Below are 72,089 nucleotides of genomic sequence, written 5' to 3' on the forward strand. Positions count from 1 at the left end.
CCTGATTTCATCTATTGTTTGCACTTAAATGTTTCAGGTCATTAAGCTAATTTTAGCATGATACAAAAACAACCCGAACAGAAAATGCAATTTTTAAATGATGATTTTATGTATAGAAGGAAAAAAGCTATCCAATCCTACCTGACCCTATGTGAAAAAGTAATTGCCCTCTTACTTAATCAACCAATTAACCAAATTTACTTGAAAATTGGGTCCAATTTCATGAGACACCCCCAGGGGTAATTACTGCCAGCCCTGCTGAATCTAAACATCAAATAGAGCCTGACTTGCTAAGTGAAGCAACACATGAGTGGCCGGCTGACCAAAATTCCTCCACGAACGAATTGACAACTCATCCAGGAGGTCACATAACAACCCAGACAAACGTGTGAAGAACTGCAGGCCTCACTTGCCTCAGTTAAGGTCTGTGGTTACGATTCCACAATAAGAAAGAGATTGTGCAAAAATGTCATCCATGGGAGAGTTACAAGGAAAAAACCACTGCTGGCCCCAAAAAAACACAAAAGCTCATCTCACATTTGCCAAAAAAACGATGAGTCAAAAGTGGAACTTTTTTGAAGACGTGTTACATCTGGTGTAAATCTAACACAACATTCCACAATAAGAACGTCACAGCAACATACACAGTGGTGGTGGTGGTAGCGTGATGGTCTGGGTGGTGGTAGTATGATGGTCTGGGTGGTGGTAGTGTGATGGTCTGGGTAGTGGTAATGTGATGGTCTGGGTGGTGGTAGTGTGAATGTCTGGGTGGTGGCAGTGTGATGGTCTGGGTGGTGGCAGTGTGATGGTCTGGGTGGTGGTAGCGTGATGGTCTGGTTGGTGGTAGTGTGGTGGTCTCGGTGGTGGTAGTGTGATGGTCTGGGTGGTGGTAGTATGATGGTCTGGGTGGTGGTAGTATGATGGTCTGGGTGGTGGTAGTGTGATGGTCTGGGTGGTGGTAACGTGATGGTCTGGGTGGTGGTAGTGTGATGGTCTGGGTGGTTGTAGTGTGATAGTTTAGGTGATGGTAGTGTGATGGTCTGGGTGGTTGTAGTATGATGGTCTGGGTGGTGGTAGTATACGCAAAAAGAGAGGTTGGAATGCAGCACTCAGCAGTGAAATGGTGCACGAGCCAGGGTACCACCAAGTCCCTCAATAAATCCAAAATAAAGAAGCAGAGGCTCAGCACTTCAAATGATAAGGTGAGTCTATTTCACACAGGCAACGTTTCGACGCACAGGTCTTTCTCAAGCCTACATAAGCCATAACCTTTTGTTTAAATGGGATGAACAAAATGGGAGGCTTGAGAAAGACCTGTGCGTCGAAACGTTGCCTGTGTGAAATAAACTCACCTTATCATTTGAAGTGCTGAGCCTCTGCTTCTTTATTTTGGGTGGTGGTAGTGTGACTATCTGGGTGGTGGCAGTGGGATGGTCTGGGTGGTGGTAGCGTGATGGTCTGGGTAGTTGTAGTGTGATAGTCTGGGTGGTGGTAGTGTGATGGTCTCGGGCTGCTTTGCTGCTTCAGGACCTGGGCGACTTGCCATAACTGATAGAACCCTTAATTCAGAAAATCCTGAAGGAGAATATACGGCCATCAGTCTGCGACCTATAGCTCACGCGTAGTTGGGTTATGCAGCAGGACAATGATCTGAAGCACACAAGTCCACCTCTGTATGGCTCAAAATAAACAAAAGGAAGGTTTTGGAGGCAAAGTCCTGACTTGAATCCGATGAGATGCTGCGGCGGGACCTTAAAAAGACGGATCATGCTGAAAACCCCTCCAATGTGGCTGAATTTAAACAATTCTAGCAAAAAAGAGCGGCCAAAATACCTCCACGGTGACATAAAAGACTCATTGTTAGTTTGATTACAGCTGTTGCCAAGGGCGGCACAATCATTTATTAGGTTTTAGGGGAGCAATTCCTTTTTCATATATATATATATCTTTTGATTAACCTTTAACTTCAATAAATGAAATGATAAAAAGCTGCATTTATATTTACCTACACTGTCTTTGTTGGATGATATGAAACATTTAAATGTGACAAATAAGGAAAAATAGAAGAAATCGTGAAGGGGCACATACTTTTTTTAGGGCATTGTGGTATATATATTATTTATATATATATATATATATATATATATATATAAAGCAAAATGTTTTATATGTTTTAATGTGTTTTTATTTGGAGTTCATCCCATTTAAACAAAAGGTTATGGCTTACGTATGTTTAAGAGCCACTAATCCGCGTACCACAGACACTTTTCTTTTGTTTGCAGAATCTGGACTCCAGAGAAAATGTTAGATAACCTTTAAATAATCCAGTAAATGATAAAAACCTCTTTTATTGGAGACTCCTGGCTCCAGCAGTCCTGCCTCCTCCGGCTGAGCCTTTTAGCAGAATGCGATCTGCAAACCGCTGAATGTAATGTTAGGTAGGAGGCACGGCTTTTAACGCTCTGTTTTTACATAAAGGTAGAGTAATTCCCTGTACAATACTTCTGTCCTCGGCTGTGCCGTACATATGCTGAATTTCCAGCTCTGAAAATACTGTCTCTTTCTTTCTTTCTGTATTTATTTCTTTCTGTCTTGTTTTTCGGTATTTTTCTTTATTTCTTTTTCTTTCTGTCTTATTCTTTCTTGTCTTTCTGTCTATCTTGTCTTGTATTTTTCTTTCTTTCTCTTTATTTCTTTTTCTTTATTTCTGTCTTTTTCTTTCTTGTTTTTCTGTATTTTTCTTTCTTTTTTTCTTTCTTTCTTTCTTTTTGTCTTTTTCTTTCTTTCTTTCTTTTTTCTTTTTCTTGTCGTTATATCTTTTTTTCTTATCTTTCTATCTTTTTATTTCTTGTCTGTCTTTTTTTCTTCCTTTCTTTCTGAGTATCTGTTTCGCATCGCTAGCAATTTACTTGTAGTTGTTGTACAGCCCCCCAAACTTTATCAATTACAGAAAAATCAGTGTGTGTGTGATCTCTAGGAAGGTTTAATTTCCGCATATTAGGTAATATTCTGTAATATTCTCCAGACCAAAACACAAATCGCAGCCATCCCGACATGTAATAGCAAACCCCTCCGAAGACTCATAAGAAATAAGAAGGCGTGTTGATGCAAAAGATGACATTTGTCTTTCATTTTTTCCTTCTCCCTGCCCATTTCCACTTAATGCTTGACCAGCGGTGCACCCACCAGACTTTGCTCGGACGGAAGCGCAGTATGGAGGGAATACAGCTTTAGGGGTCTAGCCCCAGGGGAATTGTAGATATGATTCCGAAGTTGCCTTCCAGCTACTTAAACATGGTTACATAGTACATAAGGTTGAAAAAAGACCTAAGTCCATCAAGTTAAACCCTTCGACCCAACCTTCCTTCTCTTGATCCAAAAGAATGCAAAAAAAAAACCCAAAAAACCCTAATTAAGCTACTTCGAATTCCGCCATAAGGGGAAAAGTTCCTTCTTGACTCCAAAGAGATTTGAGGCCAGCGTCCGCTAAATAAGATGCGTGCACAGCTGCGCACTATGCTTTTACGCTATTGCAGTGTGTGGCCACGTGTATCCAGCCGGCGGCCGCACACTGCATCACGCGATCTGCCACTGGAGTGGCAATGAGGGTAATTGGCGCTATTGGCCACCGGCCCACCGGACACTTGCCAGGTGCGAAAGATGGCCTAATTCAAGCAATCATAGAAATATACTCCTTTTAATTCATCAGGTCCATATTGTCTTAATAACGTCCTGTAACTGAAACACTCATCTTATGTAACCGATATATAACATTTTCCTATTGATCCAAACCTTTCCAAGAAGGGCTGAGCCAGCCCTGTGTACTGCATAGTTAAAGTATGATGATGTCATCTCTAATAAGTAATGACATCAGGTCTAGGAATTCTCTATACTTTGAAAGCTTTTTCAGGGAATACGGTTCCATTTTGTCCAAGTCTGATGATTAATTTTCATGTAGATGCTTCTTATTTTGGGCAATGTTCATCATTATTAATGTTATTATTACTGCTTGGCTCTTAGCCTGGAGATCGCTTCTGTTAGCATTATTTTTGCCGCAATTAATTATTAAAATGCCAGTTATAGATGGAAATGAATTTCAATTTAATTGACTTATAACATGTCTCAAAATCGCTATGAAAGCTTCCAGACATTGCAGAAGAGCCATTGTATTATTTATAATTATTTACTGACATATACACCGGCAGCAGGGCCGGACTGGCCCACCGGGATACCGGGAAATTTCCCGGTGGGCCGGAAGGTCCGTGGGCTGGGACCAGGGGCAATTGCCCCCCAGGCTGCCCGAAATCTAATCTGAGCGGCCGCTGGGTGCTGATGCGGCCGGCGCTACTATAATACTTTTTTCTTAATTTAATATGGCAAGCTGGTCCGGCTTGCCATATTAAATTTTAAAAATGTATTACAGTATCGCCGGCCGACCGCATCGGCACCCAGCAGCCGTGTGCGATGGCCGCCTAGTGATGGGAGCAGCGTGAGGGGTGAAAGCTCCGCCCCCTCGCACTGACCTTTCACCCCTCACGCTGCTCCCATTAGTGATGGGAAGTTCGGATCATTAAAGTGAATCGGATCATTTCGATTCGTTCACTGAAATGATCCGATTCATGATCCGGATCTTCGGATCACTCAGTGTGTCTGCACGGAGTTACTGTTTTCCAGTAACTCCGTGCAGGCACACTAACGATTGGCCCCGCCCCTTTTATTATGAATCCTCCCCCTGCCTCCAGTGATGTCAATGAAGGCAGAGAGTCGTTCAAAGATTCGGATCTTACAGGGATCCGAATCTTACAGTGATCCGGATCACTGTAAGATCCGGATCATTGTAAGATCCGGATCATTGTAAGATCCGGATCATTGTAAGATCCGGATCTTTGAACGACTCTCTGCCTTCATTGGCATTCTAATCATTAAGAGAATGTCACCATACTGTTATAAATAAATATATTAATAATCACTGCCCCCAGGATTTACATTCCCCTTTACCTGCAATTGCACCTTAAGCTAACTTTATTAAATTAATTAAATTAACCCTCACCATTAAATTAACCCTAAACACCCCATCAACCATGACTGCCCTAAAATTAACCCTTAACACACCATCAACCATGACTGCCCCTAAAATTAACCCTTAACACCCCATTAAGCATAACTGCCCCAAATTAACCCTAAACACCCCGTTAAGCATAACTGCCCCCAAATTAACCCTAAACACCCCATTAAGCATAACTGCCCCCAAATTAACCCTAAACACCCCATTAAGCATAACTGCCCCCAAATTAACACTAAAGACCCCATCAACCATACCAATTTATTAGGTAATTTATCTGGAGTACATGCAATTAATTTAGGGGTAGTTATGGTTAATGGAGTATTTAGGGTTAATTTCAGGGGCCGTTATGGTTAATGGGGTCTTTAGGGTTAATTTCAGGGGCCGTTATGGTTAATGGGATCTTTACGGTTAATTTCAGGGGCAGTTATGGTTGATGGGGTATAAGGGTTAATTTTATGCTGATGACTGAGGGTTAATTTAATTAATTTAATAAAGTTAACTGTAGGTGCAGTTATAGGTAAAGGGGGGCAAACTCAGGGGAATCTAAATCCTGGGGGCAGTGTGAACATTATTAATGTATTTATTTATAAAAGTATGGTATCAGTAATATTCTCTGAATGATTCGAATCTCTGTAAGATTCGGATCCTTGTAAGATCCGGATCCCTGTAAGATTCGAATCATTCGACTCTTCGGTTCATTCGACTCTTCGGTTCATTCGACTCTTCGGTTCATTCGACTCTTCGGTTCATTCGACTCTTCGGATCATTCGACTCTTTGAATGACTCTCTGACTCTATGAGTCATCGTTCCTATGAGAATTAATGAGCTGTAACCTGACCCCAGAGTGCTCTGCAGATGACTCACGGCTCTAGGATCAGGTTACAGCTGCATGATGATTCACAGACTGAACCGCTACAAACGAATCGTTCAGTCTAGTGAACCGACTCATCCGGATCACTAAAAAGAACCGGATCAAATGAACGATTCGTTCATGATCCGGACATCACTAGCTCCCATCACTATGCGGCCATCAGATTGCTGGGAATGTAATCTGAACGGCCGGTGCGTGCTGATGCCGCCGGCCGCCTCTGCTTTAATACTTTTTTTTTTACTTTATATGGCAAGCCGATCCAGCTTACCATATAAATAATAAAAAAAGTGTTAAAGTAGCTCCGGCCGGGGGCATCAGCACGCACCGGCCGTTCAGATTACATTCCCAGCAGTCCGATGGCTGCATAGTGATGGGAGCAGCGTGAGGTGGAAGCTCCGCCCCCTCGCACTCAGACTGCTGCAGCACCGGATGTCAGGTCAGTGAAGAGAAGTAGAAGGTGAGTAAAGTAATGTATTTTTTTGTACAAAATGTATAATATTTTTTTGAATGTGTTTTCAGCATGTGTGTGTATGTAAGTGTATCCCCCTATATGCCACTCTGCCTCCAGAAATGCCTTTTACCCCCCTATATGCCACTCTGTCCCATGACATGCCTTTTAACCCCCTATATGCCAGAGTGGCATATATATGGGTATAAGGCATTTCTGGATGCAGAGTGACATATAGGGGATTAAAAGGCATATGATGGGACAGAGTGGCATATAGGGGGCATAAGGCTTTTTTGGAGGTAGAGTGCCCCATGATATGCCTTTTAACCCCCTTTATGCCACTCTGCCTCCAGAAATGCCTTATACCCCTATATGCCACTCTGTCCCATGATATGCCTTCTAACCCCCTATATGCCACTCTGCCATATAGGGGGTTAAAAGGCATATCATGGGACAGAGTGGCATATAGGGGTATAAGGCATTTCTGGATGCAGAGTGACACATAGGAGGTCAAAAGGCATATCTGGAGGTATAGTGGCAAAAAGGGGGTTAAAGGTATATCACGGGGCAGGGGGCATATAAGAGGGTTGAGGCATATCAGGGAGGCAGAGTGGCATATGGGGGTTAAAAGGCATATCATGGGACAGAGTGGCATATAGGGGGGCATAAGGCTTTTCTGGAGGCAGAGTGCCCCATGATATGCCTTTTAACCCCCTTTATGCCACTCTGCCTCCAGAAATGCCTTATACCCCCCTATATGCCACTCTGTCCCATGATATGCCTTTTAACCCCCTATATGGCAGAGTGGCATATAGGAGGTTAGAAGGCATATCATGAGACAGAGTGGCATATAGGGGTATAAGGCATTTCTGGATGCAGAGTGACATAGAGGAGGTCAAAAGGCATATCTGGAGGTATAGTGGCAAAAGGGGGGTTAAAAGGCATATCACGGGGCAGATGGGCATATAGGAGGATTGAAGCATATCAGGGAGGCAGAGTGGCATATAAGGGATTAAAAGGCATATCATGGGGCAGAGTGGCATATAGGAGGGTATAAAGCATATCGGGGAGGCAGAGTGGCATATAGGAGGGCATAAGGCTTTTCTGGAGGCAGAGTGCCCCATGATATGCCTTTTAACCCCCTTTTTGCCACTCTGCCTCCAGGAATGCCTTATACCCCCTATATGCCGCTCTGTCCCATGATATGCCTTTTGACCCCTATATGGCAGAGTGGCATACAGGGGGTTAAAAGGCATATCATGGGACAGAGTGGCATATAGGGGGTATAAGGCATTTCTGGAGGCAGAGTGGCATATAGGGGGTTAGAAGGCATATCAGGGGGGCAGAGTGGCAAGCCTGGGGGCAGATGTGCATAACTCGGGGGTAGGTTGGCAAATAAAAGGAAAAAAAACCAAACATGTCTCAATCATAGCTTTTATTAAATATGAAAAAAATAGTCTACATGAATTAATAAAGAAACAAAAGTTTCTTACCAGAATATCGTGAAGAATAATGTGATCACTGTTTTGTTCCACTGAACTTTTTCATCTAAAATGTTCTCTGTAGCAAATGTTTTGATCCCATTATGTGTAATGTATTTAATTTATTAGGGCCTTTTAAAACTTTTGCTTTCTGGCATTTTAATACAAATAATGAGATAAAAAGAATGGCGAATAGTGTGACTCGGGTGTGTATAAGGGGTGCGTGTGGTTAAAGAGCGCGACCGTGAGATAAACTATATGGGGCTGGTCTCCAAATTTTTCCAGGGCTGCTTTTCAGTCCCAGTCCGGCCCTGACCGGCAGCATATTCCGCAGCCCTGTACAACGGGTATATATTTAAATATACATAATTAATTGAGTTATGTCGAATTAGAAAAAAGGGTTTTTTTTAGCTTTTATGATTAGATGTGTTACGGTTGTTTAATATTTTTATATTACTTCATTTTTTATTATTTTAATTATTTATTATACAGTATTTACAGTATATTACTCAATGCTTTATTTGGCAAAGACTCCTAGCATGGATTTTGCACCTTTACCCTAATGTACCACCTTCCAAGAAAAACCCACCTCCTGGAAAATTGCCCCGCAAAAAAAAAAATCAACATCCCATCGTGAGCATCATCTGCATTTATCCCGTGGAGGAGGCTGATTTTCCAATGGCTTGGGTCTCTCTGGCCTTCTAGATGATGCTCTGTTGCTCTGGGGGCAACTGATGGCAGAGAGAGAGTAGTCGTAGCCCTTAATACACCCGTGTGTAAGATAATATGAGTTGGCCGAAGCTCGGAGCAATGCATCCCTATGTGTTGGTGAGAAGAAACTATAGGTTTTTGACCTTCCCAGAAGGCTCCTCATGTTTTTTTAAGGTTTTATGTATAACTGAATGTGGTATTCAGAGCTGGATCTTCCATAAAGGCGACCAACAACTCCTCGGAATGCTGCTGCTTCCAAGATTCCGTGAGAAGCAAAGAGCAGAACTTAATGACCTCTCTACCATATGGCCGCTATGACCAAACTCCACCAGTGTGTTTTCTATGTTTCTCATGCCCCTACCCCTATGTCCCACCTGCCATTCTTTTGAACCATTGACCTTCGTATCTGGATTACCAGGAATCTAAATTCAGCCCTGCTGGCCTTAATATATAAGCAAGTTAAGTGGCTGTCGAAGGTGATGAGCTGGAAGGGGTGGCCTTATAATAGACAATACGGCGAAGATAGAGGTGGCCATATAGTAGACCATATATCGATGGTGATGAGCTGGTAGGGGTGGCCATATAGTAGACCATATAGCGATATTGATAAGCTGGTAGGGGTGGCCATATATTAAACCATATGGCCAGGGTAATGAGCTAGTAGGGGTGGCCATATATTTAAGCATAAGGCCAGGGTAATGAGCTAGTAGGGGTGGCCATATAATAGACCATATAGCGATGGTGATGAGCTGGTAGGGGTGGCCATATAATAGACCATATGGCCAGGGTAATGAGCTAGTAGGGGTGGCCATATAATAGACCATATGGTGAGGGTGATGAGCTCGTATCATGAAGTTCTTCCCTTTGTTAAGTGCTCTGAAAGCTTAGTTCACCTAGGGAGCTATGAACAAGCCATTATTATTATCTATTCATTTGTCATATCTTCAAGGGGTCTGACATAACTAGAAGTAACAGAGTAAGAAGAAAAAAGCTTTAAATGTAGAGGAAACGGGGTATGGAAATCATACGGTGCGGAGAAAGAAGGAGAGATACTGTAGTCATAGACGGTCGTGGGAGTTATATATAAATATATCGCTTTAATCAGATTGTGACTAACGCGCCTTATATTATATGGAATGGGGATTATTAAAATGTTTGTTTTGTATGAATATTTGCTTTATTTGCTTTCGGTTGCCTTTTCCTGCTAAAATATTCTCAGACACTCTGTTGTGTTTTCGTTAGACGTCTGACCTCTCCTTCGGCGTAATAGACGACAAACTACGGTAATTATTATTCAACAGCAAAGAAATCGCCGCGCAGCTGCTGCTTGTGTATCGAAAAGAGAAAAATACCTAAAAGAACCAACACGTTTTCTCCTGAGCCATTTCCATTAACATCGCATTTTGTTCTCAAAATCTTCAGATTCGGTGATTTTTGATATTATTTTCACAGCAAGAAAAAGATGAATCCTAGACTGTTCCTGCCACACATATACATGATACGTACTTAACGCTTGAAGACCTTGTGTATGTTTCTTTTTGAATGGGCTTTATCTCTTTCACTACGCTAAGACGACACTAATATTGCAATATATGGGGGGGGTAGATATGTGGAACAGCCTCCCAGCAGAGGTGGTAGAGGTTAATACAGTGAGGTTAATACTGCTTGGAAAAGTCGCCGTGCTAGAGCAACGAGTAGAAACATTTGATGTATTATAATGTGATCGGAGCAGCTTGCGGTGACGCTCCCCGCGCTCAGCGACATGTTCCGAGCTTTCCGTGTAACAGATCTCCCCAGGCTTTCCGCCAGCTGTACAGATTGATCCGGTTCTCGAATCCTAATCATCTTCTACAAAACTTACGAGGAATCGCCTTCAGGATTTTCACAAATATGGTTACGTTGGATATTCTGGATAAGCATGATAGGAGTTAAAGGACATGACTTTGGGACAACACAGGCTGCACATAGCGGTTAACCGGCTTTTAAGCAGAGGTCTATTAAAATCTATTACAGCGAATCACAGATACCTAATTTAGGGCAATCCGAGCGTCCCTTAACAACACATAGAGGGGGTCAGAGTGGGGGAGGGTCACTGGGAATGCTCAAGAAAATAGATTTATTGTTAAAATTGACAGTATATGCCAAGGAATGAGTATATTCGGAATAGCTTAGTATGTGTGGCTGCCTAATGTGCTCTCACTCCTAGGCCACGTAGAGATCTGATTCACGGACATTCTCGGGTCATATAAATGAATCACGTGGGTTTTATTAAGAAGGAACAGTTCATTTGACTAGGTATGAATTTTTAAAAATGGATGTTCCCCTCTGAAAAATGTCTGATCATACCCCGTGCGGAGTAACCTGCCAGCCCCCCCACAGAGCGGGCAACTGGGAAAACGTCTTGATCCAAGGAGAAATCAGATCGCCTTTTGGAGTCGCAAAGGATTTTTTTTTTTTTTCTTCTCTTGGATCAAAAGCAGGAAGAATCAGAAGGGTTGAGGTCTTTTTTCAACCTTAATTACTACGTTATTATGCCTTCTCGACCTTTGTGTGGTTTGGGTCACGTTGGGTATCATTAGCTCAGATCCTGCCGCCGTGCCGTCCAAGCTTTTGCTTCCCAAGTGTTACGCACATAAAACGACGAGAGGACCTGTTATGATATACTGTGGGTGGCTTTAGGTGCAGAGGTGGTGATGGGGGATGACTACGATGGCTGACGGCCCAAGACTGGTAGAATAAATCAGGTTAATGGGAGGGGAATGTTTGACTACTTGTTATATGTGAGTAGTGTGTCGCAGGTGTATTGTGTTTGTGTAGGATCATTGGGTCATAATTGTTAGAATCATAAATAAACTAGTATGGCCTTAGATCTGGCATGGGTTGGCCGGGACTGGCTCACCAGGAAGATGCGCAGATGGCCAGTGTCCGATGGCACCCCCCAAATAAACGGCGTGGCTTTGTGTATCAGGCTGGTGGCTGCACACATGTGATTTATCACCCACAGGCCTTAAAGTGCCAGCACCCATCTTCAACCCAAGCCTGCTGCCCATAGACGAGACCAGCAACGACCCCGACTAGATGCCCCTTACAGCCAGTGATATACAGGTCGTTCTGTACCACGGCAGCTGGTTATTTTCCCCTCACAGAACTTTCTAGATTTTGTGTAATAGTTAGGCTTGCGGGGCTGGCCAAACCCGCCGCTGATCACAGCTCTGCTGATTACCTAAAACTAATTACAGTACGATGAAAACATACAAGACTCGGAGTGTTTTTTAAATACATGCATTTAATGATGCAAACAGCATCCACAAAGTATTCATTCCAATGCAAAAAAATACGTTTTATTACACAAAAGTGTTCATAGAATGCCTTATTATTCGACATAATAAGAATTAACTTTATGCATGCAGACGGGAGCCCAGGTTCTTTAGTGATAAAGATTAGTAAATGAGCCTTTTTTTCTCATTTAAGACATTCCCCCCAGGTCTCCTTGAATGTAGGAAGCATACTTAAGTACACATGCACTATGGCACTCTGATTGAATATCAGCATTCAGCTAGTGTACATGCCATTGGCTGCCGGTACTTTGTTTTCAATGAGAATTCTTTAGTACGTGTGCAGGAAGTGTACTTCAGTACACTTCCTGTATCCAGTAGAGGCAAAACGAGACATAACTTTCAACTTGGCCTGCAATATGAATTTTACTTAAACGTTCCCTTAAAAGTGCAGGAATTGCCCAAAGGAAAGATTAGGGTGAACAAAACCTGTGACTGATGTAGCAAATTCTGTGCTTGATTGCCCTGAGTTAACCTCCATAAATTTCACTCCTTCTGAATATTCCTTTAAAGATGTTTTTTGCTGTGTTTGTCACATACATAAAGGACCATTTGTCAGACCACCCACTAGAATTGTTGTTGCCCCACATCCACAAGCAGCCGGCCCCACATCATCTTCCTCGACCCACTCCCAGCAATGTGAAGATAAGGGGGTAAACCTCAGGCAACATACCCCAAAAGTTCCAAGAGATGCTTCGGAACGTGCCCACAGCTTTCACCAATTTGCTTGGCGCATGTGTCTAGATCTGGGTTTCTCAACCTACGGTTCATGTGCTGCTCGGTGTTCTTCTGATGGGCGGTTTTCCAAATTCCGAAGGTTAATGGAATGTGGCGAGAAACGTTTATAAACGGTGGTACTTAACTGGAGACAAGTAGGTGCTAGCTGCCCTTGGTCTGAAAAAAAGGTGGAGAAATAAGGACCAAAAGATTGTCCCAAGAGAAGATTATGTCAAATGTGATACCTTCTACTGGCCAACGAGGAAAAAGATGTACAGTAACTTTTGGGACCTCAGAGGTCTCCTTCGGATCTTCTTTCCTGGAGACCTCTGAGAGCCCAAAAGGTTACGTGACGCTACGTGTTTTTCGGTTGGCCAATAAAAGCTATCACCTTCGACTCCAAGCTACTGTCCTCTCACCTGTATTTTGGCGTCCCTGCGCCGCGTTGTCTCTTCATTCTTCTCCCACCATTAATGAGTAACATTTCTTGATTGAAAATACCTTCCATCTTCCGAATGGGCCCATTTTTTTGTGACATAAATAAATAACCCAAGCAGATCAAAGAGATTTGGGAGGAATAATCATCAAAATCAATATGCCCGGAAATGGAAAATTTTGGGGAAAAAATAGGATAAAAATATATAACCCTGTCTGACCCGCGGGCAGGAAAACAGCATCCTCCAGAATAATGTCCAGTGACTGGAAGATAAAGTAAATCCAATCGCCCCAAGATCCTGATCCTTCCCCGACCACAAAGAGAGAAGAGTCAGAAATAAAGTACTGCGGGCGAGTTTGTAAAGTAATGAACTTTATTATTTGTTTCTTTATATATATATAGATCTGTTTCATATGTATTTAAAGGAGATTTTTTCTTTCAAACGGCATTAAGCAAAACTGAGAGATTTGGGTCAATATATAGATTTAAGTAACCGTTTTTTGTATAATGCCCGCGCGTGCGCACACTGAGTATAGTTTTTTTTTTGTTAGTGACCTCTGTGTCACTAAATGCACTGTAAGGCAGTGGTCGTTAAGAGATTATTTTTAGTAAAGTCACATCACATGCAAATCAAAAACACTTGATTCCACAGACGTCACGAGCGTTCCGAGGAAACGCTACCGGATCATCTCCAAGGATTAAGATTAGTTTAAACAAAATATACAATTTAAGGGAAAAAGTGTTGCAGCCAGACTTTTGAGTATTTTTACCCTTCAACACAAAAACACAGGCACGACGGAACAAAAGTAAAAATGACAATAAGATTAAATAGCGCCCCCTGGCTGTGGAGCTTAAATACTTTTTTTCCCCCTCTCCTGGGCCAAGGCCACGATCTAGGAAGATACTTAGGTGCAGGTTTTTACGGAAAAAGACGTATTTTGTTGGTTTTTTTTTTTTTGCATCTTGAAGAGGCAGTCCCACAGAGCGCTGAAATTAATTAACGATATTACCTTTTTTATGCGCCAGAAGAGATTTAACGAGATATAGGAGGGAAGTTTATTTCAGAGGAGAAGAATTGTTAGAAAAAGAGTCCATATTCTAAAGCTAGAAGCTCAGAGGATTGAAGATCTACTTTACTGAGAAGGTTGTAGATAAGGGGTTAAACTTCGAGTCTGTTCCACTTAACGACCCATGACGGTTCAGGGCCGTCACGCAAAAACAGTCCGAGGATGACCTTTGACGGTCCTGAACCGTCATGGGGTTAAATCAGTTCCGAAAGCAATGAAAGATTGCTTTCTTCACTCAGATTGCGTTTCTGTAATGCCTCGACATAGAGGCGTTCAGCAACACACAAAAAAGATGTCCCAAAGAGGCAGAATGACCAGATTTGGAAAAAAAGGTTTGGAAATCATAAAACGCTACTTGTACTTATTGGCCTATAACTAGTTTAGCTAGTTTTTTTAAAATATAAGTCAAATTTTCACCAAGTTTTATTATTTTTTTTAATAGTAAATAAGATATGATCAAAATAATGGTATCTGAAGAAAGCTCATCTTGTCCTGAAAAAAACAATATATAACGTGTGTGTGGGTTCACTAAATGGGTGAGGAGAAAATTACAGCTGAACACGAGCGCCGCAAAAGTGTTAAAACAGCCTCGGTCCCAAAGGGTACAAAAAGAAAAAAATAAGCCCAGTCCTTAAGAGATTACGTTTAAAAGGCTAATTAATCGTTACAAGACCCTTTTCCCATGAGAGCAGATCAGTGACCCCAAACTTTTGAACGGTAGCATATTTCAGAGCATTGTTTCTATCACGTAAGTAACCGAATGATGTTGGATCCGTGATGAAAGTCCTACGGTCATCGGAAGCTGGAGTTGTTTAAGAAAACTTTCCGGCCCAACGTTCACTATTATAACGGAGCTCTAGTGAGTTTTGGGTCCTGCTATGTGGGACTGCCTCTTTCAGCCATGCAAGACAGGGCTACCTTTAGGGTCCGTGTCAACCACAAGGACTTCTAATGTACCACAAAAGTCATTGGTTTACCCATAGCAGCGCTACGTGACACATAACCAGGCATTATTAACTCAAATTGATGGTGAGGTCTACATCCAAGATATGTCAACATATCTCTTCTTGTGCACCCATGGGCTGCTTCTTTCGTTTGCATGCTTATATCATATATACGGGGCTCACTGAGACATCAGATCCATTCCGATAAAGGTTGATGGCGACTCTAACAGCAGCCCTGTCCCCGCTTTAATTCGGATATTGCCAGAGGAGGCCGCATATAATGGCACTGCCGTCTCCTCTGCCAGCTCAAGTGTTTAATGTGAAGACTTGCTTGGCCTCGCTCTACTGGAGTGGACGTCTCGGACTGCTCCAGCAGGGACAAGGTCTCGTACAGAGGAAGAGGATGGTGGTGGTGGAGATCTTTGGCCGGCCCTTCCTGAACGCACATCACTCTATCCGGAGGAGTTCCACATCGAAGATGAGAGTAGCGTAGGGAGGGATGACTCCTGGGTGCCCGGTGGCTCCATAGGCAACGTCAGGCGAACAGGTCAGCTTTGCTCTCTGCCCCAAACTCATCTGGTACAGAAAAAGAGAGAGAACACACAAAAAACACAAGTTACTACAACCTTTTTAGGCCAACGACAGTGGGGAGCGCAGACACGACGAGGGTCAAATGGAGCCTCTCTGACGGACTCTCGCATTTATAAACCAGAATTAGAAGGCCAGCAGGTGCTAAAACCGAGGACACGGGGCTATGTTACAGCAGCTGCCACAACCGACCTCCTGAATATCATTCATTGTACTGAATCCAATCATATTTATCGTGTACGGTGCTGCGGAATCTGATAGTGTTTAATAAATAAATATAATAATACAGACAGGAGAGTCAGGGGTTTGCAGAATTTACGCATTTTCATCACCCGGTCCTCCATTATGCATCATGAAGGGCCAAATCCTGTAGGGAGAGCTTGGTTGCTGGCCCTTTGTAATGCATGGTTAAATCAGTGAGGTTTCTTCTCACGCTTTGAACTACACATCGCGCGGGGCCAGCTCATTCCTTGGCCTTTCCCCAATGTAGAAATGGAGTCTTTTTAGAGAGTTGAAAAAAAAAGAAATTCTCCTGCAAATACAAATCATGAATGAAGAAAAGAGCAGAGAACAAAAAGATAGAGGAAAGGAGAAAAGAGGAAAAAGTTCCTAAATCCAATCTATGAATTATCAGAGACAGGGGATGGTATGTTAGCCCTTCACTATAAATACACTCAGCCACAGCCCTGTAACCGGAATATAAAAATATACATTCACTATATCTAAAATAGAAACGTCCCCAGACCCGGACCTCTAAATATATAACGGCACGCGGGGGGGAGAAACGATCCCAGCGCGTTTAATAACATCTCCAAATCCGCACAAGGCCTTTCGATGCTTTGGGGGCCGACGTGTATTTACTGCATTTATATGGGTTTGGTGAGTATCGTGGCAAAGCATGCTATATCAATGTAGCTGCCAACAGTCCCAAGTTTCTCAGGACATTCCACACAGCTCGGTTTATGTAATAGTAGACAGGGAGTTCTGATCTCTCAAAGTAGCTGGACTTTAATTAAATAGTTTGAAACGTGTTAATTATGTCAAGGCATATTAATATGTACGGCTCGGAGGAGAGAAGAGAGAGGGGGGATGGGATAGAAACAAAGAAGAAAGAAGAAGGAAGAACAAGAGGCAAGAGAAAAAGGGAAGCTGTGGAAAAGGAGATGGGACAGGGAAGCGACTGGTGAGGGTAGGGAGACATTACGAGAGAGGGAGTGAGAGCGAGAGCATGGGAGTGTGAGTATGAGAGAGCATGATTGAGGTTGAGTATGAGAGAGCATGAGTGAGGGTGAGTGACAAGCCAGCTGTGCCGCCGATCTGAGATCTGAATAAAAGGCGACTTCTATTATAAGACAAGTTATAATATATATAATAATTGAGCAAATCCGGTATTGGTGAATTTATGTTTACAGTTGTAGAAAATGCAGATATATAAACAAATAAACAACGTATTCACATATCTGCCCTTTTTTTAGTGCACCTTCTCTCACACACACAGATTTGGCGATTAGGATATCCGGATTTATCGCTGGTGACGGCCGTACCCAGACAGCGTGGGTTCCGCTGAACGACCGGATTCCCCAACCAGCGACACAATCCAATCCTTCTGAAAGGATTAGAGACGTGTGTCCGGGGAGGAGCGCCGGGGGCAAGCATGCGGGGTCTGTACACTGAAGCAAATTAATCATCCATCTACAGCCAAATCATCTATAAGGTGCAGCCGGTTAAGCAATTATCACTGACCGTGTCATGCTTATTATCCGCGTCTAAAAATAACACTTTTTGATAGAAAAGCAGATAATTTAAATGTCATCAAACCTCGGGTTCACACGCTGTGCAGCTCATCCCACGGGACGCTAGAATGTCTGACACACTCGAGTTCAGAAGTTTGGGGTCACAGACATTTTTCTTGGATTTATGATAAACATATTATTATAAAAACACATATTTAAATTGATAAACTTTATTACATACGCTACCTTTAAGAGTTTGGGGTCACTCAGCTGTTTTCATGGAAAACAAGGACATTTCTTGCTGTAACGTAATTACAAAAAGGGTTTCTAACGATCAATTAGCCTTTTAAACTTAAACGTGGATCAGCGAACACAACGTGCCATTGGCACACAGGAGTGATGGGAGTGATAAAGGAGTGATGGGAGTAATAAAGGGTCTCTGTACGTTTATGAAGAGATTCCAATAAAAATCAGCCGCTTCCTGCTACAATAGTCATTTTCAACATTAACCCCGTCTGCGCTGGATTTCTGATCCATTTCATGCTATTTTAGTGGACAAATTTTGCTTTGGAAAAAGGAACATTTCTAAGTGACCCCAAACTTTTGAGCAGTAGTGTAGTTTCCTTAAGTGCACTGTATACTTCAAAATGTAAAATTATGGGGAAAAGTCTAAGAGAAGATTCTTTTGAAACCAAATAGGCCCAAAATCACTACAATGAAAAAGCAAAAGCCGTAAAATGTAGTGAATTTAGTAAAAGCTTCTCTTTGCGTTAATTTAATATTTTAATGTATATTTTTGTAAGATGATGGCACGTCGTTCCTATGAATACCAAGAAAAGGTGTTCCTGAAAGCGATGTACCTGCGCAACGCCTTCCTCCCAGCCTTTGATCACTTCCTGGCGTCCAATCTTGAACCTGAACGGTTTATTCCGGTCTCTGGACGAGTCAAACTTCTTCCCGTTCTGCAGCATCCCTAAAAATCAAAACACACCGGAGTCTGAATTCATCATGAAAATGCACGTCTCGTTAGTAAAAGATTTGTTTCTATGATCAGTGCCGCTGCCTGCGCAGGTAAACCACTTCGGGTTAGGGCAGTAGTACTCCAGAGATGGAATGGCCACCCTCCATAGTTGGGATGGCCACCATCTGCTTACAGGATGCCAACCGCGTGAAGCACCTCTTCCGTAAGGGTCCAAGTCTGTGCACACGCCCCAACCCCGCCCAGGTACTGCCCACTCCCCACCCCTTAAAAGTCTCAGTAGGGATAGCCACACCCCTGCCCTTGTTTCATAGCCACACCCTTTTCCTATCTCCTACAAGGTTAAGTAGGAGATCATTCATTAACCGCTTTCATATTGAAACTAAACAATAATATAAATAAAGCTAATAATAATGAAACAAATCTAAATTTAAATAAATAAAATGTTCGAGTTCAGACGATATAAACATAACATGAAGTCATTTAAGAACACGAAAACATAATAACCAGAAAACAATATTTTCCCAAAGTTTCCCAGAAATTAGATTATTCTTTATACATTTCTTTTTCCTGGAAATGTTTTGCTCTTGGGTTCCATGCATCCTGCATACTTGTCTGGACTCTTCCAGTAAATGCAGGTTTGTTGGCAGCTATGTGTTGTGCTCGCTTGATGTTTATGATGGAGCAACTTATATATGATCTACGATGGGGGGGTCTAACTGGGCCGGGAGCTGCAAGGAATATTAATGAGCCCCTCCCCCATTGTTATTATTATTGCTATTAAAATGCCCTTTTATTTATTGCTTTATTGCCATTTCCTATCATTGTTGTTTCAGTGCTTTTCACAGATACCAGAATCAGAGAGTAGGCGTCGAAGACATTACATCACACCTGTCTCCTGTGAGGTCACACTTTCCACAGCCCTGTCTCCGCGTCTCGTTACTCCCCAGACACTTCAGATATAATCCAGACATCCCATAAAGATAGAAGTCTAATTTGAGAACTCTCTCATTAGACATGGAGCTCTCTGGGTGAAGACCAACCTTGTGTAGGAACATCTTATAGAAAATGATACACAGATTTCCCGCGCCCGGCCGTGTGCGAGCCCCCCGGCTGCTACCTGCACAGGCCTATCAATAAAGAATAATCATCCCCCCTTATTGAATTAATGAAGAACGTTGTGCCTCTCCTTGGTGAGATTTGGAGTTGTCAGTATATACAGCTCTGCAGAATAACGGACTGTAACACTTGGCGTCCCCCTTGCAAACGCTTGGGTGGGATTCTGCCCCTTTCCGCACTCCCCAGCTGCGCATCCTCAGTCATATACCCGGCTCCTGCACTGGCGTGTGTGGTGCGAAATGTGAGGAACTGCAGCTTCCTCCTAAGGTATACCCTTATTTGGGTTATATGCATGCATATGAACAGGGCAGGACGATGAGGTGACCCTGACAATTTAGGCTGACGGAGCCCTAATAACATAACGCAGCTGGCTTATTGCTCCAGAGGCAGATAGGGTGCTGCAGCGTGCGGTTGGTTTCACGCTCCGGCGGCAGACGGGGAGCTGCATCGTGCGGTTGGTTTCATGCTCCGGCGGGAGACAGGGAGCTGCAGCGTGCGGTTGGTTTCACGCTCCGGCGGCAGACGGGGTGCTGCAGCGTGCGGTTGGTTTCATGCTCCGGCGGCAGACAGGGTGCTGCAGCGTGCGGCTGGTTTCATGCTCCGGGGGCAGACAGGGAGCCGCAGCGTGTGGTTGGTTTCATGCTCCGGCGGCAGACGGGGAGCTGCAGCGTGCGGCTGGTTTCATGCTCCGGCGGCAGACGGGGTGCTGCAGCGTGCGGTTGGTTTCATGCTCCGGCGGCAGACGGGGTGCTGCAGCGTGCGGTTGGTTTCATGCTCCGGCGGCAGACGGGGAGCTGCAGCGTGCGGTTGGTTTCATGCTCCGGCGGCAGACGGGGAGCTGCAGCGTGCGGTTGGTTTCATGCTCCAGAGGCAGACGGGGTGCTGCAGCGTGCGGTTGGTTTCATGCTCCGGCGGCAGACGGGGAGCTGCAGCGTGCAGTTGGTTTCATGCTCCAGAGGCAGACGGGGTGCTGCAGCGTGCGGTTGGTTTCATGCTCCGGCGGCAGACGGGGAGCTGCAGCGTGCAGTTGGTTTCATGCTCCAGAGGCAGACGGGGTGCTGCATCGTGCGGCTGGTTTCATGCTCCAGAGGCAGACGGGGAGCTGCAGCGTGCAGTTGGTTTCATGCTCCAGAGGCAGACGGGGTGCTGCAGCGTGCGGTTGGTTTCATGCTCCGGCGGCAGACGGGGAGCTGCAGCGTGCAGTTGGTTTCATGCTCCAGAGGCAGACGGGGTGCTGCATCGTGCGGCTGGTTTCATGCTCCAGAGGCAGACGGGGTGCTGCATCGTGCCGCTGGTTTCATGGACTCGACCGATTATGACCGGTGCAGGACCGCCTGATGATGTGAGCAGCACACACGGAATCGCTGAACTCGGGGCTATTATTAGCTTCTGTCACGTAACGACCTGCCGGTTACCCCTCACACAGAGCTGCGGTTATGTATAACAGACATTATATACACTATCGGCCTCTGGACGGTTTCCATGGCGATTGCTCTTAATTTAGAATGTTGCTCCAGCAGGGCTCTTAACACAAACAGGCCTATAGCTTATCCGGCCCTGATAGCTGTTCAAGTCTAACCCAGAGCACTTCAGCATTATAATCTTCTAGTAATATATCGTGATATATTGTAAATATTGTAAATATATCTTAACAGAAGGGAAAAGGCGCTCTGAGACCCCCACTGCCAGCGCGTGGGACACCCCTATAGTGATCTATCCATTATATATATATATTAATGCCAGGTTTTTTTTGCTGCGTAAAAATATATGTTTTTACATATACCTAAAAAATCTTAAAGGGACACTCCCACATTTAAAGCATAGGATAACTGCGTGGCCCCTTTAAATAAATGATGACCCCCATAGCAAGTTCTAGGGGGGGGATTCTGCTGAGTTGGCTGTTTCAAGCTCACCAGTGTGAGCTCTTTTAATCAATCTCCTCTCTCTACCCTCACAAAGGATGCCTGAACCAATCAAGAACAATAGGCGAGAGATAACCACGGGGAGGAATAATTATGCAGATCCTGGGAACGGGAATTTAGCTGAGCTAGGTGAGCTGCTCCTGTGGTTACATCGCCACAAAACTTCAGCGATTGAGGGACGTTTACATTTAATTTAAAGGGACCACTAAGCTATCATATGCATCCGTCTATGTCCAGGTTTAACTTAGGGGTCTATGGTCGCTCTGTCATGGTCTCCCTCAACGGCCCCGAGGGACACACCAAGGCTGAGATGGAGGTGGAGCTCGGACATTTCCACCAGCGATTTCTGCTTTGTCTGTACCGCCGAATGTTACAGAGAGCTGGGGTATGACATCATATTCCCGAGCATGGATCAGCTGGTGCTCAGACCAAGGAGGAGGAATCGGCGATAAGGAGGTCCGTACCGGCACCTCCATCACACTGCGGCAGGTACGACTCCATGACGAGACCGGCTACGGAAAGCTTGCCCATCACCCCATTATTATTGAATATGTCCTCAGCCCATAAGACCGTTAAGTCTGCAAGGAAACGGTTATTGGCTGTAAATCAGAGAATGCCAAAAGTGCCCGTTTCTATGAGACACACGGTAATCTCCGTAAGAAACGTGTAGAATTCATTCCCCTCCCCCCAATAATAGCTCGCACACGCACACAATTACATATCCATGCTCACACACGCACAGTTACACATCCATGTATATATAAAAACATATACATACACCCCACCTCCCTCCCGCCCCCACTGACCTCTCACACGCTGTACGAGCAGCCTTGGTTTCGGAAGGGCCTTTTCTAAACTATTTTGAAGAGGTATGATGAGACAAGAACAAGGGGTGGCAGGGGTCGCACCGGACCCCCGAGAGGCACAGGCCCCATCGCAGCTGCCCCTGTAACTACCCCTGTAGTTACGCACCTGCTTTGGAAAGTGGGGTTAGCGCATGCACATAACAGCCAGTCTCTGAGGTTAGAAAGGGGATAGAAGTACCCAAATCTGAAAAGCAATCACTATGTAAGATTCACGCCTCCGTCCTTCCGCCGGACGCACTGGGTGCCGGTTTTCTGGACATGCCGGCAGTGGAGTAAAGCCGGCAAGTAATCTACAGTTCACTACATGCCCTGGTATAAAATATAACAGGAGATCCACGGCATCAGATGGCCACAATCATATACATGCGTACCGGGAACTCTCAAGGCTTTTGGCCCTTTTAAGGGAAAGGGAGAGAACTTTATGAAAGGAAATTGATTCTATTATGCTGGCTCTGCCACAGGCTGCCACCGATCTCAGCTTCTATGGGGTTAACCTCTCCAAAAAAACAAAAAAATACACAGACTGACAAAGAAAACCACAAGATATAGGCATAATTTGGAAGAGAGTCTCAGGTTTTTTGCCCTAATCTCAAGGTGAAGGGAGAGATTCTCATGGACTCATTCATACTCTTCACTGACGGACTCATTCATACTCTTCACTGACAGACTCATTCATGCTGATGATACAGGATTAGTGCTTTTGCTGCCAGTATGCTATGGTCGATATCCCTGCTTGAATGCAGGTAACTCATTTAAGTTTATCTTTACATAATGACAAGTGAGGTTTCTCATACGGGACGGTATTAGAGCCAACGCATTTCATGAGTCGCTCCATAGAATCTGCATTAAAGAGTTGATATCTAGAGTCACAGGGTCAGCTCCTTTAGAGCGTCCCAAGGTTTGTCCCATAAGGGTTAAGGTACCCTCGATACTGAATAGACACATGAATTACGACGGGGGTCTCGAGGGGGGGGTGGTATTTGCGTGTTCTGGACTTCCATGCAGCTTTTTTTCACATCAATAAAGCGAAAAGCCTGAAAGTGAAATGGATTTCCACCACCGCAGAACAGGCTTTTGTTCCACGCGAACAGCGGAAGAGAACATTAGCAGCCGTAAGTCTTTTGATTTCAGGACCGTGTACCGAGCCGGGTATAATTATCAGACATTATGTGTTCTGTAACTACTGGGGCGGGGGGGTCTTTTGGAAGTTGTTTTTGCAAAAACCTTCCAGAAAAGAATTTGGAATCCTGGTAAATCCGGAGCAGCGGGACGGCAGGTTTACAAAGAAGCAAGAGCTTTTCGTAGACTTTTCTTACGGAGAAGAAATTCTGTGTAATAACACAAGTTTTTGTCAACTTCTGCAGGGGGGGAGGAGCAATGTGCAGGGAATAGAGATCTCAACAGAGACCACATAATGGGTTAATTCTGAAGCTTTAAGGAATATAAAAGTATTTATACAGCATAATAATAAATGATACACCGCATTCCGTTAGATGTAACATAAGGAAGTCTAACCTTATCGAGACGGTGGTTGACAAGTGGGACAGCTACCCAGTAGAAGTGGTATAGGCTCATACAGCGAGGGAATTTAAAGGGACACTTCAGCACCACTTTAATCCATATGTTAGCAGTGTGGTCCCTTTAAATTTGTGTGGCGTTCCTTTTCTATAGAATTCCCTTGTATGCATTAGACCCTTCCCCTGCCCCCAGCTGTTAATTGTTGGCGCTATAGAAATAAAAGATAATAATAATAATGGCAGCCTGTCCCTTTAAGGACCATGCGTACGTATATGTACGTATATTTACCCTTCCTCGCAATCTCTGAGCTTCTGCATAAAACTGATGTCTTGAAATGAATCGATAAGAAGGCATGCAGCGTATTTGAAGACGTTCACACTTTCTTTCCATGTTCTGGAGTATCTTTTGCCATCGATTATCCAAGGTCATATAGAACAGGAGAGCGCGGCTCCCCCCCCCTCATACATACATTTCTCTAATAAAGGGATTTGCTCATATAAAACAGGTTAGAAGATTTATCCGTCTAATAAGATTATGATGCCATGGAATTACACCCATAAATCACGACAGCGTACAGGCGGGTCAGAGATCCTTATACACCCAAGAATTCATATCATGAGGATTACAAATAAGGACCTGCAAATATATTTTTATATTATATATTATATTTTTATATACAATCACATATACATGCACTGTATATATATATATATGTACACATATATACACACACATACACACACACATACCCTACAAATGCCTATATATTATATATATACACACATATAGACATACCATAAATGCATATATACACGCACATATATATAATAAATGTACATACTGTATATATGTATACATACATGCACTACATATATAGGATATACTATAAATGCCTAGCACCTTACAATAATTTAACATCGTGACAGCACAAATGTCATAAAACTTATTGTTCAATAATGACATTTGTTGGAAAAAAAAACCTTAATGAAAAGGTGCTGTTCCATATAGATAAACCATTATCTCTCTAAAACGCCATAAAAATAGGGCAGCATTTTAAAGGACCAGCAGCCAAGAGAAGGACATTTTAATATTTTTTTAACTTTATTTTACATATATGGATGTGTAAGTGTGTGTGTGTGAGCATGGATGTGTTAGTTTGTGTGTGATCATGGATGTGTAAGTGGGTGGGTGTGAGCATGGATGTGTAAGTGTGTGTGTGAGCATGGATGTATAAGTGGGTGGGTGTGAGCATGGATGTGTAAGTGTGTGTGTGTGTGAGCATGGATGTATAAGTGGGTGGGTGTGTGAGCATGGATGTGTAAGTGGGTGGGTATGTGTGTGAGAGCATCGATGTGTAACTGCGCGTGTCGTTTAGAGAGAGAATAATACAGGGTCAATTACAAGGGTTGCCCGCCGCTGTTTCCAAATGCCCACATAATCATTAGTAACCGCAGTAGTAGTAGGTGTTAGTCCTTAAGAGGACAACACACCGCCGCAATTCATTAACACAGATGAAGGGGTCTGTTTACTCTCTTATACAAAAAATGTAAATAAATCTTTTTATTTATTAATATTTTTTCTTAAGTATTTTATATATACACATGCTATATTGCGTGAGAGTACCTATATATTTTTTTTTTGTCCAGAATTTAGCTTGAGCTATACATTATACTTTATTTGTACCGTCACCTATGGGGCCTCGCTAAACATAAACTACTAATTAAAACGGAATATAGGGATTTTTTGTAAATAAAACACAAAATAATATATACATAAGATGTTTCCCATCTCTCCAATTGTTAAGTTGCTGACAGGATAGAACTTCCGACATATAGATAATGCAGGCTCTGCCACAGGCTGCCACCAATCTCCAAACGCAAAATAACCAATAAAACACAAAAATAGGGGTATTTCCGAAGCCAAAATCTTCCCCTTTTAGTCCGCTCCTCGCCTTTGGCATTTATAAAAATAAAAGTACAATAAATAATGTATTTATTATTTAAATCATGTTTAGCCTACTATATGTACATGTAACATCTGTGGATGATGTAAGAGTTTAGCGTGTGAGAGTGTGTGTCGATGATGACTTTTTTTTTGCTGAAATGGACGTTCTCCTTTAATAATCGATAATTATAACTATTAGGCCGGCTATATCAGACATGTAAGCCATATGTCTGCCAGTCCATGTAAAGCGTGTCTGGGGTAACAGGACACCGCGCCGATCCGCCCGGGGCTTGCAAGCCGTGTTATCGCATCTGCCTCCTTTCCCGTAGAATGCCCATTAAGCGGTACTGCTGCCTATCTGTAACTAGATGGGGGGGGTTTCTTTGGCTCGCTATAATTAGCTACGGGGAAAAAAGCAACTGCGGCGAGAAATGTCAGAACGCTTTGCCACCTGCCCCTTCCTGCGGCGTGGGGGGGGGGGCGGAAATAAAAATGACATTTTCTGTTCATGTCGGGGTAAAAAACGCTGCTCTACGGCAGCCTCCTGACATTACTGTGAGGTTTAGGCCGCAGCGCCTCACGTTGATATACGTAACCAGCGTACGTTCCTCCCCGATTATTATTAATCGGGATATTTATTATTTCCTCCGCCCCGCACCCTATTAGATTTCTATAAAGATAACTCTTTCCTTATAACGTCTCCCTCTCCATTCCTAAAAGTTATATTTCATGATATCTCTCTCCCCCCTCCCCCGCCATGCTGCCTACACAAAGCAATCATTGAAACCCCCTTAATGCTTTCAACCCCCCCCCGTCACGTTCCGCTAATATATCACTCCCACCTCTAAAAATACTGTACTTTTCTGCTTAAAAAATCTGCCTTTATCGTTATATTCATTTACATTTTCATGGTGGTCTTTTTTGCCCCTGCCCCAGAGTTATTTTACACGCAGCGCATGCGCTGAGCCAAACATATATGTTGTCACATGTTCTAGTTATCAACAGTTGACTCCAGGGCATATTCAATGGGAGCAGGGGAGGACTGGGACCTTCTGGCCCAGGGGGTAGGTACGGCTGAGTGCCCCCATTCCCAGACCCTTGCCACCCCCACCACATCAGTTAATGGCGTGTGTCCCACAACGTTGTCGGGGCCACTTACCCACAAGGGTAAACAGAGATCTGTGGTAAATATATACCGATCAGCCATTACATTATGACCACCTGCCTCAATATTGGGTAGGTCCCCCTTTTGCCCTGACCCGTCAAGGCATGGACTCCACTAGTCCTCTGAAGCTGCGCGGTGGCGTCCGGCACCGAGACGTTAGCAGCAGGTCCTGTAAGTCCTGTAAGTTGCGAGGTGCGGCCTCCAGGGATGCGTCCCGGTGCCGCGTGTTCTCCGGGTGAGCGGCGCACCCGGCCATCCCCGTGATGTAAAAGAAAACGTCATTCAATGATCCTTGGCCACCCATCACCCTGTCGTCGGTCACGGCTTTTCGTTCCTTGGACCGCTTTTGACCCCTGCAGACCGGGAGCCCCCTACAAGAGCTACCGTTTTGGAGACTCTCTGACCCAGTCGTCCACCATCACAATTTGGCCCTTGTCTGAGTCACTCAGATCCTTACGCCGACCATTTTTCCTGCTTCTAACATCAACTCTGCCTAATATATCCCCCCCCCATGATAACAAATTATCCGTGTTATACGCTCCACCTGTCAGTGCTCAGAATGTTATAGCTGATCGGTATATATAATGTTATGGCTGATGGTGGCTTATGTATATCCATTTAAATTTTTTTTTTTTACATGCCACCTTTGGCACGGATATGGAGAGCGGAGGCACTTCGGGCTGGGGGGTAACGAGATGAATGTTCACAGCCCACACGATCACGAAGCCAAGCAGGCTAACAGATGCACCCCCGCCCCGGGCAGACATTCACCGACAACGACAGATACCCCCCCTCCCCCGGCTCTTATAGACAGACATATATGAAGTGACAGACACGGACAGTGACAGATGCACTCATTCAGACAGCCTGCCGGAGATAAGACGGGATCCTCGGCCCCAGCTGAGTATCGCCCTGCATGTGTCCATGTCTGTAACGCTTATTGTTCTTCTTAGGGGGAGGACAGCAGACGACTGTCTTGAGAATCTGCACACAAGCCTACCCTTTATACCCCCAGCCATTACTACGTGCACGAGAGAGATTACAGGGCGCCAATATTGCATTTACTTTACTGCGAGGGTGGTAGATAAATGGAACTGCCTCCCAGCAGAAGTGGGATAGGCTAAGACAGATACGAACGGGTATTTTCAGCCGTCACATTCTACGTTTCTGTGGATCGGGAATTTAACACATAAAAACGCCGGTTAACATATAAACGAAAAAAAAAACACAAAATCAACGCATGGATAAATATCCGTGGCTGCGGGTTTATTAAACGCGGACACAGACGTATATATTTTACGAGCGGTCTCACCTGTGTAATGGACGGTGCAGGTCTGACCCTTCTTCGGAAAAGTCCTTCCTGTAACATAAAAACAAACAGTGACATCACACGATGTATGACACGCTCAGGCATCTTATCCAATAGGCAATCATTAGCAGGCGCTGGCCCACAAAGGGTTAAAGTAAAATGTACAGCGTACATAGGCGCTCCTCCTAAACCCAAACCCGGTTGGTGTTTTATTAATGATGTAAGGATGCGCCAGCAGATGCATAGATCAAGCATTTAAAGGGACAGTAGCGCCATTTTTTTCCCTTCTGCTCAGTGATCTCTAACACAAGACGACTGGAAAGCCTAGGATTCCTAAAGCCATAACCAGAATAAACATTTTAACACAAACATTTTAAAGGTACAATGCTAGTTTTTAATGACAATGAACACCCATAACTACCAACACTCCTGATTCTCCCTCTCTCGCACTATGGATTTCATTGAGAATCCGGCTAACTTCTGTTACAATTGCTTAGTGTTGTAAACTTTGGCTGCCATGCTAAATTTAACCGTAAAACAAAATTTAATGGTCCACTTTTATTTTATGATTACATTTGTGCACAAAGAGTTAATGGCGCGGCTTTACAAGCTAATTGGAAGATAACATTAAATTTAATATGTCATAGTACAACAACCCCCCCACCGAGCCGATTCTCCTGCCCCCCATCACATCATAAAAATATACGTTTATAGGATTGTGAATTGTGGGGAAAAAATATAAACCAAAAATAAAATATATGGGATATATATCTTAATCAAACAAAAATAAAATAATAAAAATAAGATATCTTAATAAAAAATTTTTTTTTTTTAAAAATGGGATTAGAAATAGATAATAATTTTCTTCTTTTTCAATTTGGTACTTTTTGTGATGATAAAATTAGAATATTAAAATTTTACTGCAGGAACATGGGGAGGAAAAAAGGGACTGAGTATGCAATTCCTTCTATGGCAAAATTAATATCTATATATATATTTATTTATATACATGCCCTATTACACCTTCTGGTGGGCAAACACATGGGACATCTGGTATGTGGCCATTGTACAGCGCTGCGCAATATGATGGTGCTATACAAATAAATAACAAGTGTAAACCCCAGTATCTCTCAGAATGTACGTGTGCTCTGTATTAGGGAATGAGAAGGGACGGGGCAATCTTCTTATGAAAACTGTATATCCCCAGTATCTCTCAGAATGTACGTGTGCTCTGTATTAGGGAATGAGAGAGGACAGGGAGATCTTCTTATAATAATAAGTGTATATCCCCCGTATCTCTCAGAATGTGCGTGTGCTCTGTATTAGAGAATGAGAGGGGACGGGGCAATCTTCTTATAAAAACTGTATATCCCCAGTATCTCTCAGAATGTGCGTGTGCTCTGTATTAGAGAATGAGAGGGGACGGGGCAATCTTCTTATAATGAGTGTATATCCCCAGTATCTCTCAGAATGTACGTGCGCTCTGTATTAGAGAATGGGAGGGGACGGGGCAATCTTCTTATAATAAGTGTATATCCCCAGTATCTCTCAGAATGTACGTGTGCTCTGTATTAGGGAATGAGAGAGGACAGGGAGATCTTCTTATAATAATAAGTGTATATCCCCAGTATCTCTCAGAATGTACGTGTGCTCTGTATTAGAGAATGAGAGGGGACGGGGCAATCTTCTTATAATGAGTGTATCCCCCTGGTATCTCTCAGAATGTACGTGCGCTCTGTATTATGTTGGTTAAACTGGTTGAACACAATTCTATGAGCCCCCACTGCGCACGAAGGCAAAGCTTTAACTCTTTGCGTTCTGGAGGGATATTTAACACACGTTACCCCTGACATTTCCCAGCTGCCCATTCGTTCTGGGTTCTCCTTACACCGAGAGCCCGGGGTGAATGTCACGTTAAGCGTACAACGTGTGGAACCATGAGTGGTTAATCATTATTAACCCTACTGATAACCCCGGCCACATATACTCTCGTCGCCATAAGCGGTAATTCTATCCATAAAAACAAGCAAAACAGGGAATTGTTATCACATTTTTCACCAACTTATCAGTAAAAGGGCAACCCTAAACAGTGTGTGTGTGTGTGTTATGTATATAAATATATATATATATATCCGTGTGTGTGTGTATCTGAATGTGTGTGTGTGTGCGCCCGCACACGCATTGATAGGGTTGTATAGAATTTCATTTCTATATATAAAACCATAAAGCAAAAAAATACATACATTGGTATTATGAGAAGAGAGATTAGCCTGGGGTAGGAACTAGGGAAACACAGAGGCTGGGGGGGTAAGATCTGGGGCATTCAGAGGCTGGGGGGGGTTAGGATCTAGGGCATTCAGAGGCTGGGGGGTAAGATCTAGGGCATTGAGAGGCTGGGGGGTAAGATCTGGGGCATTCAGAGGCTGGGGGGTAAGATCTGGGGCATTCAGAGGCTGGGGGGTAAGATCTGGGGCATTCAGAGGCTGGGGGTAAGATCTGGGGCATTCAGAGGCTGGGGGGGTAAGATCTGGGGTATTCAGAGGCTGGGGGGTAAGATCTGGGGCATTCAGAGGCTGGGGGGTAAGATCTGGGGCATTCAGAGGCTGGGGGGGTAAGATCTGGGGCATTCAGAGGCTGGGAGGGTAAGATCTGGGGCATTCAGAGGCTGGGGGGTAAGATCTGGGGCATTCAGAGGCTGGGGGGGTAAGATCTGGGTTATTCAGAGGCTGGGGGGTAAGATCTGGGGCATTCAGAGGCTGGGAGGGTAAGATCTGGGGCATTCAGAGGCTGGGGGGGTAAGATCTGGGGCATTCAGAGGCTGGGAGGGTAAGATCTGGGGCATTCAGAGGCTGGGAGGGTAAGATCTGGGGCATTCAGAGGCTGGGAGGGTAAGATCTGGGGCATTCAGAGTCTGGGGGTAAGATCTGGGGCATTCAGAGGCTGGTAGGGTAAGATCTGGGGCATTCAGAGGCTGGGAGGGCAAGATCTGGGGCATTCAGAGGCTGGGGGGTAAGATCTGGGGCATTCAGAGGCTGGGGGTAAGATCTGGGGCATTCAGAGGCTGGGGGGGTAAGATCTGGGGTATTCAGAGGCTGGGGGGTAAGATCTGGGGCATTCAGAGGCTGGGGGGTAAGATCTGGGGCATTCAGAGGCTGGGGGGTAAGATCTGGGGCATTCAGAGGCTGGGAGGGTAAGATCTGGGGCATTCAGAGGCTGGGGGGTAAGATCTGGGGCATTCAGAGGCTGGGGGGTAAGATCTGGGTTATTCAGAGGCTGGGGGGTAAGATCTGGGGCATTCAGAGGCTGGGAGGGTAAGATCTGGGGCATTCAGAGGCTGGGGGGGTAAGATCTGGGGCATTCAGAGGCTGGGAGGGTAAGATCTGGGGCATTCAGAGGCTGGGAGGGTAAGATCTGGGGCATTCAGAGGCTGGGAGGGTAAGATCTGGGGCATTCAGAGTCTGGGGGTAAGATCTGGGGCATTCAGAGGCTGGTAGGGTAAGATCTGGGGCATTCAGAGGCTGGGGGGGCAAGATCTGGGGCATTCAGAGGCTAGGAGGGTAAGATCTGGGGCATTCAGAGGCTGGGAGGGTAAGATCTGGGGCATTCAGAGGCTGGGAGGGCAAGATCTGGGCATTCAGAGGCTGGGAGGGTAAGATGTGGGGCATTCAGAGGCTGGGAGGGTAAGATCTGGGGCATTCAGAGGCTGGGAGGGTAAGATCTGGGGCATTCAGAGGCTGGGGTTATTGTTTCGCGCTGGCAGCTGTCAGAGATACAGTACCGTCTCCTGGAGAGATGGTCTCGATCTCCACTCCCATAGCTGTGTCCTACACGGTATGCTCGGTGCTATGCACGGTATGCTCGGTGCTCTACTCGCTGTTTCCCAGGCACTTGCTACCGATCCCCTCTGCCTGGTGAGCCGGCCAATGGCTGCGCAGGCTGCGGGTCGGCAGAGCCAATCCCGCTCGGGGGGGCAGAGGGTGGGGGGCAGGCAGTGGGCGGACCTACATCCCAGGACTGCTGAATGGAAGGAATGCGGAGCGGGGATCACATGTCTAACGCAGCATTCTAGAGTTAGACTAGAAATCCCATCACTCTCAGCCAACACGCTTGCATCTTGCAGGAAGAACTGCAAGGAAGAGATTGGTGTAGTTATACATGTGGTAGAGTAGTGGCTGGGATATATCAATGAGCTATGAATCCCATCACTCTCAGCCATACAGAAGCTCAGCATGCAGGGTTTCTTAGCACGGTTGGTCGTGCTGAGGTCTTTCAATCGACTCCCATCATCATCAGGCAGCCGGGGTGAAACGTCATATACAAGGGGTTGGGAGTGGGAGACTAGTGCAGAAAACGGAAATGACCCAGTAGATGATGGGAGTTGTGGCCCTGGGTCACATGGGGCAGGGCTAAATGCAAATAGGGCGGGGCTAGTGTGTGACAGCCTTACTGTGGGTGGGGTTAAGCACAAGACAACAGACCCTTGGAGACTCCGGGTCCAACCCAGAGACTCCGGATTCCCAGGAGTGGATGCTGGGCTCAAACTGGCCAATTGCTTAACCAATGGGCTGGGGTAGAAATGACGCCTGTTGTTGGGCCAGGTGTGCAGCAGCAGAAAGGGCGATATCTGTGAATAAATGTCCACATACACCTTATGTCCAAAAATATGCCCCCCCCTCCTAATTATTGAGTTTAGGTGAGTTTCAACCTAGTGTGGGCTAGAGTGGTGTAAAGCCATCGCCACTGGGCTCTGGAGCAGGGGAAATGCATTCTCTGGAGTGATGAATCTGGAAATCCGATGGATCAATCTGGGTTTGGCGGATGCCAGGAGAACGTTTATCTCGTAAAGTTTGGTGGAGGAGGGATAATGGACAGGGGCTGTTTTTCAGAGTTTGAGCCGTTCAACTTAGTTCAAGTGAAGGATAATTTTAATGCTTCGGCATAACAAGACATTTTGGACAGTGCTTTCAACAGTTTGGTGAAGACCCTATTTCAATTCCAGCATGACTTGGATGACCTTGAGGTGGAAGAACTTGACCGGCCGCACAGAGCCCTGACCTCAACCCCATCCAACACCTTTGGGATGAACTGGAACGGAGATTGCGAGCCGGGCGTCTCGTCCAACATCAGTGCCGGACCTCACAAACGCTCTACTGGATGAACGGGGAGAAAATTCCCACAGAAACTCCCCAAAATCTTTCCAGAAGAGCAGAAGCTTTTGGGGGCCAACAACGTTTGGTATTGAAACAGGATCTTCAACAAGCTCATATAGACAGTGACGTATCCAGACTTAGGCCTGCATATAGGTGTGATGGCCAGCTGCCCACATACTATTGGTCATACAGTGTGTTTGTGCCACATGCTAATTCTATGATTTCTACGTGTTTTCACATCTCTATAACAAAATTATTGACAAAAAAGCACAAGCTGTATGAATAAATGAGTAAATATATGTACGGATAACAGCTGTGATGGCAGCTCCCCGTTAATTCTAGCCCCTTTTATTCACAAAATACCAGAAAATACAATTAAAGACTAATTATATTTTTCTAATAACGTCTCCGCAGTCCGCATTCCGGAGGGGAGCCGCCATTGTGTAACCCAATTCATTTTCAATTAAAATGCTTGTGAATATCTGCATATGTTTTCTCTATAGTCTTCATGCCAGGAGGCGCTCATGTCGAATAAAATCTATTCTTACTCTAGTGGCCCCCCCCAAAAAATATCTATGGTTTTAAACAATTTATTGCGGTGTTTGAAGCACAAAGCTGTAAACACTTGACTTTTAACACCCCCCCACACACACTGTCCCATGTTTTCACTCCACGAGGCTCATGGGCCAGTTGGGGCCGACTGGCAAAGGGGGCTGTAAGGTCGGCACATACCTCCATTGCAGCTCTCACATGACCACATACCTGGAAACTTTCTGGCCCCAGCTACCCGGAGCCCCCCTTGGAGGAGGTCCCGCTGACTTTGGTGGGAAGTCTGACATTACGGGTGGTCCCGTCGGCCATCGCAGGAGAGACGCTATTTTTAATAGAGAAGTGGGTGGCCCACAAACTGGTGTTCCCCCGTGGTGACCCAGAGACCCGAAGAAGCGGTGCTTCACTCAGATTTCCCAGACATGATGACCACCTCTCAATACTCATGGGTAAGGTAGGTGGGTACTGCCCCTCCCTGCCTCTCTGGACCCCTGAAATGGGGTAAATGATAGTCATAAGAGTTGTCATATGAGCAGAGCCGTATCATGACAATGAATCTGGATATCCTGAGGTTAATAAAACATGTAAATTACCCCCTAAATTATCTGTTTTGGGTATGATTTTGAAGCGGTGTCCTGCTGAGACCCTTCTCTGTGCAGCGGTGATCAAGGGCCACTTGGGAAGACCAGAGTATCTCCTCTGATGGACCCAACCAGACCTGGAATGACCATCAGGCAAACAAGTTGGATGGAGCCTCCCGCATACATTATTGGGCTTCATGTTTCAGACCTTCCCAAATGTAGGATCCGATATGACGTCATTTCCTAGAATTCTTCTTCGATCATAAGGTGCAGGTTTACTAAGGTGTAAGTTTTGTTTTTTGTTTTTTAAATACTTGGCTTTGGCCATGACCCCTGCCCATCCTCTAGCCACGCTCCCTACCCCTGAGATTTTTGGGGTGTGAAGTCAGTATGGATGCCCCTCATCGGCTAGCTTCTGTTCCTGTGGACTAAAGCTGGGAATAACAGTCCCACAGACCCGGAGTCCCACCTTCAGCCGGCCCTTTCTATCACCCTGAGTGCGTTTCATGCGCGCCGGTCATGGCGCCTCTTGGCATCGCCCGCTCCAAGCGCCCTCGTTTGTACATGCTAGTGCAGAAAATACATTCCCCGACGAACCGGAATTCCTCAAAAGTATACAAGGATCTCTAAGCCTAGCCGAGCCTTCAAGCATTCATCCCTTGATGTGTATCCTAGCAACCTGTAGGTTCCAGCGGGCATTTAAAGGGAGGAATAAATCTAGAATGTGATGATGTCATCCCCTGATGTGAAATGATCTACGGATATATAACACACACGCCGCTTTCCCTACATAATGTATTTACCCCAATTACCCATCATCGCTGACATGTTTTTATCTGCCGTGATCCTTTCTTAGTGTCTTTCTTTTGTCAACAGCTTATTGATTTAAACCCCCTTCCTATACGATCAGACACGACACCAAAACCTCATAATTTTAAAAATGCTAAAAATCTATATTTATAAGTGAAAGCTGCCGTTAAGGTGATGGCGGGTATGTTAAAAATATCTCAGCTCTTATGTTGGGGTAAGTGGGGCTGATGGGTTGCTACTTACCACACCTTTCCCCGTCACTCATGGTCGTTGCATCACCAAGTAAAGCGCAGTCCTTATATATGACATCATAGCTCTCCCCTTCTTCAGCAATGCAAGCCCGAGGGAGAGCAGGGCCCCTGTTTGACCCCTCCTAAGAAAGGGCACAACTGCTGCGATAATGAATAGTTGCGTCGCTTGTCGAGCTGACCTTTAATGAGCAGACTTTAAAATGTCAGCTAGTTAGTAACTCCTAATATATCACTAAGTGCTGTCTAACTTGTGGAGCATTATAAGTAATAATACAAAAAATAATAACATTAATGATAATATTAATAATAATAGAAAATAGTAATAATGATATAATAATAGTAAAAAATATAACATTAATGATGATGATAATAATGATATTTATAATAGTGAAAAATATAACATTAATGATAATAATCATAATAACATTAATGATATTAATACAAATAATAATATTCATTATAATAATAGAAAAAATACCATTAATAATAAAAATAATAAAAATAATAATGATAATGTTAATGAAAATAAAAATTCGGATGATGATAATACAAATAATAATCATGGTAATAATAATAATAGGAATAATAATTTTGTATAAGTATGCTATTTTTAGTAATTTTAAAGGGACAGTTTACATGCATATGAAAGTACTCTGTGACCTCCACCGACCATTTAGCCAATCAGTGAAAACGATCCCATTGAAGTCAACGGGAGTGCACTCCGTGCATGCGCACTGGGGTCTGAACAGCTGACTGGAGGTGTGTTAGTCCTTCCTGCTTGGCACGGATAATAGCTAGGGAGTGGGGAAAGGGGCAAATACATTTGCAAGGGGGCACCATAAAAATGTAAATGCTGTTACATACATTATTATAATATACATGAAAGTGCTTACGGCGGCCGGAGAATTCTCTTTCAGTTACCACGATATAACGCGCTTACTCTTCTAAATAGGATACCATGTCCCGTTTCTGGCATTCTTTAGAGAATTGTTCCAGGTACGTATCTCCGGTGTAAATATTTTGACGTGTTCTGACCTGTAAATAATTTCCACTGATTAAACACATCGAAGGTTTTATTGTCTCTGTTCAGTTAGAGCAATAATGTGTCTAGACGGGAATTAAGCCTTCCTCCGTTTATTGTGTGAAAGCTCCATTAGATTTCATTCATTCGCATTAGCTCTCCCGTGTAACCAACACAGTTTGTCTCTCTCCTTCTCGCAGACAAGCGGCTCCATGACCATACCTGGAGACTCTCTGAGTTTGACCCGGAGATCTCCCCGTGAAGCACCGATTCTCCGGGTCTATACCCGAATCCTCCGGGTCACAGGAGCGTGGTCTTGACAGGTATGTCCATGAGTAAAAAGAAATGCATTTGGGACGAGTGATCATACGCAACGGACCCCGAAACGCGAGCAGCTCCAGTTAATATAATAGAAGTAGTAAAGGTTCATACAGTGAGGGTATTAAACATGCATGGGATAGACATATGGCTCCTGAATCTAAGACGAGACCAAAGACTGATTAAAGTTGGGGTCTTTACAGGCGAAAGAACAGGCAACTACAGGGGCGTGCTGGGCCGGGGGGGCAGGGGGGCAATTGCCCCCCAGGCCGCCCGAAATCTAATCTAAACGGCCGCTGGGTGCTGATGCCGCCGGCTGGCGCTACTTTAATACTTTTTTTTTAAATTTAATATGGCAAGCCGGATCGGCTATTAAATGAAAAAAAAAATAGTATTAAAGCAGCGCCGGCCGGCGGCATCAGCACCCAGCGGCGGTATGCGATGGCCGCCAAGTAATGGGAGCCGCGTGAGGGGTGAAAGCTCCGCCCCCTCGCACTCACCTTTCACCCCTCACGCTGCTCCCATCACTATGCGGCCATCAGATTGTTGGAAATCGAATCTAAACGGCCGCTGGGTGCTGATGCTGCCGGCCGGCGCTACTTTAATACTTTATTTATTTATTTTTAATATGGCAAGCCGATCCGGCGTATTAAATAAATAAAAAAAAGGATTAAAGTAGCTCCGGCCGGCGGCATCAGCACCCAGCGGCCGTTTAGATCAGTTTTCCAGCAGTCTGATGGCCGCATAGTGATGGGAGCAGCGTGAGGGGTGAAAGGTGAGTGCGAGGGGGCGGAGCCACTTCACTTGACTTGCCCCCCCTTAGGCTGCCAGCCCTCCCCTGGGCAACTAGATGGTCTGAACGGCTATTTTTCTATGAATGGAGGAAAGAGATATAGAGGTAGTCCTGGTTGCGCTACTATGGTCTGTGGACCCAAAATGAAAGAAATGCATGCGCATGAATAGGCAGCGTGTGAGGTGCTGCTCTTACCCCTACAGAGGCTTTCTGGACCAATTCATTCAAATCAGAAACTTAACAGAGATGAAATAACTGAACGGGGAGGAATAACCATGCAACCAGGACTACCTCTATATCTCTTTCCTCTATATCTCATATCCTCCCGGCCCGTTAGGATACCTTTTTCCATGCTGTAAATGGGTTCTTAACACTTCAGCAACCAACTGCGTGAATCAGTCAGCAGGAACTATGGTTGCTATGGTGATAAGTCCGCTTCTCAAACGTGGCACCAGAATCACTTTACATACGCAGCTTACCCTGCGGTACTCGCAGTGTTAATGTCTCTATTATTTGTCAGAATTGCTTCTCTTTAAATACGTGTTTTTTTCCTCCCCTTTCTTACAAAGCAGATGCATTAGCGAGCGCACTTTCTCCAAATGTCAGGCGGCCCCCAGGAGAGCCGCGCGGGGTAATTATCGCACAAGTGGTCATTACGCCCCAGTCCGCTCTCTTACTGCGCGTTCCGCATTGGGGCAAACGATTCATTTACTGGTTATTAGAAGCAGCATGCCTTCCGCATCTTGGTATTCAGATTTGATGCAGAATTTAAACGTTATGAAGTCATAACCCCCCCCCATTGCTTTGCCTATCCCCATAGAAACATCGATTCCTATCTGCTGACAGATTCTTTTGGCCCTTCTAGCGGCCAGTATTCCTGATGTAAAGACTCAGCCCTAAATCAGTCGTTGGTCTCATCTTAGATTCAGCATCCCATGCATGTTTAAATTCCCTCACTGTATTAGCTGCTACCACATCCGCTGGGAGGCTGTCCCACTTACCTACCACCCTTAATAAATATACAATATATATATTAACATAAAAGAACAGAGGAGCTCTTTTTCATAAACAATTTATTCCATTGGAACAATGTACACATTTTCAACATGTTCACATAGACAAGAAAAGTGAAACGGCAGAAATTTGCTTTACAGACAAAAAAAACGAATTGTCTTCTGGTTGGCGCATTCTAAAATATCATCGGAATTACGTTGTACAAAAAAAAAGTCAAAAGATCAAAAGAAGAAAAAAAAAATACTAAAACGCAAGGTCGGTATTTTATTTGGGGGGATCTGTGTTGATTCCATATTTCTCTTTGAGAAGTTTGAGCTGCTCCTCTTTTTTCTTTGTGTCCATTTTCTGGAAGGCCTGGAAAGGGGAAACACGAAAGCAGGAACAGCGGTTAAAATACAATCAGGGCAGGTGATCCGATAGAAAGAATCCACGTCCTACGCACCCCCTTTATATATAGCAAAGCTTCTAATATCTCCACATGTAGTTTAGGTTTATTTATATCGGTCGCGGATGCCAGGACTGGGTTCCTTAGTAGTTAATAAGTCCCATCCCATCCAACAGCCATCGTGCCATTTCATAACAAAAACATCCATTAAAATTTATGCAGATTCTAATCATCGTCAGCGTGAAATTATGTGATTGCCGGGGTTATAGCAGAAGTCACAGGCTCTCGCGCAGTAGCTGCCCCCAATCGCACGCCCGCTGGATACGGTTTGAACCCGCGTGCGGATGACCGCGCTCCTTACCCTGTTCGCGTTGTAGTACAATACCACCAGGTATCTGTTACAGACGTTGAAGCCAGAGAGATGATCGCAGGCGTTTTTGGCATCGAAGATGTCCTCGTAAACCACATACGCGGTGCCCCTGCTCTCCGGCGTGTTCCCGCTGTCAAGTACAAAAACATATATTATACGGACGGCACAGTCACGCCATTTCCCCGCTCGCGTACCGGTGAAGCCATCTTTTCTTCTTCCATCAGTGAGTAGCATTCATTTAAAAGCATCGCCATCATAGAATATTAACTATATAGGCTATTAAATATTAATATTAAGTATTTTAATCTCATTAGCCTTGGGTTTTAAGAAAAATCCAAGCAGCCAGTAAGATGGTTAGAAAGTTTATTGTTTAGACAGGAAATTGGCTTTTTTTTTTAAATTAATTTTACCACCCTGGGGCATATTAATCGTTTATCACTGATCTACCTCGCCAGCTCCTACATTTTGTCCCTTTGCACTACGGTTTTTGTTTCCGCTGGATTATTTTACCTGACCCCCCCACGTTACTCCAAACAGATCGTCGGCGCACTCCTTAGGTGCCGGGGGACTGCTGGGTAACGGTAGCGTCCAGATATATTGCCGTTCAGGAGGAATCTCTGCCTTTCGAATAATGAAAGGCAAGGGCACCTTTGATGGCGTAGGACAGCTTCAGGCACTGGTGCAATAACAGAGCCCGCTGCACAACGCCCCCGCCAATCACCGGGTGTATTAGAGCCGCAACACACGCGACAATCTCACAGCGCACAATCCCTCCGCTGTCCACACGGGCCGTGATTCGAGGGGATCCGATCTATACATTAAACGAATAAACGGGGCCAATAATCAGATTTCATTTATTCCGCAGGACACCCCCCCCGCTCATTGCGTTCCCACCGTGCTATTATGTTAAAGCTGGCGTAGCAGTGTGATTCTGTTGCTAGGCAACCCATACACCCACAGCAGTATTCTGAAAGGCTGTGTTTATCAGATTGTCGTGACACCGCGTTCCGTGCCTATTTCCAAAGAGATTACTTCATGTCACTAAAAGCTTCCCTTTTTAAGGGGTATTAATGGGATTTCTGTGTTGGGGGGGTAATTTGCAGGTGCCCTTGATGCACGCCTGTCAGAGAGGAGGGGGTACAAGGCAGCACCCTCATAATCCTGCGTTAAATAAATCTCACAAGCACTTTATCGATCGGTTAGTAAATAACGCTTGTCGCATGCGTTTGCAGCTAGTAGAATCTGAAATATGGAAGGGATGGGGCGACGGGTCGCCGTCAGTGGTTTTTAGGCAGGTTAATAATACTAAAGAAGTAGAAACTTACACTCGGATCTGCCGAATAGGTCCGTATTTGCCAAAAATGTCGTACATTTCTTCTCCTGTGATTTTATACGGCAGATTCCTTATATACAGGATCCTGTTCACTTCAGGCGGTAAGCGAATCTAAGAAAGGGAGACAGCAAGAGACAATATATAAGATTATATTAAAAGAAGAAAATCCATATTAAATGAACCATAAAATGAATAAATTCAAATAACACAACTTGCCAAATACCTACAGAACCTCCAAGCCCCAAAAACACCTACTTAGGAGCCAACCTGGTCTAAAAATTCAGGAGAAAATCCATCCAAAGGGGTTCTAGCCGAAATAAGCCTGTTAGAGCAGGGCCCTCCTCACCTGTTTCTGTCAGATTGTTATATACTACTTATGTCCTGTCCACCAATTGTACAGCGCTACGGAATGTGATGGTGCTATATAAAACAATAATAAAACAGCAAGTATTTTCCTTTTCGGGGCCAAGCGCTTTAGATTCCAAACTTTATTTGTGTCACAAAGGTCAGCACCGCAGGAAACATTTTTTTCTGTCAGAGAAGACTTGTTTGACGCGGTGTCCAGCAGTTTAAGGGTTACAATAAGGAACGAATCCCCCATTACTTTACATTTGGTGTGTGCTGAAATCTTATTATATTGCCATCCTGATGTAGGGTCTGCCGCATAAAGCACAAGGATCCGCGTCCCGTTTACCAGAGCAGCCAATCACTACAAACACAGAAAGAAAAGCGAGACTTCACGGGTTGGGGGGCTTTGGAGAGGAACGCTTTGGGGATCGCGGCCTGTGGAGGTTGCGTGTGCACGGAGTCCATTCACACTATATGTGCGGAGACTCATTCATTCATTCACCCGAGATCGGAGGATGTTCCTGGTGTTGGAAACTCTTCGTTTTAGGACTAGTGCGACCAAGACTTGACGCTTTCATGTCACAGTCCTCTGGGACCCTATAGCTTAGCGTTACCGCCTGGTTGCCGAGATATCTGGATAGACGCGGGGTCAGCATCCAGCCGTATATGTGATGAATTTATGAATATTATATAAACGTATAGATCTTCCTCCGGCGAGCTCTGTTGGTCTGTTTGTTTGATTGGATTTCTGGGACTATGTTTAAGGGGACGGATTTCTCTCGCGAGGCCCGCGGCAGCACCTTCGAGGGCCACCAGTTACATTGTTTGGCTAAGTTTGTCTTCTGCCGTAACCCGAGGAGAAAGGAGAATGCAAGCGCCTGCTTTAATTCCACGGTCTCGTATAAAAGCGACTCCTTCAGACGTGAAAAAAGTGATTCAGCATATTGGATCAGAAAGGTGCTCCTCGTCCGATTATAAGCCGGGGTATGAAACACGTTGCCGAACACACCGCTGGCCCTTAAAGGGCTTATTCTGTGTACTATTTGGTCCAGCACAGCAGGGGTCATTGTAGCCTTCCCCGTAGCCAATTTCACAGACTATAACGATTGGCCGTGGAATACCCCGGCTCGCGATCCCAATATAATCGCCAGCTCACGTCGGGGGATAAGGCTTGTTACACCGCGCTGGAGCTTCTGTAAAGCGAGGCAGGTTTAGGCACGGAATGACATCACAGGAGAGCCGGATTCATCTCCCATCCGTACAAAACTACTATTATATATATAGCACCATCAGATTCCGTAGCGCTGTACAATGGGACAGGACATAAGTAGTATATAACATAATTTGACTTACAGAAATAGGCGAGGAGGGCTCTGCTCAAAACAAGCTAACATCACGTACGCTACTGTTCAGAAGTTTGGGGTCACTCAGCTGTTTTCATGGAAAACAAGAACATTTCCGGCTGTGACGATTACAAAAAGGGTTTTCTAACCATCAATTAGCCTGATGGGAGTGATAAAGGGCCTCTGTACGCCTATGAAGAGATTCCATTAAAAATCTGTTTCCAGCTACAATAGTCATTTACAGCATTAACCCCGTCTGCGCTGGATTTCTCATCCATTTCATGTTATTTTATTGAATATCATAAACAGACAGTCCTAAGTGACCCCAAACTGTTGAATCTTAGTGTGGATATCAAGGATTCTCATCCCTTTAATGATTCAAAGTTTTAAAGTATATTTATATTCAAAAGTTGCCGTTAAGCACCTGAAGCGCTAGTCCATCTTTGTCGGACACTTCTCAACAATCAAGTGGAGGGCAAACCTCCTCAAATACAGGGGAGATCACTAATTTAGATTGATTTCAAGAGTAACGAGGCCACTGTAGCACATCCGGAATGAACCCTTACTGATGCGTTCATGATTAAAACAAATCGCCAAGCAAAGAACCTGCGGCATATAAAGAATTCTGGTCTAAAACAGCAATAAAGTCAGCAATGATTCTAACGTGGCAGAATCCAGAGGGGCAGACGCTTATATGTAACATAAGGTGGTAGATAAGTGGAACAGCCTCTAAGTAGAGGTGGTAGAGGTTATTACAGTAATGGAATTTAAACATGCTTGGGATAGGCACATGGTGCCTGAATCTAAGACGAGACAAAAGCTTAAGGTATATCTTTCAAATATTCTTAATATTAAAACCGGGGAGTCAGTAAATGCAAGCTATGAGACTAATGAGACTATTACTGAACTATAAGAATACTGAGCAAAAAAAAAGGCCTAAAGGCAAGAATGTATCCTCGGGGGGGAGGGGCTAAGTCATTTAAAGACATATAGATTTATATAGCGCTATCATATACAATAAAGAAACAGTGGTGACCACTGAAAGGCTTTAGGCCGGCTGTGAATGTCCGGTTCTATACAGCTATTTAATACGATACCAGGCTTTGCTGTAACACTCGGGAAAGGCACCACACAGGGGCGACTTTCCCGGAACAACCGGTGTGTTTATCTCGCCATTTTTGGAGCCCCTCGCCGCTATGTACAATGTATCGGAGTAACTTACATTCGCGCGTTTCGCTGCTTGCATCGCCATGTTGATTACCGGAGAAAAAACCCTTCCAACAGCCAAACGAAAATAAACAGAGGCCCAAACGGTGTGGACGCGACGGAAACGGGACGCACAGGAAACTACGTCACCCAACTGCGCCCGGAAACAGCGTCAAAGAGTTTCATACACTCGAGACCGCTGCTTTCGCCATTCAGTTACAGGGGGCGGCCATATTCCTGGAGTCTTTTGTTATGCGCATGTCTGGGAAAGTAGTTCCACCCACCGACGGAGATAGAGCTATTGGGACTATTATAAAGTGACTGTATAAAGTGTCTTGACGCATTTTATTTTCATTTAGAAATGCTGGTTTATTTATAAATTATGTTCTGCTCTGTCCTAAATGAAGGCGACACAGATATTAAGGGGTGAGGAAATAACTAAATCAGTCAAAGATTCACATAGCAAGAATGAAAAAAATATTTTTCTCCTTGAGCAAATCCCCCAGCGCTGTTTACATTAATAACCCCCAGCGCTGTATACAGTAATATAACCCCCAGCGCTGTATACAGTAATATAACCCCCAGCGCTGTATACAGTAATATAACCCCCGGTGCTGTATACAGTAATATGACCACCCAGTGCTGTATACTGTAATATAACCCCCAGCGCTGTATACAGTAATATAACCCCCAGCGCTGTATACAGTAATATAACCCCCAGCGCTGTATACAGTAATATAACCCCCCAGTGCTGTATACAGTATAACCCCCAGCGCTGTATACAAGAAATATAATCCCCGGTACTGTATACAGTAATATAACCCCAGTGCTGTATACAGTAATATAACCCCCCGCGCTGTATACAGTAATATAACCCCCAGCACTGTATACAGTAATATAACCCCCAGTGCTATATACACCCCCAGCACTGTATACAGTAATAACACCCCCAGCACTGTATACAATAATATAACCCCCCAGTGTTGTATACAGTAATAACCCCCAGTACTGTATACAGTAATAACACCCCCAGCACTGTATACAGTAATATAACCCCCAGTGCTGTATACAGTAATATAACCCCCAGCACTGTATACAGTAATAACCCCCAGTGCTGTATGCAGTAATATAACCCCCAGCGCTGTATAAAGTAATATAACCCCCAGCCCTGTATACAGTAATATAATCCCCAGCGCTGTATATAGTAATATAACCCCCCAGTGCTGTATACAGTAATATAACCTCCAGCGCTGTATACAGTAATATAACCCCCAGCACTGTATACAGTAATATAACCCCCAGCGCTGTATAAAGTAATATAACCCCCAGCGCTGTATACAGTAATATAATCCCCAGCGCTGTATATAGTAATATAACCCCCAGGTGCTGTATACAGTAATATAACCCCCAGAGCTGTATACAGTAATATAACCCCCAGCGCTGTATACAGTAATATAACCCCCAGCACTGTATACAGTAATATAATCCCCAGCGCTGTATATAGTAATATAACCCCCCAGTGCTGTATACAGTAATAAGTAATGTAGATTGGGCTCAGGTAACAGAGCGAGAACATTAAACTAGAAGTGTTTCTTATCAGGAAGAATGAAGCAACGATGCGTTCTGCGTCCCAAGCAGACACTGACCGCCATAAGGGGACACTTGCGAGGTATGTTTTAGGAATGGGATGGAAAGACATTTATATGCCTGCTTTTCACAGTCATCAAGAATGCAAAATAACAGGATGTTGCAGAATCTTGTAATACCTTTGTATTGGACTTACAGTAATTTAAAAATGTCTATTATTTATTTATTTTTAACCATAGTCATCAAGGAAATATTCAGAAAAGCTAGAATGTAGGGTTGTCCTAAATCAATATGAAGGAGAGTATCTCGGAATTTGGCTGCGGAAAGTATAATTAGGATCCAAACACTTCCATGTACATTTGAAACATATATATATATAGATATATAAATAAATATTGTGTGGAGTGTGTGTATGTATACATATATATATAGAGAGAGAGTGAGTGAGAAGATGTGGAGAGTGAAGTCACCGTGGTCATAGGAGCAATCAGGGCTGTAACTCCTAAGCTGGGAGATTCCTGGAACGACATGAGAACGCTCTGTCCAGAAGAATGCAGGGCTGGGAAGATACTGCCGGTAGAGAAGGCACATTCCATCCATACGGGGAGCGGAGAATTGTTTTTATATTATAGAATTACATAAATCAGTGAAAGTGAAGGACAAAACATTTAGAAATATCAAAATCTGTAAATGTTTTTATTTTAATAAATTGACAGCAAAAGCATTTTCATAATTAGACAAAGGATTACTGTGCAGTCAGATCAGAAGATAAGGAATGCTGCTATCATTATTATTATTAAATGCCATAATCATTATAACTAAACTGCAAGGCAACCAAATCACAGAACACGGCAGTATTTGGCATATTAAGAATAGTGATATTTTTATTTAACCCTACTGGACAGTGAAACCGCGGGTACCGGTTAAAACGGGGTCAACATGGCTTATGAACGGCATCCACAAGGCCTTTCAGGTTACTGGGTATATTAAATAATATAAAAAAAGAAGTGCCTAGCGGTACCTCGAGCCCCTTAAGAACACCTGGCAGGGTAAACATTATTTAGTTAGGGATGAAATACCCCAACCTACACAAGATCAGGGTATTCTTGCAATACCTTTCATGCCATTTTTCCCTTCCCATGACAATAATAATAGGAAATTATGGAAACACGTCCCCACATACATTAAATTATACATTATACAGGGTCTGTCTATCCCTTTATCTTGGAGAAACCGGCCGGTGTTGGACCTTCATAATGAATAGTGAAGTTAGGCAGCTGACATCACAACTCTCCTAAACCAAAATGTCTTCTAAAGAAACAAACTTATTCCTTAATCCATCTTGAAGACCGGCAGTGACCCATAGACCAGTTTAAGAGGCTCTGTAAGGGGTAACGTTGGAGCAAGACCATTCAATGAGTTGCTATAGCGACTACTCCGCTTGAATTAGTGGACGTGTAGGTTTCAGAATCACGGAAATCTAGTACAGGTGTGAAGGGGGTCAGTCACTTAAACCGTGAAAATCCACAAGTTTTTCCAACAACATTTAGGTAAATAAAGTATTTAAAATGAAAGAGAGGAGGTAAAAGGCATGCTGGAAATAACTTTTTTCTTTTGATCTATACATTCAGTTGAAATTTCATTAAAGGCTACGAATGTGTTTTCGTGTCCTTCTGTTGTTTACGAATTATTCCAGCTGGCCAGAGTTGTAACCAAAACTTGGCCCGAGTTTACTCTCGGAGTTGTCTGTCTACATAGGACAAACGCGCCAATACGACGTACGCATTGTGTCCGACTCATTAACAATCCCTTCACACGATGAAAAGAAGGAGAATTGTTTCTTCCAGGACGGACGTGGCACTCCGCCATCCCACAAGAAAAAGAAACCCACTTCACGTCGCAGGTAACCATAGAAGCAAAAAAGGACATTCGTCCCACGGCCTGACACATTAATCCCGCTGAGCAAACACGAGCGCGCTGCTTGATACAGAGCAAATATTTTCCGGTCACATCTACCGGGAGATGTAACCGTAGCACAACGCGGCACGATTTATACGCTTTCTCAATATTAGAAACCTCACAGATTTTTTACGTGGGGAGGAATTATTTGAGAATCAAGTTAAAAAATAACCTTTTGATAGGGAAAACAAAATAATTTATACACACATCGGAGGTTATGCATTAATGGCATCTTTGGTGGGAAAAAAAATGATCTTTACTCTATTTCAACTAATGGAATGTTCCTGCTCGTTGGGCTATTGTAAGGGTTGACCGCTTTTAGAACTTTGGACCAGAATTACTCTTTACCATAAACCTCGCTGCATGCATTTGTTCGGGCAACAACTTCCTAAGATGTACCGTATTGGCTCGGATATAGGCCGCCCCCGTATATAGGCCGCACCCTAAAAGTTTGGTGCTTTTTTAAAGAAAAAGTTTTTTTCTTTAAAAAAGCACCGAAAAAACCATGCTGCCACTCTGTCCTCCCCCCGAGATATGCTGCCACTGTCCTCCCTCCCCGAGATATGCTGCCACTGCCCTCCTCCTCCCCCCGAGATATGCTGCCACTGCCCTCCTCCTCCCCCCGAGATATGCTGCCACTGCCCTCCCCCCCCCCCCGAGACATGCTGCCACTGTCTGAGATATGCTGCCACTGTCCTCCTGGATGTGCCAGCACCGGAAGTTGTACACGCGTATTGCGTAGATGTCCCCCGCCGGCCCCGCAAGACACCCGGGAGTCTGCTCCGGTAAGTCGGGGGGGGGGGCAGAGGTAAATGCGCTTAGACAATGCGCTTAGACAACCTCCCGTGCCGGCACCCCCCCCGTGGGAAGTGCTGGCAGGGGAGGCTGTGTGAGCGTATCGGGGAGTAGGATGCAGGTCCCCTGCACCGCTGCGGGGGATCTGTATCCTAACCCCGCTGCCTGCCCGGCGCCCGGGACTGCATGTCCCGGGCGTCGGGCGCTAGACCCCGAATATAGGCCGCACCCCCACTTTAAAGACTTAAAGTGGGGGAAAAAAGTGCGGCCTATATTCGAGCCAATACGGTAATATTTTACTTTACTGAGAGGGTGGTAGATACGTGGAACAATCTCCCAGCAGAATCTGAGACGAGACCAAGGACCGATTAAGGTCCGAGGCTTTACAGAAGGAAACACGTGTAGATTAGATGGGCCGAATGGGTCTGATCTGCCGTCGGGTTTCTATTAGCGTGCAAAGAGCCTCTTCATATAGTAGAAGGATCACAAACGTCGTCATCAATGATGACACTTCAACTAAGCAAGTCCTCAAGCAATGTGATTTGTCTGCGTAACGCCTGCTTATGTTTGCAGAATCAGGAAAATTAAGGCACTGCCGTTTTGGCCAAGGGATTTGATCATGCGCAATACTCTCTAATGAGGAGTTTTAAGTGTATTTAGAAAAATATATGTCCTTGGCCCCCCTGTCGCCCAATAAAAACATGATTTGAGAGATTAGTCTGGAGCCTAAAGCCAGGTTTGGTGCAATTTGCCTCTTATTTTACCCCATAATTGCTCCGAACCGGTTTCAAAATTTCGCCCTGCAGACCGACTGTCACTGTGGAATCTGCAAAACAATTTTGCCCGTGTTTTTGTTGTCTTCCATGCGTTGATGAGCATCTGGGATCTTGTCTAGGGGGAACACGCTGTCCACAATCGGCTGCAGTTGAATAGGACCGCCAGGGCTGAAGTACGGTAGAGCTTTCTCAGTGAACGCTTTCACCAGCTCGGCCTTGTACTGTAACACAAACAAAAACACGTGAACCCTCTGTTATAATCCGTCACTGCACAATATACTAGTTCAGTGCAAGAACGGTAGTAGATAATAGAAGAAGAGGGTCTAACCAGGTCCATCGGAGTTCCTTCTTTGCTAATCTCTGATTGAGGTAGGTAACACTACCGTTTGTATAGTTACAGAAAGAACCCTGCAAGCTCCTGTGGAACATCAATGAGAGGGGCTCTGGTTTTTAACTCAGCTCCATAGCCATGTCCCTGAAGGCCAACGCGTTATTCATTGAAGCCCTACAACTGATGGCATGAGCATGGAGCAACCTACAAGCGTCCATCGCAAATCTCCACTTGCCTTACTGGTACGGGATCTCAGCAGACTTCCCAGGATACTTCCTCTCTTCCAAAGCAGCTTCGACAGCAGATCCCCATTAATCTCGCCAGATCCCATGAGCCCATAGACCACCCAGCGGCCATCTGTGTTAAGGCATTGAAGGTTCTTCTGCCAGTGTGTGGCTCCTATGCAGTCTAATATAACGTCAACTCCAACATCTGGAACGGAGAGAAGAGGATAGGTGAGTTACGCACAGAAACATTGTGTGACCCAGCAATGATCACGCTGTTCTGGACAAGTCTAAGATATTTAAATAGCATTCTATATCTAGAGGCATAACAATGTTTTTAAATTGCTGGGAATATATTATGGGCAGCCCCCTACGCATAAAACTGAAGAAACATCTACTTTGGTATCCGTGCTGGCCCTGCATAAGACACACTTAAATAGGCGCCATAACATGAAACAGATCCCCCTATATACATTATATGGGGCCGGCTCAGCTCTTCTAACAGGAGACCCTTCTTTATACTTGGTGAAATTGGGGAGCTGAAGGCACAACTCGCCTGGAAACTCCCAGTTTAGAGGGAAAACACCGGCGTTAAGCAATGTGCCTATTCCAGCTCGAGTAGTAAAAGAAAGGACATTTGTCCCATCCCTTTCTCAGAAGACGAGCCAAGATCTTTTCAGCTCAGGATTGCTATGGAGTTTCCCCGCTGTTTGCTTTGGCTTGAATAAACCCAACGAGTACAAGTTCTGTGCCATACGCCTCTTCGATAAGTACAGGGAGTGCCAGCCTCCTTTGTCTTTCAACAAACACATTTTGCGTATATTTTAGGTTTTCACGTTTGAGTGCATGGCTATGATTAAGAGAAGAATGGCGGCATTAAAGCAGACAAAGGTCTACATTTTCAAGAGAATGCTGACCAGGTCACGATTATATTAGTCAATGGCTTGGCAAAGCCCGGTCATTGGGAAGATACCAACCGTGTACATGGAGTGGAACATGGAAACCAAGGTTATACCCCCTTCCCCCACAGGGGACAAGTTCCACAATAACATTACTACCTCTAAATTAGTGTATTGGTCCAATGGCTTGGCCATGCCTGGTCACTGGGAAAATACTTCTAGCCCAGTCATACAAAAAGATTGGTAAAAGGAAACAAGAACACAATCTTCCTCGGGCGAGGACATCCAACTCACCCAACGGGACTCAGAGGGGGAAAAAGTACCAAAACAACATTACTTCTCCTCAAAAATGTTGCATTCTACACCTAAATAATATATACACAAGGTGTCTGTCACATAACAGTTTACCTATATGTAGCAAATGCTTCAAAAACAATTGCATCATGCATTCTTTTTTTCACACTGGATTTGGAAGCATAACCTTCAATTTTATAAAAGCTCAGAAAAACGTACACAAAAAACATAACTACATAATAAAACCTGAATGCGGTATGTGAGTCTGAACTTACTGTTTGTGAACTCAAGGCACTTTGTACCGAAATCTTCCTCTTTGTAATTAAAACCCGCAGCAGCCCCAAGTTTCTTAGTGATCTGAAGCTTCTCCGAGGATCCAGCCGTGACAATGGGTACAGCCCCGGCCAGTCGGCACAGCTGGATGGCGGCGGTGCCAACCCCGCTGGCGCCAGCATGTATCAAGACAGTCTCGCCCTTCTGAACCTTGCCTGCAAGAAATTAGGACTGGAGTAAAATAATAACGTGGGGTTTTGGCTTTCACATTAATCAGTAGCACAGCCACAATATGTAATGGTTTCCGTGGACCCCGATGTCAGAACTGCCCTATTTTCATGCCTATGACTGTAGCGGTCCGTCATAAAGTTCAGTGCCGAGTTTATTACTGTCATAGAGCTTAGTGATTGGAACGCCAGGGACACATTTGCCTCTATGACAGTTCCAAACTCTTAACCGTATCGGATCAGAATTCACCGGCAGTCTCTCTGGCATTAGCTGTGGCATATTTGTCCATATCTACAGAACATTGTTCAGTCTTCTTTGAATGAGACATACAGGACGGTTTGGCAAAGCCAAGAGTTCAGAAGGCTGAACCAGCGGACCATGGAAAGATGGCGACAGGACTGAATCCTCGATGTGTGTTTCAAGAACACTCAGTGCATCAAAGCTCCTCTTCGAGACTTAAGCGGCCCAAAAAGAGCAGACTAGAGGGACCATTTTTTTTTCTTCGGAGCTACAGGCACGGAGGCGATAATATGAAGAAGAAACCAAACAGAGTCTTAGAAAGTGCTTAACATATTTACAAGTCTGATCTAGAACCTTAATAATGTTGATCTGTCTGAAAAGTGGCATTCAGCACAGCCATGGTGCATGTGCCCCAACGAGCTGCTCTACTTGCCAAGTGAAGACCAAGGATGGTCAGCGCGCTATTAGAGAAATCCTCTCCATATGATAAACATATCAACTGAATACGAAGAGGACTCACCTACAAGGTGCAGCAGCTGGAAAGCCGTGAGCCAAGCTTCGGGGATGGCAGCGGCTTCCGTTGTCTTCATACCACTTGGAATGGGCATGAGTTGACCCAGGGGTACCGAGACATACTGCGCATTGCCCCCTCCAGGAAGGAGAGCCATCACCGGGTCACCAACCTTCCAGAACCCATCAGCACCAGGACCAAAGCCCACCACTGTGCCTGCCGCTTCCAAGCCGACAATCTCACTGGCACCCGGGGGAGGGGAATACTTCCCCCTTCTCTGCAAAACAGAAATACGTTGGGAGCGTTTCTCCAATGAGCTGGTGGCCCCTGAACCCCAATTTGCTTTATGGCAACACATGGTGACAGCGATTAGCTAGAAGCCAGCTTATGATCTCCCGACCATTAACAACATTCCGGATTTTGTATCCGTTGACTTATGATATACCGTATTGGCTCGAATATAGGCCGCACTTTTTTCCCCCACTTTAAGTCTTTAAAGTGGGGGTGCGGCCTATATTCGGGGTCTAGCCAAATGCAGTCCCGGGCAGGCAGCGGGGTTAGGATAAAGATCCCCCGCAGCGGTGCAGGGGACCTGCATCCTACTGTCTGATACGCTCAGACAGCCTCCCCTGCCAGCACTTCCCACGGGGGGGGGTGCCGGCACGGGAGGTTGTCTAAGCGCATCGTGCGGACCGTCCGCACAATGAGTTTTACCTCTGCCCACCCCCGACTTACCGGAGCAGACTCCCGGGTGTCTTGCGGGGCCGGCGGGAGACATCTACGCAGTACGCGTATGCAACTTCCGGTACCGGCACCGGAAGTTGCATACGCGTATTGCATAGATGTCCCCCGCCGGCCCCGCAAGACACCCGGGAGTCTGCTCCGGTAAGTCGAGGAGGGGGGGGCAGAGGAGGACAGTGGCAGCATATCTCGGGGGGGAGGAGGACAGTGGTAGCATATCGGGGGGGGAGGAGGAGGACAGTGGTAGCATATCTCGGGGAGGGAGGACAGTGGCAGCATATCTCGGGAGGGGGGGAGGACAGTGGCAGCATATCTCGGGGGGGGGACAGAGTGGCAGCATGTTTTTTTTGGTGCTTTTTTAAAGAAAAAAACTTTTTCTTTAAAAAAGCACCAAACTTTTAGGGTGCGGCCTATATACGGGGGCGGCCTTTATCCGAGCCAATACGGTACATTCTGCCTACGTATAAAACAATTCTATATATGTACACCATACCTGCAATAAGTCTGCCCTGTTGAGAGCGCTGGCCTGGACTTTAACAAGAACTTCCCCTTCTTTTGGGACAGGCTTAGCCACCTCTTTGATGTACAAATTCTCTGGTCCTCCGGGCACGTCAAAATACGCAGCTAGCATTTTACCTGCAAAACGGACAAAGTTATGGGTAACCTTAGATTAACCGAAGGGCTGCCAGTTGGACAAACCCAAAGACGTCATCGATAGAGCAACTTCTACGGAGCCTCCAGGGCCCTAATGTATTGGGTCGCCTTAGCCTGTAAATTCTAGTTCTGTCGGACCCTTTCAATGTACGGACTGTGAGAAGAGCTGCTAAAGATTATTATTATAAATTATAATTATAAATAAAATATATTATTATTAATATAATAATAATAATGATCCAGGCTAAGCCAGGTAATGTTTAGCTATAAAGAACCGGTTTAATACAAGCCCCTTTGCGGGACCACACATGGACACACCATATCTTTTTTTACAGTAACATTTGATTTAGGAGACGTAACCGTGCCCATTTTTTTTTAGCATGCCAATGCAGCCAGTCCTGCTGCTCGTTCGCTACTGAAAGGAGGAGTTGCAGGGGAGTTGCAGTTCCAGGGCCTGCCAAGCTATTCTTGCAGCAGGAGTAAACTGGAGATGGCCCTTCATAATGTATAGTGCAGTTAGGGCGCTGAAACACAACTACCATAGAAACATAGAACGTGACGGCAGATCAGACCCACTCGGCCCGTCTAGTCGGCCCACTAATCCTGATATAAAGACCCAGCCCTTAATCAGTAGTTGGTCTCGTCTTATATTCGGGAGCCATGTTTAAATCCCAGGCTTATATTATACCCCAGCCAGTCACCACACCTTCTTGTACACATTGGGGGCATCTGGGGTGACTGCTGGCCCCCCTCTGGTGCTGATGCCCCCAAGACCCTGTCTGGGTCACATGACTTTAGAGACAACTTTTTTTTTCTCTCCAAAGCCTGCCCTGGAGACTCGCTCTATATACCCCCACACTATATAACACACCACCCTGCGACCCCCTTAATCGTAACTCTCAGCCTGTACTCACCCTCCATGCCGGACCCTGTCACTGACACTGACAGAAGGGAGGACTCCGGCAGCTACACTACAACTACCAGAATATCCCATCCTGCAACAAGCAAATCCGATATCCGTAAATAAACCGATTCATACACAACACCGGGGTGACCCCTCGTATTAATGCACCTGCATGTAAATTAATAGCGCAGTTTATCCATTCTAAAAGGATTAAAAAAAACTAAACTAATGTGTAGTTCACCCCTCCAGATTTATCGAGAATGGTTTGCTCCAGCCCAAAAGCTGCCGTCTCATTCATATACACACACACACCAGTGTGTAGACACGCCCACTTGCATTAGAGAGGTCATTTGAGGCTGTTATTTGAATGAAAGGGTTAATGGGACTGCAGATCCTATTTGGAATTCATGTTTTAAGCTTCCTCCTGGGAATTGCAGTTTCTGTGTGTTTTATGTTTGCATTTTATTTAAATTCATCTTCAGAGGGATTTATTCCTCAAAATTCCTCACCCCTTTCTACATGAAACCCTCCCTTTAATACCCAACATTTTCTAAAGTGACTTATGAACTGCATGGACTTGGGCGGAGGTAAAGCTGTTTTTAATTGACACCTGTATTCAAGCAGGGATTTCAGCTGTGATTGACCAGTTTGGAATCCCCAGATATCAATAAAGGGACAGTTTAATGTCACTGAGTAAGGTTGCAGCCAATCAGTTGCAGGAAGGTGATCTCATTGAAATCAGTGGGAGCGCATTCAGCGCATGAACGGTCCTCACAACAGAATACTCTCCGGTTCCCCCATCTAATGCAGGTAATATATTAATATATAATGTTCTATATTATCTTTTATTTATATAGCAGACTGAGGCAGAACGAGTCACAATCTTGTGACAGACTGAGGCAAACCGATCCATTAGGCGGAGAGGCTCGGCTCACAAGCTTACAATCTAGAGGGAATGGGGTGAGGACAGACAGAAGGAGCAGAGAAAGGTAAGGGGTAGTGTGGGGTGTATCAGTGACAGGGACGTTATGGTGCGGCTCCTCTGAAGAAGTGGTTTTTGGGATGTTATTGAATGTCGGGAGGGAGGGTGAAAGCTGAAGGTTCGGTGGAAGTAGATTCCAGAGATATGGGGGCAGAACGAGTGAAATCTTGTAGACAGGAAAAGGAAGTGAACTACAATTCCCAGCCAACCAGGTGTCCACCGTGGTACCGACTGAGCATCACTGGAACATCAGTCCACAGCAGCAGAGATTTTTTTTTTAATTTTTAGTTGAAAAAGGGAAAAAAAAAACCCCATAAAGGACCCTTATATACACACACATACATTATATACACACATACATTATATACACACACACATTATATACACATACACATTATATACACATACACATTATATACACACACACACATTATATACACACACACATTATATACACACACATTATATACACACACATACATTATATACACACACACACATTATATACACACACATTATATACACACACACACATTATATACACACACATACATTATATACACATACACATACATACACACACATTATATACACATACATACACACAGTGCCTTTACACTATGTGAGCTGGGATCATAGAGCCACACAGCCTTAGGGTTTAAAACACCACACAAGGTTGTACCTTTGAGAAATTATAGCCCTTTTTATTAAAATGTCTGGCAGAGAAAAGGACGGCTCACCCGTTGCCAACAGTAAAAACAACATGTAGCAGAGACGTTTTCTTCTCGTGAAATATTCCTGCCAACACTCAGAGATAAATACAGTCTCACACCCTGCTCGGATTCTTCCTCCCCGTCACTCCCTCACAGGGAACTTCATAGCGGCCTCCTGCTGCTCATTGCCAACAGGTGCTGACTCACCTGGGAGATCCAGAACACCGGGACTGGACTCCTCACCTGCTGGAGGTAAACTGTGGAGCGGAGCACTGCTTTCATCACTGTGTGGGGGGTATGACATCATATCCCGGCGCTCTGCATCAACTGCCGGCGAGTAGTGATTAGGGAGCACGGAAGCAGAGGTCAGGAGTGACAGACCTTGCTCTCCCTAATGTTGGGCCGGTTAGAAAGGGATTGCAGAAGAGAGACAGTGGAATGTCAACTAGAAGAATGTTGCAGTAGTCAATACGGGAAAGGATAAATGAATGAACCAGAGATATTGTGGATTTTTGGGTGAGGAATGGGCGGATGTGAAAGATGTTTTTTTTTTAGGTGCAAGCGGCAGGATGTGGCGAGGGACAGGTAGATTTGGGTATCATCTGCATATAGATGATACTGGAGGCCAAATGAGTTGATTCGTTTGCTAAGAGATGAAGTATGAAGAGAGAACAACAGAGGGCCAAGGACTGATCCTTGGGGGACGCCAACCAAAAGTGGAAGAGGCGATGACATCTTGCCAGAGAACCTGTAGAATCCTGTGAGACCCTCATACCCAGCAAACATTCTGTACCCCTACAAGAGTGGGGCATTAACGGAGGAGGACAGGGGGATTTGGGGCAAAAAAGGCACTAGCTTCGACAAGTGACAGGGAAGTTGTGGCTTCATCTGCGTCAAATGAACACATCTAACATTCTGCTGTAAAGAGGTTCTGCAGCAGCAGCAGCCTTCATACACCGTTACCCACTGAGAGCATACATCATTTTAACCCTTCAAGTTCTCTGGCACACAATGGATTTCATTTGTTGAACTCTAATCCAAGAGATTTGAGATTTAGTCTGTTTGCTGCCTTGATGTATGGAGGACAACATCCTGATGATGAGGACAATAAAAAAAAAAAACAATATAAAAAATCTGTATATAGCTGTATATGAAATTAAATGACTCCAAATGACATAGGAAGCTACGGGATGACACGAGTGCACCACTTATGATGTCACAATACCACACTCTAGTATACATACAGCACAAAACCATGCACATTAGGTGACAGTCTGATATTTTGTAATAATAACTTCTTATTATCGCTAAATTATCTAGTCGTGTTCATTCAATAAATACTGGCCTGTATAATGTATAAATCAATGTGTAACAAGATGTGTATTGTTCTCACTGATGGAACTTATACATTATACAGGGCTGGCCAAGCTCTTTGAGCAGCAGAAGCTCACTTGGGCTAGCCCTTCATAATGTATAGTGTGGCCAAGTTGCCGAAACACAACCCTCCCCTTAGTGAACTAACGCCGTTGACTTTGCTGCCCTTTTCTGTTGTAACCGGGAAGGCTTATTGGAAATACACTGCGGGGATGCTCTAAAGTCTTTGCTGCTGCCGCGCATGGGCCATTGTTCGCTGCAAGTTAAAACAGAGAATAGGCATGCCCCAAATGACTTGGCAGAGGCTAGCTAACATTCTTGATTATCGGGAAAGGCAGGCAATCATTTACGGCATTTATCAGATCTTCTGTATGTTTGAAAAATACACATGAGGGCTCTAAGGTTTGTAGTGAACAATGAATAGTTTATATCATTACGGTGAGGAGAAGGTGTTCCAGTGAATCTAGTATTTAATTCCTCCAATTAACACTAATATTCCAAATATCTTTGGGAAATGGAATTTCAATGACCAGGCCGCCAATGCAGCCACCGTGGGAGCCTTAATCATGGGGCTTCCGCGGCTAGAGGAGCAGGGCTGGTTGGGGATATCGTGGATCTCCCTCTGACCGGCCCAAAATGAAGGGAGCGCGAGGTCTTTTCCTACAGGTATTTGTTTAGTAGAAGCTTCTGACATGGACATGCGTAAACGTGAAGGCCACAGGTACAGATCAACATCCGGTGGAATTTAACCGCATGCCCAGTGGAAATAAGAACATTGGTTTGCGTGTAACCGTGGCATGTGAAACACTGTGGGAAAGCTGGACATAACGTTATTACAAGTGCCAAGGAGAGATCAAACCAAATCCAAGGGTAATGTTAGGAAAGTCGCCTTAATCCTTCCAGACAGCACTTCAAGTGTAAATAAGATAGCCATGGGCACCTGAAATTACTGGAGAGAGAGAGCTGTGGCTCACCATTTAATGGTAGCCAAAGACACTGCCATCCAAGGGTGAGGGGGCAGCAAGTTCTGTGCCATCCAAGGGTGAGGGGGCAGCAAGTTCTGTGCCATCCAAGGGTGAGGGGGCAGCAAGTTCTGTGCCTCAGGAAGCTCCGGTCTCTCTGTAGCCTAATTCTAGATTGACCAAAGAAAATAACGTGGCGGTTGAATTGTTCAGATGTGGCGCTCTTTGCCGCTTCGATGTGTATCAGGGTTAGATAATAGGTATGTATGGAATGTTGAGGTTACTCTTCTTCAGCATGTGCATATCTGTAGACCCAACAAAAGCAGCGAGATGCAATGGCTCACCCACCAAAGGGCCGACCCACCATACAGGCGACCTAGATGTTTCCCTACAACACGACACAGGTGGGGCACCATCACGGTTTCTTTGAGTTACAGTCTTGGACTGGCACTTTAAGGCCAGTGGCTGATACACTCTCGCACCCGGTCACATTTATCCAGCCAGTGGCCGCACACTAAAAAAACAGATTGGCCACACGAGCTTCAGTAAAGGGATGTGACTTGCTTTGCCAGATGGCCAGTCCAGGCTTGCATGTAACTGTCACGGAAGCCCCCATGCCCCGGAAAAAGAAGTAGTCCAAATGGACCCCCAGTACCCACCTCCTCAAAAACAGAACCCCTTCCAAGGCCAGGGCCTATAGTCTGTAGAGAGGAGTCTGGCCCTCAGGCCCATCCAGGACCCCGACCCCGGTTGCTTTCATGACATTAACCAATACTCAATGTGAAGGAATAAGTAGGGCAGCATGAACACCTCCAACAATATACAGGTAGCTGTGCTGATGGGTTAGGTGAGGAACTGAGGTTTATGAGGATATTGTAGAATAAGGAGGAAGATGAGTAGGAATATACACAATGTGGGGGTCTCTACTGGGTTTAAAAGGAACCTGTTGACCGTAAGATCTTCTAGAAAGCCACCTGAATATCATACATCAAACTAGGCACGTCACGCGAGATAAAACCGACGTACGCTTGTGTTCCATTCGCCTTTCAGATATCACAAAGGAACCTTAGAAGCTGGGATCTTGTTTCATCTCGGTTGGAATAGAGATCCCCTGGAGCTCATTGGAGTTTATCCAAGTGAACAAATAAAGGCTTTGAGACCAAAGGGGGCAATGCCAAGGAAACCAGGCAACAAAGTCACCCGCAAACTGGCTCAGTTGTCTTAACCCCTTTATTGATTTATTTCCTTGTTCAACAAACATGTCCGCTTTAAAGAGACAGCGGAAACCTTGACCCCTCGGTCATCATTAAATCTGAGGTCACCCATGTTCCAGGAGCGGGATGTTTCTGGGGTCAGTTACTGTCCGGCTTGGAGAGGACGGATTCCTTATCCTTTCTGCATGTCCTATAAATGACAGCTTGTCTGATGTACCTGCACGTATTCCTGTGATTACCTAACATGCATCTTATGTCTATTTAGTATTTACTATAACCTTCACAGTCTTATACTATATTTTATAGTATATTTTACTATTTCCTGGCTTAGAATCTCCATCTTCTTGTGAACTTTTGCCATCAACACTTGTATGGAATACAAAAATGTACACTACAGTTCAAAGATTTATGGTCTAGATTTAGGGTTTAGAAATGCAAGTTAAAATAACATGAAGTGAATCAGAAATCCAGCACAGACGGGGTTAATGTTGTAAATGACTAGTGTAGCTGATTTTTAATGGAATATCTTCATAGGTGTACAGAGGCCCTTTATCACTCCCATCACTCCTTTATCACTCCCATCACTCCTGTATTCCAATGGCATGTTGTGTTCGCTGATCCAAGATTAAAAGGCTAATTGATGGTTAGAAAACCCTTATGTAATTACCGTATTGGCTCGGATATAGGCTGCACCCGAATATAGGCCGCGCCCTAAAAGTTAGGCGCTTTTTTAATGAAAAAAGTTTCTGCCCCCCCGAGATATGCTGAAGATGTACCCCCCGCGAGATATGCTGCCTCTCTACCCCCCCGAGATATGCTGCCACTCTGTCCCCAAGATGCCCCCCCCCACCAGACTTACTGGTGCAGACTCCACGGGGTCTTGCGGGGCCGGCAGGGGACATCTACACATAACACCTGTTCAACTTCCGGTGCCGGCACTTCCACCGTGGGAAGTACCGGCAAGGAAGATTGTTCGCGCGGTCGTTCACCGGCAGCGGCGATGCGAGCAGAAACAACCTCCGCCACCGGCAGGTCTGCAAGATGATGAATGGTAGTATATATATATATATATATATATACAGAAATCAGATAATTACAAATGCACGCATTTGAACTCTCTTTTCTGGAACACCTGTGGGCCCGTAACCTTACACACAATACTTGAATGTCATCACTGACACATGATATGATGTCATAGGGTGTTTTGCCCATAGAACACACCATTTTTGCTGCTTTCATGGATGTGCACTGCCAAAGTCCGGCATCATGCATCCAGTATTACCAGCAATCCAGATAAGTGGACTGCTGGACCTTTGTCAGGACTGGCTTGGTATGTTTGGCCGCTATGCATGCCAATTACATGTAAATGCTAGTTCCATTCGGCCATCACACATCAGTGGTGGAGCCATTATACATCCTACGCATCGTTTTGTAGATCAGGTTGCGGTTACCCCACCGCAGTCAATAAATACCCACAGCTCCCCGTCAGCAGTCGCACATTGTTCCCTGCCGATAACGAGGGTGTTATCACACGTAGGGCTATTAATCACCTGGTATGTTTCGTTTGTTATTCCGCATGCGGGTACGTTAGATCATCACGTTCTGTATTCAGGAAGTTAACCACACAATATGAACTAGCACTCACCTCTCGCTTTACACGCTCGTTCCTGTATATTGGAAGCACTCCGAAAACAAATTTTACTTAAATGGACATGGGGTGGGATTGTTCTTGCGCATGCATGCTTAAAAGTTTAAAGGTGCTATTCCATCTACCATGCAAAACTTAAAATGTTATTTCTTATAAAATTTCAAACCCTTTCCCAGAAAAAAAAATCTTTGATGTGTGTATATATATATTAAAATATAAAAAATTTATATATCAAATTTTGCCTTGCTCTGTAGATTGTAAGCTTGTGAGCCAAGCCCTCGTTACCTAACGGTTTGACTTAATCTGCCAATGCTAGTTCTGTCAGACCCTTTGAATGAATGGACTGTAAGAAGCGCTGTGGAAATTGTTGGTGCTAATTAAAAAAATAAATATAACAAATAAAATATTTGTCATGCCGGCCCAAGACTTAATGCCGCCTGGGGCGAAGTTTAAAATGCCGCCCCCCCCCCGACGCCATTATCTACCCCCCCCCAGGTACTTACCTTTAAACAGTCCTGCGGCGAGTCTTCCTGCTCTGCCACGGTGCCGACTTGTAATGCTGAGCGCCGGAAATTTGAAGTCACTTCCGGCGCTCAGCATTACAAGCCAGCACCGAGACCGAACAGGGAGACTCGCCGCAGAGGAGAGAGAGAGGGGCGCCGAGCGGGTAAGCAATAACCACTCAGCGCCCCTCTCTCTCTCCTCCGCTTCAAAAAAAAAACGCTTGGGGCGGCAAAGTGCCGCCCCTTCTAAAGTGCCGCCTGGGGCAATTGCCCCAGTCGGCTCCATTGTAGGGCCGGCCCTGGTCATGTGACACCAAAACAGTTTTTTTTTTTTTTTTAACATGCTGTAGATATCTATAAATGTTTTATCTGAATGGATCAGTACCTGCTCCTAAAATACACCATGTCGCTTAGCAATTTCAATATATATGTATATATTTTATTTTGTGTATAAGTCTGCTTCTTTTGTATTTATTTGAGGTTTTCCTTTAAGGAAGCATTTATCGGTTTCCGTGTGGACTACAAATTGTGTAATTTCTCCTAATATCCACCGATTTCCAGGTGCAGAGAAGCATTTCCAGTCTTTCACAGCCAGTATGTAATGTGAGCAAGAACATAACAGGTTAATCGGTAATGTGAGCTAGAACTTAACGGGTTAATCATCTCAGACCTCCCACATGTTAAAGAAGAGGTGACCAGGATTAGCTCCGGCAAACAAAACATGATCAGTTCTATTGAGCTTTCAGCTAGCAGGGAGATACGGATCGAAGGGTAAACAGTCCTGGGATTTAGCGAGAGGCGCTCGCCGTATCCGCGCTGATTTCATATATCCTATATTATATGTGCGAAGGCGAAATATAGGATAAATCGGCATAGACGTAAGGATTTTTCTTTCCATAAGGTAATTATTATATGAACTTTTTAAGAATTGTGATTTTTTTATTTTTATTTTATTTAAATAAAATGATTATTAAGCACTACCATCTATCACAGGTCATACTAACATATAAGACTATATGGACCACAAAGTTCCATATTACCTCCGAGGTTCCCTATATGTTTATTATTAATATTTATTGTTTTATATAGCGCCATCATATTCCGCAGCGCTGTTTAATGGGTAAACTGGACGCAACTAGTATATAACATAACAATTTGACTTGAAACGAGAGGTTAGGAGGGCCCTGCCCAATGAGCTTACAATCTATTTGCCCAATAAAAGGTATCGCCTTTCACTAAAGATTCCTTACATGAAAAATGGGAGATTTGAATCTGATCAAACAAAATTTTTACTTTTTTTCTTCTTCCCCAAATGTGCCATATAATTATTGCTCTGCTAACATAATATGTTATTCTTTATCAATGTATCTTCTTAAATTAATAAATGTAAATATTACTGGGTGTTTTCTACCCCTCTATTTAGAGACTAATTAATCTAGGTTCTGGTATTGGCAAAAAATATCCTGTTTGTAATAAAGCGTCCAATTAAACCAAAAAAGGCATTAAGCAGACATTTGGTGGAATAATAATAATCTTGTATGATGCATTGTGCGCACACACACACTTACCCTTATGTCCCAGACCAGGCATGATGGGAATTTGGAAAACTTTACATATCACATGTATGTGATAATGATGATCATCTCTCTTTTAAGTTAGTCTTTATGAACAATAGATTCTGGTAGATGATTGTTATTTTATCGCTAGTATCAGATGTTTAAAAAAGACAAATTACCGGTATAATGCTGACAGCTGCATATTATCCGTTTTGTATGAGTTCTCGCTCAGTTATCTTATCCCAATCTACTAGATAAACACTCTGACTCTTTAACTTTCTGCCTGTGGGAAACAATAGAATAACTCGGTCTCAATCACCCAATCAGACTAATGAAAGTCTATGGAAGAATGGACTTTATTTACCTATATGTGCAAAAAAAACCCAGAAACGAAATAATTTTAGTAAAGACACCCCTGTAGTAGATGAGTCATATGTATGTAGTCATATATATACACGTGGTTAACACATGCAGCCCATGTAAGTGACAGTGGCCGGGTAGGCGCACATAAGTTAGGGTTAATTTAAAGACGTGATTTTTCTCATGACATGCAATGCCCTGAAATTGACTTTATTCTGTAGTCATTTCGTTCTCTTCACTGGAATAATATTGAGGGCTATGCCCATATAAACTAGATTCTGTTTTTTTGGGCTGCACTATTCAGATACTCTGTGCCTATTGTTTTAAGAACACAAGGTGGCATCTCTAATACTTGCTTAGGTCAGAACTCCAGCCTCGTCATGGTTCTTTAATCATTACGGGACTTAACTGTCTTTTGATAACGGGATCTACCGGTTATTAATGAGAAATGCATAAAATATAACCTCACCGTAACGAATTTATTAGAATTGTAGAAACTCTATTAATTCTGATTCCATGTGACTCCCTAATGATTCCTTTTCATTCTAAACAGTATCGCGTTCATCTTGCATCGATGGATCCACCAATAAAGCACAGGCCCAAGTCCGCTCCGGTGATAACCAATGCTTACGTTCAGAACAAGCGGGAGGAAGAGTGTCTGTGTGTCAAACTGGACAGCATGCATTACCAGCATCATGCGGACCTCCTAAGGTGGAGGCAGACCGTGGATCAAGTAATGCGGAAACGGCAGGACCTTCTTATTCAAAGGGCTGTTAGACCACGTTCCACCGTGGAACACGTCATGGAGCAAATCCAAACGCTTAAAAAAGACAGACGCTCCACTGAGACTGCAAGGGGTAAACTACCTCGAAGCACGGAGCTGGAGGGTGGTGTGTACGTATATTCAAAATGGCCATCTTTTGTTTCTTCTCCAAACCTTGTCAACGTGACCGGTTTCGGTGTCAACGGTAAAAATGGAGAAGGCGAGACAAGAGTTGCGAGAACATTTCCAGTTATGGACGTCCAAAAAATAAAACCCATAAATTCTACATTAAAAGCTCCAGGAACCTCTGTGAGAAAACCACGGGCAACATCTACCGTGCAGAGGAAACCTCAGATGGAGTCAATGACCTACAAGGAGTTGGGTGGAATCGCTCGTCTGGAGAACATTTCCAAGAGGGAAACTGAGAGGCAGAAGCAACAGATGCTCTTGGAAAAACAACAACTCAACAAAACTCAGGATTCAACTTTACAGCTGAAAGTTGATACTTTCCTTAAAAAGTTTAAGTAGAACGTTTTTGGGGTTTTGAATCAATCCAATTAAAACTTGGTCGCCTCTAATGAACATGCTCCGCCAGCAATTACTTACTTTACCACATGTGTAGATATAAAAACTAAGACCTTCTTGATCCACTACCATTTGATCTATATTTGCTCTTAACTACTGATAACTTCTTCCTTTTATAAAACTCTTTTTTTGGGGGGAAAATCTTTGGATCTTGTCTGAATGCTTTGGAAATCAGAGCTCATTCATTACTTGGCCTCTGGGTCAGTGTGTTCAATCTCAAGGTGGTAGGGGATGTAGTTTGACTCTTCTCATCTCTTGGAGTCTCTTGAGACGTACCTCAACCTCCTTAACTCCGCTATGTCCAGAGAGGTAAGGGTCTGGGGGTCAGCCCAGGGTGGTTTCCAGGTATGTCAATGAGCCAGACTGGGCTCTGTAGTCTCTAAATCCAGAGTTAGTTAGTATGTGAGATGGGCCAAATACACTTTTATGACTTGGATGGTCCCACTCTTCTCTGCTCGCCAACCTTTGGTGAAATTACATTGGGGGTCTGAGGGGGTTTTGTAGGTCTTTAAAGCTACCGTTCCATTTGTACAAAGCGGATTACCTTACAATCTTAGTTAGCAGACCTGTCACTTTATTATCTCCTAAAGTTTTATAAGCACAGAATGTTTTTAGAAATATTTTTCTCCTGCAGTAATCTTATTTGGTGGTCTCTGTGCCAAATTGTTTTAATTTTATATAGACCATTATAAACAGAAGCGTTGTAGTCCCACAGAATATGGAACAGTAATATCTCAGCACCTTAATGCGGTCTTCTATTTTTCAGTCCTTTTGAGGATCGCGAATGCAATAGGTTTTTAGGATAATCCCTGCAGCATTTTATTATTATTTACATTTCTATTTCATTAGATAAATCCCTGATCAGATTAGAGCCACAGAGGAAAAGAGTTTACATCTGACATGGCTGTTGTTCCACTCTCTTGTGCCAAATGGTCATGTGATGCACATATGTATAAATCTTTCTTCATCTGTCTCTGTATTATTGTTTTTTTGTTTGTACGTATTTGGTTATATTTACAAAATAAATGTAAAGTATTTGAAATAAAAAATCTTAATCAGAGTAGATTCTTACATAAAGTTCTATGGTTAACCGGCTAAGTATAAATAAATGGAGACGCGGTATTAAATTGTCCTCTGAGTGTTACTATAACCTCAATATGATATCTCAAAGAGATCAAATTGAGGTTTATTCACTAAAGCGTGAGTTTGCAGTAAAGTTGTGATTTTTCACTGTCCCAATTCATTATTATGAAGAACCAACATTGGGAAGAAGGGTTTGTTGGTGGCGATGACATCACGGAAGGGAAGGATATGGCTAAACTATGCCTAGTGAGGCATAAATCTATCACTTTCACCAAACTTCAGTCCAACCTTAGCCCTGTCGACACCCCTTTTTATAGTGCAGTAAATTTGAATAATCTGTTAATTAAGATATTACATAATCCGTGTTTATATTAACACATAAAAAACCCCCACAGTAATGCACCATTTGTTACCGTATGATCACAAAGATTGTACCGTAGTGACTCATCATGGCGGTCATATTCCAAAACTCAGAGGCGCACCCAGCAGGGGCCACAAAATCCATGTTGGGTAAATGGAAGGGGAGATCTATATGAGCTGCACTCATGGGAGAGGTAGAGAACGAGTGTGTATGTATAAGTGTTTTGGTGTTAGAGTGAGTGAGTGTATGGTGGTAGAACAAGAGTGTGTGTGTGTGTGTGTGTATAAGTGTTTGGTGTTAGAGTGAGTGAGTGTACGGTGGTAGACCGAGAGTGTGTTATCGCGTGGTGTTGGCAGGATTGTGTGTTGCTGTATGGAGGTAGAGCGTGCATGTGTATGGGAGCATATGTTGTTAGTATGTGTGAGTGTATGCTGTAAATGTATGGTATTATAGAGTGTATGTTAATGTATATTGTTAGGAAGAGTGTCTCAGACATACACAGCTTAAACGCAATGCTGCCTGTGCACAGTGTAATCCATTGTGCGTAGGCAGACCCCAATTAGACGGGAACAGTCCCCGCAACTTCTGGACTGTTGGCAGGTATGTTATTGCAGTGCTGGCACACATGATATGTCTGTTTGAAAGTATGAGGTGTCGCTAAAAGACATTTTTGTAGAATAAGGTTGTGCTCTGATCCCTATAACAATTTATATGTAACATCTTTCGTTATTGGGTGACACTTTCCTTTTAAAATACTTCGTACTTGGATATTCAAATGTCAATATAAAATGCAATGTACAATAATTAAAGTATGTGTGTGTGTATATATATATATTTATATAATGTTTACAAGGTGACTTTTCAGACATGTTGGTCACAATTCTAAAGGTTCCCCTTCTTAAAAGCTGCAATTTTATGGCACGTTGGGTAACTTTTTTTTTTTTTTTTTAATCACTCGCTTTGTGGTTAAATCACTACTGTTTTTATTTTTATGCATTTTGGTAGGAGATAAATTTAAAGTATTATCGGTTTCCTATGGGCTGAGCGCCCTCTGCAGGGAAGTCATTTCATGCGCAGCTCGGTTCACTGCAATAAAATAACGCTTGGGTAACATTTGTTAAAAGCCTTCAATGAAATTAACTCAAGGTAACCGCAGGCCACGCTGAGTGAACCCTCAATGACCGCAACTCACAAAGCCTATGCCGAGTTCAATACAGCTCCCTGAGTAACTCAGTTTGTGTAATGACAACTGTTGGTGCTTCCAAGGTGAGTAACCATCGACCTGCATTGGAGAACCTCTTTTTAGTCACCTAAAAACTGAATTTTAGCAAATAAGCCCAGAGATGAGCAGAAGTATGTTCCTGCCATCAGGTAGGTGAGGATTATCTCTGCATAACCCCCTGAAGAAAAAGCTACCTTTATGGACTCTGAGGACCAGATGAAAACTGGTGATTTCAACTGCCTGATCAAGGTAGTTATCCATCATATACTATCTGTGATAGCATATGATGGATAACACAAGAAGATCACTGAGGCATCCCTGAGGAGGCTGTGGGCCAATTTGGAGCTGGGCCCATCTACTGGTCATGGAGCCTCTCTGATGACTTGGTATGCTCCAAGATAGATTTTGCGTTCACTATCAAGTAAAGCATGGGCAATGCCTTGGAGCTTCTTGCTAGTCCTCTGGTCGTAAGATTGTTTGGCTCCAGGGTGACCTCCGATGGGCTCCTGGAAGTTAAACGCTACACTATTGCAGGAGGTTATGGAGGACCTATGCTCGCTGTGGCACAGTTGTTGGAGCACACCAGGGTCAGGCTTCAGAGCTCCCTTTGGGCCAAGTGTAGAGTGTCAGATAGTAATAGGAAGATTAACTTTAGAAAGCTGTAGCTCGAGTTCCAGGTCTAGTGGCACCTTCACCAGTGTGGTTGGGAGATGTAGGACAGGCTGAATAAAGCCAAAGAGGGCCTGAAAGGGCACTACACGTCAACTACAAGATCCTAATTAAAGTGTTGGCTACAGTTGGGCATTGAATAGTTTGTCTGTCCTGACCAGACGTACTATCTCTCTGGTGGCAGAATAGCAGACAGTCTAGTCCGTATTAGGGAAACCAACAGCCCCAATTCTCAGCTGTCATTCTCACCGTCATACCCCAATCTCTTTGTGCCCCTGGAACGATTTAACTTTTTTTCTTGTACATCATATGTAGGTTCTGTGTTGGAATAAAGTCAACATTCAAAAAGTGCATCTCAAGTTACTGGCCCCCTTACGAAGAAACCTTCCCTTAAATATTGGTCACGTATAGGTCAAACTTTTTTGTATATAAATTCTTACATTTTGGTCCGTAATATAGATACTCTCAATTATAGACTGGCTGGATGTGAGTCCTAAATGGTTTATAAGTACATGAATCCAGTAGCTGAAATAAACATATCCACGTTAGCACATTACATATGTTCTTATTAAAACATTTTAAATAAACAAAGTGATCAGTATGAAAATGTGACTTTTTTGTATTTGATCATGCTGTATTAGTCGACAAACTTTCTTTTGTAATCACAATTTTTCTAAACAATCTGTTTTAGGATTTTTACAGGCGTCTGATAAACCGGGCAGAGTATACTTGGCAGTAAATAAATCACATTTAAGGGCGTAGAAGAATCCTGAGGTTATTCCTGCCTCTTTCTGTTTAAGGAAGGGTCTCCAAAAGCATTGCTTAGGTGGAATGTTACAGACGTAGGGCTTCTTTTGTACCACTTTTGGCAAATCATCATCTGTAGATGGTTTTTGATTCTTACATTTCCTTTTCCCGTAAATAAGAACCTAGGAAAAAAATAAAATACGGTGATGTTTCCAGCAAATTCCCCTTCGTTTCTCGTTGTCCTTCGGTGAAGATCACGTTGGACTCCTACTGTCGCTCCAAGCTGATGAACTGAAACCTACAGACTCCGTAGACTAAAAGCCAAGTTCCTGGGAGTTAAACATTACAGGATCCAATCTAATGATTATTTATCTGTGTAACTTTCATATTTTACAACCAAACTCCATCGGAATGTAATAAAATGTAGCTTGAAGTTGAACGAAATGACCCAGAATGTTGATAATTTAGACGCACACTCACCAAGTTTCTCAGCTGCTTCTACGCACACGCTGGGGTACATGCCTTCACGGTACATGGCTAAAAGGATATGGGACTTTGTTCTTACCACAACTATACCTTCCTCCTCCTACACAAAACAAATTGATGCAAATGTTATGAAAATCAGAAAATTAAATCCGCCAAAAATATATAAGTTTCATTCCCAACAGAAGCGGAGTAACATAGCAGACACCACTAGGTGTGAAGTCCACAGACACCCCACAGACATAGATTAATTGGGTAAGAGAAGAATGGAAGCGGCGGAGTGAAATGGGTTACCTTCATCTACATCACAGTTGTAACGGAAAGGTGAATGAATGAGTTGGGGAAAAAAAGAATGTTGGGTTAGACTTAAGTTCGAGGAGGTTATTGGGTAACACGCTAAGCATTCTTGAAAGCCTTTGTTTCTCAGGACTATCCTCTATCAGGTTTGCTTTGCATAATATATCATTAAGTTGGATAGACTGCTAAGATTTAACAATAAATTAGGCAAGGCTATCTCTCCACCTCAACTCATCTCAGCTCACTTGCAATTCACAGTCTAGTGAATGAACTCCATCAACTACCTGAGTGGCTACTGTATTAGCCCAAGAGAACATGAAGTCATTAGTCAAAGGTGGTATCTTGTATTGGACAACACAGACAAGATGTCCCGTGAGCTTTTAGGACCTCAGAGGTCTCATAACTTGACCCACATAACTATAATTATAGAAAGCCTATGTAAAGACATAAAATAAATAGGGAACTTACACATTTAGCATATATGGAGTTTTTATCTGCACGGATACATTTGTATGTCTTTTCTCGAAAGTTAATTCCTTCTCTTCTTATCACAGGGGGGGTCTTGAAGGCACCTATAATAGCTTGGATTTCTTGTGGCTTCAACTAAGGACCATACAAACAATTTTATAAGTAAAAAAAATGTAAAACACTAAATATTTTGTCATTGTTTGGCTTATTTCGAACAATCAACAATTCCTTGTAGGGGTACCCATGGTTTAAATTGACAATAAAGCCTTGTGGGCTACGTTCTGAAGCTCATCCGTGAGACTGTGAGAGAGCCAACGAATTGGGACAAACTAAATTTAATTCCTCATTTAGCAGTTCAAGTATCTTTAGCGTTTACAGTTCAGCTACAGTATGACTTAATATTAATTTCATATGTTCATTTATTCACTAAATTGCATTAGGGTAAATTATTGGCTTGGTATTAATTAAAAACAATTCAAATTCTCAAAGAAGCTGCAATATTTACAAAAGTATCTGAAATGTATTAAAAAAAAAAAAAAAGGAAAATAAGTGCCCATCAGTGCCCATAACCCTCTTCCACAATCTCCCTTAGTGCCCATACCCCTCTTCCACCCTCTCCAACAGTGCCCATACCCCTCTTCCACCCTCTCCAACAGTGCCCATACCCCTCTTCCACCCTCTCCAACAGTGCCCATACCCCTCTTCCACCCTCTCCGACAGTGCCCATACCCCCCGCTGTCTCCCCCCCAGTGGCCATACCCCTCCTGCTGCCCCTTACCCAGTTCCCATACCGCCCTCTGCCTTGGTGCCCATACCCCACTGCCCTCTCTCCCCATGGTCCATAATATTTATCCCCATCCCCCGTGTGAAATCCACCCTATGCCAATAGCTCCCTGCTCTCATCACCCCTCTGCATACCCCTCTTCATCGATTCAGCCCCTTGTTCTGTTTTTAAGATGATATGTAAAAGAAAGATGGAGCGTGACTGCCTTCCTTACATGAAAATGTGGTGGGGAGGCAAACGCGAGACCCTCCTTTATTTTGATGAGCGCGGCACCCTCCACGTGCGAGGTCTTTATCAAAGAATCATACAATAACTTCTGAATTTGGTTCATTGTACCTTTAAAAGAAATCAATATAGATTATGTTATCAGGGTCGAACATCTACAGCACATACATTATTATATTATCACACAACGAACAACCATAATGTGCCTAAAAAGTTATACTTATTTTTTTTATAGGAATATATATATATATTTAAAATGAACAATATGAATATATATATATTTCAAATGAACTATAGGAATATATATATATTTAAAATAAACAATAGGAATATTTACCTATATAATATAATTTATATAAAAATTATACTTCCTTTTTCACATGGAGAACAATATTAAATAATTGTAATATAAATATAATATATATTAGAAATATAATAGAAAATATTAAATTATGGAACGTTTCCCGTTACATGAGACCTAATGATGAGAATTGAATAAGAGAATAAAATTCAGGGGAAAAACATGTTGTAATTCATACCAGTGACAACTTCTTTTTATATTTTAATTTTTTATATATTAATGGCAGATAAGAACTGGCTCTTCTAGAATGCACACCTCATGGAAAAAAATGTTTTTAGATTTAATTAACCATACAATATGCTTTTAAAGATCTTATACTCATCTTCAGTTGACATCATGCCTTCATCTCACATTCTTAATGTAATTAAATAAGAATGAATGAATAATACACGAGAATTCACATCTAATATAGTTTTATAGTTATAAACTCATTATTAAATGTACATTTCTAATAAATCTGCTAATAACACTTTATAAAGTTTAAAAGTAACTTTATTGCAGGGTTTGTCTGCATTAGTCTGCAGCGATGTATAGTGGGAGTGAGTATACATTGGCGATCACCCCGGGAGTTACCCGCAGCTCACCTGTCCCAGCTCCGCTCGGTATTGGGGTGTCACGGGTAT

The 72,089-nt window shown here is 43.9% G+C and overlaps 4 protein-coding genes across 4 annotated transcripts in view; all 4 read right to left on the bottom strand.

Moving 5' to 3' along the window:
- Positions 1-15,240: 15,240 nt before the first annotated feature.
- On the bottom strand, positions 15,241-32,091 carry FKBP1B (FKBP prolyl isomerase 1B). Its single transcript, XM_053459933.1, has 4 exons — positions 31,997-32,091; positions 28,222-28,269; positions 18,257-18,369; positions 15,241-15,651 (listed from the first exon to the last, which is right to left on the bottom strand). Exons 1-4 carry the CDS (start codon positions 32,031-32,033, stop codon positions 15,523-15,525), a joined length of 327 nt encoding a protein of 108 aa, XP_053315908.1. The 5' UTR covers positions 32,034-32,091; the 3' UTR covers positions 15,241-15,522.
- Positions 32,092-38,749: 6,658 nt separating this feature from the next.
- On the bottom strand, positions 38,750-43,855 carry SF3B6 (splicing factor 3b subunit 6). The gene is made up of 4 exons (XM_053458889.1): positions 43,707-43,855; positions 40,786-40,904; positions 39,452-39,590; positions 38,750-39,059 (listed from the first exon to the last, which is right to left on the bottom strand). The coding sequence occupies exons 1-4, from the start codon at positions 43,734-43,736 to the stop codon at positions 38,970-38,972; spliced, it is 378 nt and encodes a 125-aa protein (XP_053314864.1). The 5' UTR covers positions 43,737-43,855; the 3' UTR covers positions 38,750-38,969.
- A 4,896-nt stretch (positions 43,856-48,751) lies between these two features.
- Positions 48,752-54,142, bottom strand: TP53I3 (tumor protein p53 inducible protein 3). Its single transcript, XM_053459822.1, has 6 exons — positions 54,117-54,142; positions 53,042-53,184; positions 51,817-52,084; positions 50,831-51,043; positions 49,374-49,570; positions 48,752-49,028 (listed from the first exon to the last, which is right to left on the bottom strand). Exons 1-6 carry the CDS (start codon positions 54,121-54,123, stop codon positions 48,846-48,848), a joined length of 1,011 nt encoding a protein of 336 aa, XP_053315797.1. The 5' UTR covers positions 54,124-54,142; the 3' UTR covers positions 48,752-48,845.
- Positions 54,143-68,706: 14,564 nt separating this feature from the next.
- Positions 68,707-72,089, bottom strand: part of PFN4 (profilin family member 4) — a 3,407-nt gene continuing 24 nt past the window's right edge. The window contains exons 1-5 of the mRNA XM_053460190.1: positions 72,051-72,089; positions 71,095-71,216; positions 70,097-70,231; positions 69,329-69,434; positions 68,707-69,030 (exon numbers count right to left, since the gene is read on the bottom strand). The exon at positions 72,051-72,089 is cut by the window's right edge and continues 24 nt beyond it. Coding sequence (XP_053316165.1) covers positions 69,002-69,030; positions 69,329-69,434; positions 70,097-70,231; positions 71,095-71,211 — 387 coding nt within the window. The 5' untranslated portion in view covers positions 71,212-71,216; positions 72,051-72,089 and the 3' untranslated portion in view covers positions 68,707-69,001. The remainder of the gene's footprint in view (positions 69,031-69,328; positions 69,435-70,096; positions 70,232-71,094; positions 71,217-72,050) is intronic.

Source organism: Spea bombifrons, chromosome 3, assembly GCF_027358695.1.
Source record: "Spea bombifrons isolate aSpeBom1 chromosome 3, aSpeBom1.2.pri, whole genome shotgun sequence".
Lineage (NCBI taxonomy): Eukaryota > Metazoa > Chordata > Amphibia > Anura > Pelobatidae > Spea > Spea bombifrons.

Coding starts and splice junctions, on each gene's coding strand:
- SF3B6 (XM_053458889.1), bottom strand. CDS start 43,736: ATGGCGATGCAAGCAGCGAAACGCGCGAAT. Junction 39,591..40,785: donor CCTATTCGGCAGATCCGAGT/GTAAGTTTCTAC, acceptor TGTACTTGACAG/CGGGAACACGCCGGAGAGCA. Junction 39,060..39,451: donor TGTACTACAACGCGAACAGG/GTAAGGAGCGCG, acceptor TCCCCTTTCCAG/GCCTTCCAGAAAATGGACAC.
- FKBP1B (XM_053459933.1), bottom strand. CDS start 32,033: ATGGGAGTGGAGATCGAGACCATCTCTCCAGGAGACG. Junction 28,270..31,996: donor GACCATCTCTCCAGGAGACG/GTACTGTATCTC, acceptor TTTATGTTACAG/GAAGGACTTTTCCGAAGAAG. Junction 15,652..18,256: donor GGGAGGAAGGCGTTGCGCAG/GTACATCGCTTT, acceptor TTTCTGTACCAG/ATGAGTTTGGGGCAGAGAGC.
- TP53I3 (XM_053459822.1), bottom strand. Junction 52,085..53,041: donor ACAGGGCAGACTTATTGCAG/GTATGGTGTACA, acceptor TCTGTTTTGCAG/AGAAGGGGGAAGTATTCCCC. Junction 51,044..51,816: donor CCAGCTGCTGCACCTTGTAG/GTGAGTCCTCTT, acceptor AATTTCTTGCAG/GCAAGGTTCAGAAGGGCGAG.